This window comes from Chamaea fasciata, unplaced genomic scaffold, assembly GCF_029207755.1.
Source record: "Chamaea fasciata isolate MVZ Bird 193981 ecotype frontalis unplaced genomic scaffold, bChaFas1.0.hap1 SCAF_9, whole genome shotgun sequence".
Taxonomy (NCBI): Eukaryota; Metazoa; Chordata; class Aves; order Passeriformes; family Sylviidae; genus Chamaea; species Chamaea fasciata.
The window spans coordinates 33164215-33236303 of record NW_027094094.1 but is presented as its reverse complement, the minus strand read 5'-3'; the positions used below and the strand labels follow the sequence as shown (position 1 = coordinate 33236303).

At 41.2% G+C, this 72089-nt stretch overlaps 1 long non-coding RNA gene across 1 annotated transcript; it reads right to left on the bottom strand.

Annotated features, from left to right (window-relative positions):
• Positions 1 to 42423: 42423 nt before the first annotated feature.
• On the bottom strand, positions 42424 to 65506 carry LOC136293726 (uncharacterized). The gene is made up of 4 exons (XR_010722242.1): positions 64894 to 65506; positions 62342 to 62533; positions 61070 to 61171; positions 42424 to 42480 (listed from the first exon to the last, which is right to left on the bottom strand). It is a non-coding gene; the product is annotated as an uncharacterized lncRNA (long non-coding RNA).
• Positions 65507 to 72089: the final 6583 nt, after the last annotated feature.

Below are 72089 nucleotides of genomic sequence, written 5' to 3'. Positions count from 1 at the left end.
AATGGACTGCCACAAAAGAGTGTGTGCAAAAACCAAAATATTAGAAAGTCCTAAAACAAACCAAAACCAGATAGCACATTATTTTACATGGTTATTAATGAGACTTGATATCAACACGTGATCTAAGAGAAGACTTTTTTCAAGGCTTCTAATATTTTCACATACAACTATTCATAAATTTCTGCAGAATTCCACTCTATACTATGCACTCTGCTGCAGAAAACATGATTTTTGTACTCTCTTGCGTTTAGTATTGCCAAAACCTGTGTTCTGTTCCACTACCACATATGAAGATCAAAACAAAGGTAACATTTACAGAAATAATAGAGGGATTGGTTTATTGGCTGGTTTTCAGTAAATTACAGATTCTTTCTGTTGTCTTAATCTTCTACCAAAAGATATAGAAATTAATTGTAATGAGGAATTACAATTGTAATAAAATTAATTGTAATTGAGGAAGAAAGTAGAACAGCAAACCAACCCCCCACATGCTGTAATCCACCTGTCTGGCCTTGCAACAGGCTCAGTTGTGTTATGCAGGAAACCATTCTGAATGAGTTTACTGACTTATTCTGGTCTTCAAAGAGAATTATAATTCTAAAAAAAAATACATGTGTAAACAGGCTTCTTTTTAATTTCACAAACACAAACCAATCTGTCCAAGCACAAGAGAAGTATGCAGGACATAGAAGAGTTCAACATTTTTAGGTGAAAATTAGACCTTTTAATATTAGAGATACTTGTGTCTTTCACACTACAGCTGTCTGCAGACATTGCTCCTTTCTGGTTATTCACTAAGTTATTAAAGCTGCCACTTGCAGACAGTGCAAAGAAATGTCTAAAAAAGGAGGTTAGTACAAATACTGTGAAACACTGGTGTCCAGTTACTACTATATAGACAAACTAAGGAGCAAAGGGTGGTTGTCTACCTCCCATACCTAAAGCATAAGTACAACATTTGGAAGCAGTTTTAAAACCTCAATAAGTATTCCCACTTCAAAAGCTTTAGTTAAAACTATTTTTCTCATAGCATGCCTCATTGAAACAGAAGTATTTCCATCGTGAAGTGTGGCAGGAGTGTAGCATGAATTGATATGAGCTTAGATTTGGGCCACCTCTTGGACATGTAATTTCATCGATTTCAACTACATTACTTCTGATTTGTGCTATTATAAGAAAGAAAAAAGAGAAAAAGGAAGAGTTTTCATCTTGATTTTGCACCAAAGAACTCAATAGCATTTACGCCATTGACTGCAGTGAGTGCCAGATTCAACTCAGCACCTGAAGAACATAATCTTTAGAAGGTGTAGTAAACTTATTGCACCTCCCTGGGAGCAAACACCCAGATGGCCAGTTTCTGCTACATGTTTTTGCTGTCCTCTGCTGGGTCTGAAAACATCAATAATGAAAGGTGAGTTTTAAAAAAGAAAACAGTTATTTTGGAAAGGTCTCTCCCACTGAGCACACGTAGAGCGGAAGCGTTGATGTGGTTCCTTTACCAGGCACTAAGGCCTGTGTGGGATTTGATCCTGAAAACACCACATGGTAGTTTTGCTTTTATTGCCTACTAGAAGAGTAATTTCATAAGTGAGAGTGACTTGACTAAGTACCAGTGGTGGACCTTGGAATCCATGTGATAAAAAGTAGATACTTCAGCTAATAGTGCCTGAAACTGTTACTAGGCTTGTTCCCAGGTATGACTGTGGCTTGAAACAAGAGCCTACTGTTCATTTGGCTCTTACTGCGAAACTATTAAATCTTGAACTATTTAGCATGCTGGAATATTCATTTTTTTTTTCCCCAATAAATAGAGGGAAAAGCAGCATTTAAACAATCATAAAACAAATTGAATTACTCAGCCCAGTGTGTTTTCTGGATTCTTAACAATTTGCTATGGCTAATGGTCCTTGCTTTCACCTCACACCATTCATTTTGGAAGTCATCATTAATCTCCAAGAAATGCATTGAGCTTTGATTATTACTGCTTAATTACATGGAAAAAGACAGACTGTCAATATTAATTTGCTTTACAACAGCCCAACTAAGATATCTTCAATTCTCAGCACATTCTACAACTGTCACTTTATGACAGGTAATGATCAATAAAAATATTAATTTAAACAAAGCTTTTTTCTAGGGAGAAGGAAAATCCTTATTTGAGCTCATAAACACTTGTATTTTACTACCCAACTCCTACTGTATTTTGTTTACCATATGTGACGCCCCAAGGTAAAGCCATTGCAAGCTTTACTTTGACATTTCCATGTAAATTGCTTGAAGTTATGCAGAGAAATCTCCTAAGACAGGTTCTGTCTTTCAGGGAAATGGGAGAATGTTCTAAAGACTCAAAGGACAAATTTAAAATCAAGGTCATGAGAGTAAAGGTGAACCTATGTATTTAAATCAGAGAAGTCTAATTTCTCAGATAGGCAGGAAACTCTTTACGTCTTTATGCACTTGTTTGGAAGTCTGCTACCCCCTTAGACCTTAGCTTTCCACAAGCCTTCAGGGTAAAGCCTGGTGAAGTGTCCTCTTTTTTTTAATCAGAAAAAAAATCTTTTCATTACTTTCCACAGCTAGTCACTGAACCACTAAGGGGCAAAAATTTCTGAATGATGAGAATAAAAGTCAGTTTTTGCATGCACTTGTCAGTGAAAGCATAGTAAATATAGTTTGTGTCATACCTGCAATAAGGTCTTCTTTTGCTCCTTCATGACTTTGAACAGGGAAGATGTGAGACTTGAAATACTCAAAATCTCTGTATTTAAAGAACTCTCCTGCCTAAGCACATGAAGTAGAAAAAGAAGGGGGAAACAGAACATACTCAACTGCACTGAGGTGGATTTCTTCTACAGTATCAGTAGCAAGGCTCCCAATGAAGATAAGTATGGGCACTCATCCAATGGAGGGACAGCAGGGAGGCATTAAATCAAAGTCCTCATGGGAGTCAGAATTGATTTTTTATAGCATTTATATTTTCCACCATTTGTGTTTTACCTGTAATCTGAATCATAGAAAAATGTGCTGAAAACTACTTCTGGAGACTCCATCACTGATTCTGTATCAAATAAGTTGACATCACCAGATACTGCCATGCTCCGAAAACCCCTAATGGCTCATACAACTTCCCCAGATAACTTTACACCCTTTTAAATCTACCACTGAAATGAGGGCATTTTGCTGTTTCCTAACTGAAACAAGCTGAGCAGCACCACAAGGGCTGCCTCGCTCCTCAGCCTAGCAGTAACACAGCAAATTCTGTCTCCAACAACCGCTAAAGTATCAATAAGCTGCCCCTCAATACCCTTCATCCCCTTCTCTTTAGCAGAAACCAACTCCATTCATTTATCCTTCGTAGGTCATGTTCTCTAAAATTCTTATTTCCCAGCTGTCGTTGCATTTCCACCATCTCTCAATATGTCAAGATTGATTTGTCAGCCTTAGTGAAGGCTGTGAGACTGTCCTGGTGAGACACCACTAACATGCTGACCAACACATTGCTGCTCTGGGCATCGATCTTCCAAGAGAAGCAACTAGCAACATTCTCCTCTAAGCCAGACAGTGTTTATACGTGAGTGGCTGACACAACTACTCACTTTAACATATAATAATGTTATTCATTTATTATATGTTAATTCTTGCTTAGAAAATAAGATAGGATGAGAAATGCTACTGATAAAAGCTCTGCAGTGTAAGATGACAGACTAAGATTACAGATGACTTTAATGAAAACATTCCTCTTATTTCTTTGAGGTTTCTTTCTTCAAATGGGAAGAAATTGCTCTTTCCTGCAATTGCTTTGTGTTCTCATATGAAGTACACTTTCCTCCCTCTCATTACTGAAGAGCACATTCAGTTGTATTTCTACTTTAACTTCCTTCAGAGGATAAAAGACAACAACAGCAACCAGAGAGCAAATACTACATCAAACCAGAAGCCAGCAGATTTAATTCAGCTCAGGAACATAGGAGATTTGAAGTGAACAATTTTTGTGACACAGGGAGTAATGAAAAGTTGACAACACGAAATGGAATTCTTGCACCGTTACAAGCAAGTGACAAGTTTTTGGGTCACATCCTATGATTTAGATTGACCTTTAGAGGCAGAAACCCAAATCTTTGTCACTGAGGAAGAAAGGGTATACTTCACCTTCAACCAACTTCCCCAGCAGAAAAACCCAACATGATAGTTATGCATTCTTTGGCAAGATCTCGAAACCAAATCCCACCCACTGTTTTTTACTGCGTAAGTTCTAAATTGTTAATATATTACAGTAAGATTCAAGACCTAAGTGTTTTCACAGCATCACATTTTAATATATATTACACATGGCAAGTGAGTAATTTCTTAAGTTATAGTATGTAAAGCAAAGAGCCCCAGGGGAAAGCCAAAAGCACACTGATATCATACTAATGTATTACTATCTTATGAGGAAAAGTGAGAGAGAGAATTTTTTCTCTCTTCTTTAAGCTTACTCATGTATCATACCAAAATAACAAGCACCAAATTGACTTATTCTAAGGACAGAAAATTAGGCTACGTGCCCACATCAGACTGTCAGTGGACTAGTATTTTGTAATTCTCCCCTGTATCTCCAGTGCTGGATGCTCCTTTCTTTTTTTTTTTCTCTATCATTATCCTGCACCTCCCAATTCTCAAAGCCTTACCACTCCTCTAAAGAAGCTATTTATCAGTTCTCAGAGCCACGGAATTTTGCCTGTTTAAATGGCAGAATTTGTCTCTCAAATGATTCTAAAACAACTACTTCTTTCTCCTGATTAAAATCCTTGACCTCTAATAACTATGTTTTGGCCAGTCAAATAGTGACAAGAGCTAGAGATCGTGAATACAATTTAAAAGACAAAGAAGAGAGTTATCAGAGGGAGACGACCTAGTTTTGAACCTCTGTTACAAGAGCCTTGATGATGCATAAAAGCTCTGTCAGGGGCATATGGCCCTTTGCTGTATTAATCACTACTATCCAGTGCTTCACTCCTGTTTGCTCCATCAGCCTGCTACCCTCTGTTAGCCCCCAGCCCCACGTGGCAGAGTGAACACTGCTCACAGTCCAAGGCTCCCCAGAGGTACCAGGTTGAAGAACCAGAGCTGGCAAGCTGGGGAGGGGGAGCTGCATCACAATTTAAATGCCTAACAAAGTATATTCCTGAATTTACAATCAACTACTTTCAAGTCTTCTATGCACATCTTAAAAGCCACAGCAGATTTGCACACTGCTGTCAGCCCATTTGTTCCTGTTCCATTTCACTGCAGCATATTTTTCATGCTGCTACTAAGATATTGCTGTTGGTCAGTCTCAAGCACAAAGGCAGAGCTAGCTCTCTCCATTAGGTCAACAATGACCATACCCAGCTTCCTCAAGGCTCCCTTCACAGATCTCTCTCGCAGGTCTCTATGAACAAATCCCAGTGTAATTCTCATTTACTCTATGCTCCAGCAATGGTAATAAATTCTTCTTCTTCTTAACCAGCAGCTGCCTGCAAAGGACTAAACAAGCTCTTCACATTTTTTAACTGAAAAAAATCAGCTAAGTGGTAAAAATAACAAGCACTGTCCGTGCCTAAAAGGAAGCTGAAAGACATCAAGTGGCAAAGTAACATGTACATTTGCAGAGGCAGGAGGGACACCCGACCCAAAAAATCCCCTTTTTTCACTGACCAGTGTTCCTGAGAAACTGCTTCACTTCCTGAAGACCACTGCAAAAAACTGAAAGAAAAAGAAAATAGAGTCAGATCTTTTATACAATTTTTTCTGTCATTTATTTCCTGAGATTGGTCACTTTCTCCTGATCCTTTCAGCATTGCTTTGTGAAGTACAAGAACTTACATTGATTCAAGTGAGGCAAAACAAAGAACCAAGTAGTCAGGCATGGTAGACCTTCTGCAAACTGCAAACCTAGAAAGCAGTGAAACCAGAGAGGCAAAGATCAAACATTTTTTTCCCCCTAGAGTGGTTCATTTTACTACCCTGGACATCTTCAGGGAAGATCTTTCCATCTGGATCCTTTCCAGATTGCAGGCAATACAGCAGAAAGTAAGAGCCCAAAGTGAAAACGTTTGTGATTGTAGTCTGCAGAAAAAAGTAGCTTTTTTGACACTATGCTCTAAGCTTGCCTGAAGAGCAGCAGGACCTCATAAGCTCCACGTGGCCCCAGAGAGGTTAGCCTGACCTTGCACACAGTGCTCATAATGCCCTCTCTGCACAACCCAAACCACCAGAGCTGCCAAGTCAGCCCACCCTGGCACAGTTATGGGCAACACCACCTTCACCCATCTGGGCCTTCCTTTATTCTCCCTGTGTGGTACATCACAACTCCTTTAGACAGAGCTAAATGTCATCCACTGCAAAGACGCTGTAAGTTTCGGAATTCTTTAGCTCTCCCTTCCAATGAAAAAAACTGTGATGAAAATAAAAGAAGTAAGAAAATATAACATTTACAGCACTGGGTTTAGACAATTTGGGCGAATTCTTTTCATGGTGCTGCTTACAAAATAGATCAAAAGTAAATGCTCAATTTTGATCCTAACGACTTAAATCCCATTATAACTAAATCACTTCCCCCTGAAAGATTTCAATATATATGAAACTGTCAAAAATGTCCATGATACATTTAAAGGGTACTATGGTATTTATAAAAAATAAAGTAAAAATATATAGTAATACAAAAATTACAGAGAAGTAGGAAAGATAAATGAACATCTACTACAAGGCTGGGAAATTCCTAAATGGCAAAGGGCTAGGAAAAAAATCTTCAGGTTATAATGTGAGCATTTCTATTATCTTTGTGGCTTAGTAGAGGACAGGGACTGCTATCAATAAATGTCCATATGTGATTTATCGTTTGGCTCACAACCAGCCTATTTCAATTTTCACTGACTTGTTGAAGAACAAAGCAAAAACAAAAATAAAATGAAAAGAAACCCAAAAATAAAACAACCTGCCAAAAAAAAAGCAGGCATATCAACCACATAGGATGAGTCTACTAAACAATGCTCTATACTTTACCTTCAAAAATCACAGAATTTAAACCTTCTGAATTGTATATGCACAGAAGTACCACTTCTTTCTTTCATGAACTAATAAAGAAACCTCAAGGAAACATAAACCATATGCCAAGTTAAGCACATGCTGGGACATGAGTCATGACTTTGTGTTTCTTTTTAGAATTGCTTTAAAATATTCATGTCATAAAATCATAAAACATCTTGAATTTTAAGGAAGTTGAAAGGAAAAACTACTGATCCTAAAGGGTATGTTCCCCTTTTCCAAGTACAAGCCTGGATCCATGGCAGTCTGTATTCTTTTGCTAGATCCGGTGGTCTTAGGCTGATTTGACCGCAATAGTTACACTGAACAAGAACCAATAGAATGTAACTCACAGTGTGTTCTGATCTCTTTGCTCCCTTTTCTCCACCTTAATTAATTAAACCTTAATTCTTCACCTTACCTAAAATAATGTATTTATTACAGGAATCAAAACAAGCCTTTGAACTTTTGACTCAAAACATTTTCCAAATTTCAGCCTATAACATTTCATGAGCCTTCCCCTTTACAAAAAGCAATACAAGGATCACCTATGCTTTTGGATCTCTTTTACACTGATAATAATCAGCATTGTAAAACATTGTCATTGCAATCTCTGGTACTGCTAGAACATGCACAGACAAACGGTCCGTTCCACAAACCCCAAAGTAATTCCTTGGTTTACTCCTTGAAAGCTTTTATAGCTTCACTTCCTGAGGACATTTCTCAAACTCCATGGCCCACTAATAACAGAGGTATTACTCTTATGTCACCAACTTCTCTTCCAGCTCATCGCTTACTAAACAGGACTGAAAGCAGGAAGATCAGATCATCTCTGTAGTCTGCAGTCGACCTTAAACCAGTGATAATGATGAATTTACCTCTGTATTTTTCTGAGTCTCCCCCATCCAAGATGTTTTTCATGCTGTTTTCAACAGCAACTGTTTAGGATGGTATGTTCTCACATCTGCCCAGTCTCTGATTTTTAGTTGCCCACTAATACCGATAAAACCGTCAATAAATAAATCTTTATGAAAAAAGCCATAGGGATTAAAAAGGAAGTGCTTTATTTTGCATATTTTTGGACTATTCCAAAACAGTGCATTAAGTTGCATTCTTTTACTAATTCCGCCATAAAAATTTTGAATTTTATTAATGTTTTGTGGTAAACATTTGCCTCCTCTGCCATTCTTTAGACTAAGAGCCATTTCCACACCACTCATCCTTGTCAAGTGCAACTTTTCCATAGTCTGACGCAGCAGAGCTACACAAAGCAGCAGTTATCTTTAATGAGACCCTGCACAAATGCACAAAAGCACAAATGCAGGGTTTCATTAGAGCTGAGGAAGACGCAGACCTGGGCATGGAAGTGGTTTCAGTTAGATTCCTTCCAGCTGTGTGACAGGAGAGACACAGAGCCACCAACACAACAGTCAAGGTGGTGTCTAGTGACCCAACTACAACAGGCATGATTTGTAGCCTTGGGCTAATTTTTCCACAACTTATTCTGAGTAATGGGAAGACCAGCTCTTCCTTCTCCTTGTTTGCAACATCCCTCTTTGCACTGCACCACTGCATGGTGGAAAAGAAATCACTACAGAAAGATACACCTCCTTGAGGTAATCACACAGAGCTGCTGGCCAATGCGCACTCCTCAGGCCTCCCTTTTATCTCAGGATATGTATGCAGCAGTGTCGAGTTCATCAGGGCTCTGAGTGAGCTTGCCTGGCCAGCAGAAGCTGTGTCAGGTAATCACCGAGACACAACTGTACCTGCAGTGTTGTCAAAAAGTGCATAGCTGGATTGTGGTAAACTGCATTAAAAAATTCAGTGGATGCAAGCAGGTTTTAGAGTTAATGTACGCATTTACAATTCCCCTGGTGCTCCTCTCTGCCTGGGAAGTCAGTGCAAAAATACACAGGGGAAAACATTGCTTTTCCTTTACAAAAGAAAACCGTCATATTTTTTGTTTTTCATCCAATGAAACATATACATAAAAATAGAAACCCTTGAGACAAAGCAAAGTCTACATTTTAATAGCTAAATTTAAAGATAATTTAAGAAAAATACACAAAAAGAAAAATAGGCTTGATAATGCAAATTTACAAGCCTTCCACCCTTGCACTAATAAACCATTTCTGTCTCTTCTCGGTCTTTAAATTAATGAGTATTCCTCATAGATCCTTGCAGAACTAGGCAAATGCTCAGAGGTATGTATGTGCTTAAGTGCTATGCTGGGTAGGAATTACAGCAGTTTGACCTCTGCAGAATCAAGTATTATGCTTAAATCTTCTGTGTCTGATTTTATGCCAAAGTGCTAGTGTTTACCTGAATGTCTTATTCTTCTCTCCCTCATTTCTGATAAATCCAAAATGCATATAGTTATATTTAAGATTAAATATTTGGTCTTACTTATCACAATTAGAGACTTTATGATAAATGAGAAAGAGCCTTTTATAGTGCTGGGAAGTGCACATATCTTGACCTGATTTCTAGTCTTAAAAGCTAAAAACATTTTGCCACTGATAGAATTAGTGCACAATCCCTCTGTGATTTTAGTTTTCTAGTAGAAGACTTTTTTTATAAAGGAGAAGTAAAAAATTTTCCATTTCTAAACATGAGATAGGATCAAATCATATGCTAATTCCTTTTCCCACCTTCACTTTGTTGCATGCTATACTGATGCTGAAGCTGTAGCATGCCCGTGAAATACCTAATTTCCGCAGAAGTCATCCATGTGAAAAGAAATAGAAATAGATGTTTTCCTCTGCACAGCAAGGACAGATCAGATGGTTGTTTGATAGCTACACAGCTGAAGCACACTTTCATCTTAGAAGAAAGTATTCCTTAGGCAACAGAACTACTGACAGCAGCACTTTAGGTACTTCCAAGTGCACAGAGACAAACAAGCCATATGCAAGCAAGGAAAAAGCCACAACTGATAAACAAATCACAGTCAATAAATCACATGAACAAAAACGGGTAAAGGAAGCTACAAACATTGCCCTTGTATTGTCTGTACATACTCACTTTTCATACATGGTTTTCTTCTGAAGTCTTAAGTCTCTGCTAATTACTGAGGCAGGGAGATTTAGAAAGAATTCATGCTATTTTTCCTTAACATCAAATAAATATGCAGGCAAGAGAAAATTGAGCTTATGACTGTGCTATAAGCCTCCAACACAAATTAATTTGTGTTGCAAAATGCAGGAATAGGGGCTTTAGGGGAGGGTTTGTACATGTGGACTTATAAGAAATCACTGGTTAATTTGTTTCATAGAAGAGGGTCTCAATTTTTTCAGTGTCTGTAAAGATTTACTTACAAGACTAAAAAACCCCAAGAAAGTAAAATGCAAATTCAAGTCAGTTTGAGCCTTCAGGTGCTTAATGGGTAAAGAAAATATTTACACACAAAAATAAATTCACTCTATGCTCTAATTTTTCAGCATCATGAGGAATGAACAGCAACAGAGTCAAACAGTGTCCATTTTGTTAAAAATGCAAACTTGTCACATTTTTGCCTGGGGGCGGGGGAAATAAATTTACCAAAAGTAGGTCAAGCTGGTGCCAAAATCTGCTCTTAAGCATAAGGTTTGAATAAAAAATTGAGCAAAAGACCCAGATGTGTGAAGTTGACCAAAACATCATGCAAATTTCCAAAAACTACATGCACACTTAGAGAGGATGCCAACATTAACCTGCACAGGTATCTGAAAACACTAAAGAACTGAAAAAGAGTAAAGCCTCTTTTACTTACAGTATTCCACAATGTTTTAATTGTCAAGCAAAACAGCTGCTCAAAATGTCTCTGTAGCCTATTCTCCATGAGCAGTCCCTGCAGAGCCAAAGATGCTTCATTCTTAGATGGGATTACAAGTTTGGCTGATAAAGACAAGAGAAGAAATGCTCAGACTTTAGTGAGGTTTTTAAGGCCCTGAAGTATGGATTCGATTTAATGGATTAAAAACTGACTAAATTACCGAAGTGTTGAAAATAAGAAGAAAAGGAATACTGAAAACGTTTGTTAGACACCATCATGACACAACAGGAGTCAGTCCCACTGATGATACAGTACTTACAGTTTGGAGGTAAATATTGCATCCCTGCAATCACAACTAAAAGCAAACACAGTAAGAACCATTAACAACAAAGAGGAAAGGGTGTTCAATCAGAATGGACCCATGTGGCTGATAAACTGAGCCTACATTATAAAACCCCCAGAAGTTGTAATGCACCCCAATGAAAGTTATAAAGCCATGAATAAAGATTGTCATCCACACCTGCAGAGTGGGGGGCCCTGCCTTGCACAGCAGCAACTCTAAAATCAGTGCCAAGTTCCAGTGTGACCCTTGGCTGCACGGCAGAGAAGCAACAAGAGATTGGGAAGTGGTTCTGCTCACCTCTGAAGCACTGTTGAGACCCATAATAAAATACTGCACATAGGACTTCTGATGTTTTAAGGTCACTGAAACATTGAGAAAGACACACAGAACAGGTTTTTGAATCAAATCAAGAGACAAAATAGAAACTAAAGAAGTTGCCTTGATTACAAATTTTTAAAGGAGAAAATACCTGTAATCATGGCTCTTAAATCCTGCAGAGTAAGTCTAATGAGACCCAATGGCAAAAAAAGCCCCAAAGTGAAGCAAATTGAAATTAGATAAAGCTTTTTATGGTAAGGATGATAAACTGCTGAAATAATAAAAGAAACAGCATGTTCCCTGTTTCTAATATCTTCAAATGATTGGATGCCTTTCTGTTAATGATGAAGGATCACTAGGTGAAACCATACCCTGTATTCCAAGGAGGCTGGAAAATTGATCTGTGGACCTTGACATGAGAAGCGATTTCAGCAGTTTACAGCCAGCAACATGAACTTTCTTGTTTATGTCATCTCTACAATTGATCCAGTGGGCACTTAGAAAAACTGCCACCCAAGATTGGGGTTTGAACTAAGTAAAAATCTTATCTGACTCCTTAACTCCACTGTAACAGTTTCTTAATGCTCTCAAACCACCAATCCACAGCTAGATCAGAATAGTTATCTATTCTGATAGATAGAAGTACAATAAACTTCTTCAAACTAAGCATCCCAGATGAAGTCTAAAATTGAAAATTCAAATAGAAAATTCAAAATGCACAGAACAGGTGAAGTCTATGAGGAAAATAATAATCATGTTATTTATTACAATATATCAGACTTATACCACAAAGGGGTCTCCCAATCCTCAATTTTTTTTAATCATAAACAAATGTCCAGTTTTGCATACTTCTACTCCGAATATTCCCTTTTATGCTATTAGCCAAGACCAAAGTTGTCTCAATCCAGTCAACCATCACAGAATTATTATTGTTCTGCCTTGTTTTTTCCCCACAAGTGCACACCAATAAGCCAGACCTAATACCAATATTTTCAACAGACCATTTGCAACAACTACTGTATTAAAAACTACTGTATTTTAAAAAGTTCAAGTGTATGATTGTGGCTATCCTATCATGATTTAAAAGGATTTCTTTTCCCTCCTGGAGGCTTCCACCAGGTTAGGTAAATCCAGAGAGAAAAACTACTTTGACACAAAGAAACAGCATCTAAGGAATTTTTCTGAAAATCTTATCTGACTTCAGATGACACTCCCCAGGTATTAGACAAGACTATTTGTCTCAGAGTAAAGATGAGTTCATTTCCTGCCTGGTTTTCAACTCACATTATTTATTGAGATTCTGCATGCAGTGACTGCATTTCAGACTTCTCCAGGGGAGATGGAAGAAGCAGGTGCCACCCAGAGCAAGTGACAGTGCACTGCCAAGCAAAGAGCATTAAAGAATTCCCCAGGGAGCAGCAGGGCACCATCTTCCCACATCCCACTGGGAGTTTTGCCATCTCTTCCTCTTGGAAAATGGTAGTGAGGCAGCACTTGCACTGCAAGAGCTCTCAGATTTCACAGATGTTTACAAACTAAACTTCATTGCACGCAAGGAAAAGAATGTTACATTGTCCAAAGAGATGGGTTATTCTTTCATGCTGCCCTGAGGAATAAATGTAGCTTAAGCACACAGCCTTTCAGAAGCAGTACTTTGAAATACCTGTGAGGCAGAATAAGCAAGCAACCAGGCACCATTAGGTTTTGCACCTGTTTGGGGAAAGACTTCAAAGGGAGTCCCACATACAAGCAAATCCAGACTAGGCCAGTCACAAGGGGACAAACCCTAGAAGACATCGATTATAAATATGGTGCCAAGCAAAGAAGGGAAGGAAATGTGGTTGCCATGGCACTCGGCTTTTTGGGAGTATTCAAGACACCCACGTTCATCTCCCACACACCACAAACGAGTTTGACTCTCCCATGACAATGCTACACCCAGCACCATTCCTCATCTGACATTTTCTTCCCTCTTTTCATTTCTGTTCATTTTGTTTCTTCTTATGCTGTTATCCATTCCCATCTCCTTCCTGACTTCCAAGAGTCTCCTGAACTTGTCCTGAACTTGAAAGAGCCTTTCCTCTTCCTCTCTCTGCATTCTTTCTTACTGAGGCATCATACTTTATTCTCTCTGTGTTCTCTCTTCTCAGTGTTTTCTTCCTTTTTGTACATTCAAAGGATTTTCACACTGCTGGATCAGAGCTCTTAAGAAAATAAGGATGCAAAGTTCTTTGTTACCAACTTAAATATGTGTGATTAAAATTTGGGTTAAAAAATGGACAAATGATACAGCACCTCCATTCAACTAAGTGCTTCTTTATCTTCACAGATCAAGAATCACAAGATTTATTTTTAAAAAACAGTATTTCCAAACCATAGTTCAGTGTTTTTTTCTAAAGTTGTGTTTACTTTGGTATATTTTTATTCTCAATGGCTTTACTTTCCATTCCCTTGTAAATGATGTCATTATTTTACTATTATGAGGTGATCCTCTGGGAACCCTCTTGATTCTCTTCTAACCAGTGAAATTAGGACTGAGCCTATTAGAAAAACAGAACAAAGCTTTAAAGTACTTATTTTCCCTGACAGCATTCAGTAGCTTGGCTGACTGCTATTTGTGGTGGAACTGGAACAACATAATGTTGATCTTTTGGCAGAGATGGACCTCAAGGTACAAGAAGTAGAGCCACCAACACAGCCCTCCCTATGAAGCTTCATGATTTCCCAAGATAGTCACTCCAGGCAAGTGTTTCCCTATGGCTATTCCTCAAGGGCTGCCTTCTGCCTGCACATAGGATGGGTCAGAGAGCAGCACAGAGCTGCCTCTTGCCGTCCTCATCATCTCTTGTCTGTCACCAGTCTCCCGCTCTCAGATGTTGGCAGCACTGTTTCCCTGTCACTGTGTCCAGGTCACAGCCTGCAGGACACACTGTCCCCTCAGGGGTGAAACCAGCACCTCAGCTCCCTCCAGAAAATGGCCTCTGCGCATGAGGCACCTCAGGCAAGCAGCCACCTCCCGGCCACCCCGTGAGGAGCCTTGGGGAAACAGCTGCTTGGGGCAAATGGCCACCGTGCGTGGGGAGCCCCAGCAAACCTCTGCCTCGGGTCCATGGCCACCCCACACGGGGCTCTGCAGGCGAACGGCTGCCTGGGGCAAACAGGCGCCACACGAGGGGCACCGCTGGCAAACAGCTGCCTCAGCCAAACCGTGGCTGTGCGCACTCCTACCTTTGCCTATAGGGCTGCAGGGGACGCTGAGAGCAGCCAGCGCAAAAGAGACAAATTTTCCTTCCACACCTCTAAAGGAGGACTTGGAGTCCTACACTGGGGCAGCTGGACCCAGGGACTGCCGTCTTTCCCCCAGTGCAGGGCCACGATGACCCCCAGGCCAGCTCTGGGCTCCCTGCCCTGTGTGGTCTCTTCACAGCCGCTTTGTGCACTGCGGTTTATTCGAGGCACAAGAGTAACATGCGCTGGCTCTCTATCACGTTCCTAGCTAAGGCCACAGCACATTTTCTCGCCTTCCTCACAACCATCCTGACGCATCCATCGCCAGCGAGCTTGTGGCAGACCACCCCTGTCTGGGAACTGCACCCAGAAAGTTTGCAGTGTGAAATTGGAAATGGAGAAATAAATCGTGGAGGGACACGCTGCTCCTAGAGGGTAAAGCCCATTGCTGCAGCAATCATGGAGAAGCGCAACCCACACCTGAAAGGAGAAGGGGAGCTGTGCTGCAGATTCTCACACCACCCAGTAGAGCTCACCATGGGCAGCACATCTTCTGGGCTGGAGGACTGGGGGAGTGAAGGGAAATCACATTCCCTTCTCAGGCTGTTTTAGTTAACACCTGCTGTGACCATATGCCTACTCATAAAAACAATCTCTGCATCAAATATTAAAGCTTTGCCAGGGAAATGTCTAAGTTCTGTACTTAAAGGCACTCAATCTTTTTTGTTCATTCCATCAGTCCTTATTAAATAATTAATAACAGAGACCAAAATGATCTTTCACATGTGTACAATTCCTACTACTGTTAAAAAAGCGGCTCTACCTGATGCCTGCCACACAGGCCCAAGTGAAGCACAGTGCCAATTTACAATTTATGTTTAAATTTTGAGCTGAAGGGCAATTCTTTTCCCATGAGTACAACACAGACTTTCCACCTGAGCGTGCTTTTAAGGGGATCTCCACCCCAGGGACCAGCTCCTGGAAACCCTTGGGCATCTCAGCTGCCCCCAGCCCTCTGGCATGAGGCACAGCTGGCTCCTGAGGCTTTACCACCTGCACTTTCACACCTTTGGCGGCTCCTATCTACCCAGGCCTCAAGCCCCTCTCCCAGCTTTCTGCATGCCCCCAGTACTGCGTCAAATCAGCAGTCCAAGGCCACGTGCTTCTCCGAGACCCTGCTACAAGTGAAAAGAAATCAGAATTCCTTTGGTTTCCCAGTTTGCCAGTGCTCAGCTATTAACATTCAGAGAGCTCTACTTAATGTAATAACACTGAATTAGCTTAAAATGGGTCATTCTACCCCAATTAAGCGGAAGAGATTTCCAAAAGGAAAAGGAAATGCTAACTGATATACGCCATTGAAAATCTTCCCCTTAAATCTTCTTTTTGGCTTCGTATGCATTTGATGATGTGGGTGGTGAATTTTTTTAGAAGTACTTGTTACTTACATTCAGTTATGGAAGTTAATATGAAGGAATAAACCTATATTTTTCAGCATAAGTATAAATACTATTTTTTCATTTCTTGATTAAAATGTCACAGAATTGAAGGAAATGTTATTTTCGAGAAAACAATGCTAATACGGTGCTCCAAGCAGATTGATACATAATGCAACAGGAAAGATAGTGAGAAGTAATTCATGTATCCATTACAATTCACTGAAGGGCGCTTTTTTTTCACCAATATAATATCTAATGAGCACAATAACTGGAATATGAACAAAAAGCCATTTTCACATCAAATACACTTTACAGTAATGCTTTTGAAATTTCAGTCTCATTCTTAATCCATTTTCAGAGGCCTGTTGCATTAAGATGCAACAAAATGAAAGTGACCTCAGGGACATTATCTCCTCTCCACCAGAAAATACTGGCAAGCTACATGAACTCCAAAATATGTAGTTTTTTGCTCTTAAAAGGGACTGTCTCAGTGAGAGCACAGAGGGACTTTACAGCTACTGAGGCATAACTATATATTTACTTTCCCAGCAGTTAATTTGCTACACTCTGATTGGTGTTTGCAACCATAGTTTACAAAATCAGAAAACTATTATTCAGTGCAGGTCAATTTTCAAAATCCTGTCTGGCAACTGGCTGATAGTGATTGACTCAATCCAAACAAAGCACTCTCAGTACTAATTTCATTATATTTTCTTTCAATTACTTCACAGCTAAGTACAGATTTCTTATCTCTGAGCAGCTCACTTGAACTTACTTAAAAGTGATCACCTTTGCCTGTTAGAAACACAACATTAGGTTTTCATTCTCTTACAGTGAAGCACAGCAATTCCCAATGTGACATAAGAAAGAAACCTAATAGACATTGAAAAGGGAGACACTGTCAAGAGGAAGTCGTTTTTAAAATTTTTGTCTAACAACTTTCATTGAAAAGCAATGTTATATTCTATCGTACAGGAAAAACACCCAACCTGTTTGCTTTTCTTCAATTAAAACTACGTATTTCAGTCATACAAAAGAACACATGAGTTTGTCAAGCCATTTCACTCACAGAAAAAAAGACTATAGGAAAAACTGACTGTAGAAATAAAAATCAAAAGTATAATCAATAGTTTCAGAAACATACTTCATTTTTTGCATCGATATTTGTTGTAATATAAACACGTGATTATGTTGCATAACTCCTGCAAAACTGAAATAAAGAACATCTTATCAAAAAATTATATATTTTCTCCTATCTTAATAGTAGAAAAATCAAAAGCAGCTGTTCCAGATTGAACCCTTTTCAATGTGCTTGTTATCTGCTGAAAAAAAAATCTTATTCAAAAGCTGTACTTAAAATATGTATTTTTAATCTTTAAAGAAAACCTTAATACTTCTTTTCTCTTCTTTTCTTTTCTTTTTTCTCTTTTCTTTTTTCTTTTCTTTTCCTTTTTCTTTGCTTTTCTTCTGCCCTTTGAAAGGACTGAAGCTGAGCTCAGGAGTTTCATACTCCTATCTACTCTCTAGAAATAATTAAGCAATTCTTGCAATCCAAGAGCTTCCTGGGAAAAAGGAATTCGTTTGTGAGCTCTGATTAGGGAAGCGTGTGCTTTTTTTCATCCCTATACCTTCCATAATTGTTATAAACCTCTTACTTAAATAATTACTCTTGACCACCAAACCTGAATTGTCAATCTCCACTTCTCTGAAAAACTGAAAAACTCTGCAAAGCCCTACACAGGTGCTGTGGTGGAGCAGAAAGGAGAGGAGGGTACCAAAATCATGGCATGTATCAGGAGAATGGTCAACTGTACAGGCTCACCCCATTTTTGCTTTTGGGAGAAGACCACCCCCCCAAGTATTTAATGAAACATTTTCCCTCCTGCCTCAGAGGAAATAAGATTGTGTCCTGCTTCTCACACTCGGGTTCTGGATATTAAAAATAAACAAGGTATTCAGCCCCACTGGCAATCACAGCAGAGGTGCTAATCGATGAATTAACATGCACAAAGACTACATTAACCTGTTTTGCTTATAAAAATCAACATGCTCCCAGTGAGCAATGCCATCTCTACATCTTTGTCTGTGTGCTAGTCTTCCATTTGTTATACTGAAGTTACCGAGCTGAGATGACCCGTGGTAGAAAAGTAGGCCTTAAAATATGCTTCAGGTTGGTGTTTGGTTAATGTTCGGACAAAGGTTATCTAACAAGTCAGGTGATTTTCATGGACAAAGTGTTTTCATAGTGATAAGCAGCGTGATGGAAACAGTGACACAGAAAAAAAATCATTCTCTTGTCACCCTGGATAATGTCGGAGACATCCTCATGTAGTTTTACTGTCATAGGCTAAGTGATAAATTATGTATATGGCGCAACACCATGCTGATTTTGGGAAGGGCACTGTGAAGGTGAAATGAATACCTTTGGCTCATGAATGTCACACTAACTGAAGTCTTGGAGACAGATACTGCTGTCAGACTGCTACAAAACAAAAAGGACAGGAGACAGGTTGTTTGGGTGCTTGCCATGGATAACAATTGAACAGAAACTTCAGCGTTGGAAAAAGCAACCATCAGAGATCCCAAAAAACCTCTTTGTGGGGTAACAGAATTGTTTTTAAAATGCTTTGTTTAAAGGCATTGAATCCTCCAACTGTTAGAAAGAAGAAAGAAACCATCATTAGCTAGACCCTGATATCAAGTACTGATGTTAAAATCAATAAGAGCAAATACACTGTTGGATCTGTTTTTTGTGGATATTCTTTCCCAGATTTTTCCAGCCTAAGGGCTTGACCTCGCTTCTGAAACCAGCACAATGCTCTATCTCATTCTTGCTTGGTGAAGATCAATTGTATTTCACACACACTGAGACATGACAAATGTTCTGCAGTTGTGTAAAATGTAATAAATTAGCAAATGTCATGACACAAAACAGAAAACAAACATAAGCAACTCTATAAAGAGGTTTATTTTGACATATGGATGTGCATTTACATGCACACATCTTTCCCCCAAATATCAATAAACAGTAAGTCCTGACTGTATTTTATAAAAATGTTTGTTCTTTGATTTGATTCTAGTTCGAAGATCATTTCTCACAAACCAATAGCTGTCATTATTTGACTTAGCAGTAAATCAGTCTGGTCCTTCTAGTATTTTTAAGCAACTTTACAGATTCTGTGCTGAAAAGTAAAACATTTCATCACAGAGAAGCTGCTGACAGATGACACAAATGCAGATGCTGATACCTGCTTTTGGCACAGACGAAAACATGAATGTAAATAATCCAAATATCTGCTTGCTTCAGGTACTGCCTGTGATCGACAGCTCTAACAGAAACCCAAAAGTCAGTTCTGAATGTGACTCTTGGTCAGGCTGAGATGTTACTGGGAGTGTGGGACCCATATACAGAGCTTTACATTTTAACAGTACATTGATTACACAACTTGATAATACACGTCCAAAGAATAAAGCTGGAAGAAAAAATTATGTTAGAAAGAAGAGGAACCAAAGACAGAATATCACAGATGACAGCTTTAGAAAGTATGTAAAACTTGCTTGAGAGTTTGGCTTGAATTTAGCTTCTGACATTAACAGAAGCTGCTGGCATCATTTGATACTCTCTTCTGTGCAATCAAAGATGTAATTGTTGTGCGTATGATGCCAGATATCCCTTAAGAGCTTCATCTGACATGTGTCACTCAACGCAGACTTTCATAAAGGCATTTCATATTGAGCTGTTCAAACAGACCCATGAATGCATTATCATTGGCAAAAGGTCATTTTTTCTTCATTTTATTCCCTATGCCATATCTGAAAGAATAGAACAACCACTTTACCAACGTCAGGACTTGTTCTACATCTAGGTCTTACTATCTGAAAAATATTTGATTCCTTTTACCCCTTGCTGCAAACAAAAAGTATTTTACCTCTTATTTGGTAGATGGTCACATTACCTGTGGCACAGAGCCCTTTGAACACAACAGTAGTTTTAAAATCACCTTCTCGAAACACCTATCTGCCCTGGTTTTGTTATGTAAAGTAAAAAACAAGACACATCCAGAGTTGGAAAATCCAACATCTGATGGCTCACTGAACAACAGCATTATAGTTCATGGCAGAAAAAAAGGTGTTGATTCACGATACAAGCTGATATGCCCACAAGACAATGGTCCTAAAAGATTGAGCAGTAGAACTGAAGCTCTAATGAAACACATCAAAAATATAACCATGATATCAAATGAGAGAAACCTTTCTGCTTCTTCCTTTATAAGAGTACTTTTCTTTCCATTAGGAGAAAAAGAACCCCCCAGCAAAAAACCCAAAACATATACACACAAAAAAAAAAAAAAAAAAACCCAAAACAACAACAACAAGAAGCCAACTCCACCAATCTGAAAGCAAAGGGCTTCCAACGGACCTCCAAGATTTAAAGAAGTTTGCACTGTCTGAGCTTTGTGCTCCTCTATTGCACAAAGAGGAGCAGTCCTCTACAAGACTGAAAGAATTTCAGTTTTCTAGTTCTTGGTTAGCTGGGAGCAGAAGTGAAACAGAAGTAGGATTTAGATCCTCAGTCAACAATTTGCATGTCTCCACTGCCTTCCTTGTGTACAAACATGGAAAACAGAGTGAGAAAAGGACAGTGGGTTGCTTATTTGTTTGGAACATGCTGTCTGAGAAAGAAGAACTATCTGTAATCTCCATGAAGGAGGGATGATGATATCAGCTAACTTTTATTTCTCTGAACAGTATTTCTTTTAAACTAGGTTTGGTAATACACATTAATTTTTTCTTAATTTACCCCAAAATTCAGGATCCTGACAGTTGTTTTAATGAGGAGATGGATAACATGATGGTGCTAAGTAATTTTTGGTAGAAAACATGTTTACCCAGCAGGTTGCATGGAGTTCTGTTTCCACAATCACAGGATCCAACGCTATAGGCTGTCATTACTGACAGCCTTGCCCAGCCCACAGACAACACAGAATTTTTCTTCAGTAGCAAAAACACAATGACTTGTCCCTCTAGTTTTTGCTCCCTATCATGCTTCAGATCCATGGTGTACCTTGCTTTTCTCGCGTGTTATTTTAGTCCAACACCTCCCTTCCTCTTAAACTTACTAACAGGAAAACAACAGGTCTTTTCACTGCATGACTAAAGCCTTGCTCATCATTTTGAGTGAAGTCTGGTGGGGTTTTTTGTCACTTGCTCTACTGAGCGTCTCCCATGCCTATATTTTACACCATTTGGTTTGGCCTAGCTTGTAAGTTTAAAATTTGAACAGGTATCATATGAGATCAAACAGTTCAAATTGTCTCCTGGAGCACATTTTCAGTGTTTCAGCAGGAACAGCCATCCCACAGATAAAAGACCTCAAGTGAGCAAGATTTCAGACAGAATATAGAAAAGGCTATCAGAGCACCACAAGAACAACCATTCTGGAAAGGAAGACACTAACACAGAATTATATTCAGATAGGGATTACAGTTTTACCTTTTTACCTTTACCTTTTCCTTACCTTTTATTTAAAAGATGGGAGAAAAAAACCCCAACTAATTTACCTGGGGATAAGAGCAGTCTGAGAAAAGTGGAGTCAGATTGGTACTGAAAGACACCTTACTTTTCAGTCTTGTGTATTAACAGAGGGGTTGGGGACATCTCAATTCTCATTCCTAAAAAATATCTGGTCAGTCTTCAACACCTGCAGAGATGTCCAGAACCCTTCCACTTTACATTATCGCTAAACTCCAATCTGAATTTCTTTCTCCTACATGGAACCAATGTGTTACTGTTTTTTCTCAAGTATGAAAGCAGAACAACTAGCTGCCACCCTCTGTACAAAACTTGTTGCAAACCAAGATATTGTTTTCCTGTCTATTTTCTTTATATTAAAACATAATCACTTCTTTCGATTTTCATTCTGTGCTTTCTAAACTCTTTCTTGAGCTACCTCAAATTTATCCACATTCTTATTAATCAAAGAAATATATGTTTCTGCAAAAAAACTAATTCTGCTGTTGTCCACTCCAGTATCTTTCCCTGACATCTACACTCCTGGGCAGTTACTATGATCCCAAGAGGTCTGGGCATCTTCATTGAAGAATAGAAGCTGGGTAGTAGTAAAAGCAAGTCCTTTATTGCCTCATTACATCAGTCCCGTGAAGGCAAAGTTGTTAGAGTCCATAGCAGTATGCAAAAGCCTTCTAACATAGTCTCCAAGTCCCAAGCAGAAGTGGGACTTATCAGTATATCATAAGATGATAAGATGATAAGATTTATCATCTTATCAGCAGCAGTAAAGGCAACAGCAACAACAGCACCCGTATTCTGTATTCCCTAAGTGTGTGCTTTTCTAATATTCTTAGTCCATTTTATTCCAGTTTTAGCCAATCAGACTTAAACAAGAACTCTCTCCAAAAGTGTTGGACCTATCCTAAGCTAAAAATGATGTGCATTAATTTTCCTAAATTCTTACACAAATTCTACACATACAGTTCTATCTGTTCTATCTAAGAATTTCTAGCAAGGCTACATTATTTTTATTATGACTAGAATTTAACTAACTTTGCCAAAGGCAATATCACTGAATTTTAGGCTGGCTACTAGGTCTCTCACTTACTAACACAGATTCTTATTTTTAAGGCACTTAAAAATCCTCTATTTATTTAAAACTAAACTTGCATTTCTACCTCATGTCTGGGTGGATTTATGTATCCTAGTTTCTCGGAAGGTTTTAACTCAGTCCTCACATCTTTGGACACTCCTGGGCCTGTGTGAATGGGGCCCAAAGGTATTTGTACCCCAACGTTACTACTCACCATTTTATACCCCAGCTTGTGCCTTCTCTTCCTTACGTATGCAACTTTGAAAAGCTGAACGTGATCCTGTTGGTTTAGCCTATTCTGTCAAATTAACAAAGTCCTCTTGCATTCTGGTTTTGTTTTCCATCATCCTTACAGCTTAACAGTGTGACATCCTCTGTGCATTTAACTCTCATTCCATTACCTGAGTCCTTAATGAAAATACTGAACAGAAACCAGCTGGTTCACTTCAAATGTCCACTTCCTCTGGCAGGGAAATACAAGTTTTGAATGGTCTCCACTCCGCTGTGTGCAGTGTTTTCAGGCTGGACACAATTTCCTGGGTAGTATATAAAGATACCATGAGAAAAAAGTCAAAAGCTTAATAGAAGTCAAATTACATATCCCCCCCGTGTACTGTGTCTATTATCCTGCCCAAAAGAGGCATTGGATTAGTTGAAAATTACTTGTTTTTCACAAACCTACTGGGATTTTTTAACCACTTCATCATCTACAGCATTTGTTAAATTGATAATTTAATATTTTGTCCCAGACCCTTTCCTGGGGCCAAAGCTGGGCTAACTGCTCCTGGAATAACTCCAGATTTCTCAGTTTTTCCTTCTTTTCTCCACCTGACATCTTTAGGTGATAACTTTGTGAAACTCTCCCTATTAATAAGCCCTATTCTACAACAAAGATCAACAATAGTCTCAGAAAGCAATCTGCATATAAATAAAAATACTATTTATTTGAGTGACCTCAAGAGTTTCCCAAAGGACTATGGCTCATCCAGTGAAATTGCCAGAAAACAGGAACAACTGGGACTGCTTATTTTAGTAAGAATATGAATTGGAGGGGACATGATAGAAGGATACACGTGAGCGCACAGCATAAAGAAGCTAAGCTAAATGCTCCAGTTAATCCTCCTGTGATGCAAAACAAGCAAGCAATAAAGCTGAAATACACACTTTTAATTATAAAACCCCTGTGTTCTTCTTATTTTAAAAGAGCAGTGTTTGGATTCATGTAAGCATTCCCAACAGTCACTAGTGAGGGAAAATGCCTAGCAGACAGGATTAGACAATGCTGTAGATAAGAGCCAGAAGCAAATGCTGTCCTCTCCACAGAGGATGAGCAAAGCACTGCTTTGCCTTCTTGAGTCTAAACCCAGAGCACAGACACAGGAAATCACTGCAGCAATTAATTCCACTGTCTCAGCACTGCTCTTGATGCCCAAGTGCTGATTGTGCCCACCAGCAGCTCACTCTGCTAGCACATTCCTGCACTTGTGCTTCTGCTGGCTACATTCTTCTTCCCCTCTCCTCCTGTTCTCCAATAGTTTCTCGACTATTTTGCAGGTGTACAGCACGTGATCAAGCTTCCTCATTCTGTATCTGGTCTTGTATTTATCTTTCCATGTGCTCATTTCCACAGCTCACCTGGCCTTTTCACCCCCTTCAAAATTATCCTCTTAAATGAAATGAAACCTTCCTTTAGGTGAAGGACTCATCTGGCCTGGGCCACAGATCAACTACCATACTGCTCACCTCCCTCTTACTCCACGGTAACCCACTTTTGTTTTGTTTGATTAAACCCAACCAACTCAACAGCCTTATGTTTTATCATCTGTGCAAAGTCCACCTCAGCCCAGATTTTGTTTGTATTCTGACTTACAGTATATCCCTTGCTCACTGAGATATTTACAGCACACTGTTCAAAGCTTCCTCTGACAACAGAATTATTAATGTAAAAAGCCTTGGGGCTTTTATAGTATCTGACAGGATAATATTAGGATTTCATAAACATTAGAGGCGTTATGAAATAAATGCCATTTGTTTGAGGTGAGGGGATTTCCCTCCTACAGACACTTTTGGGCATGATTATAGGCAAAGAGAAAATAATGCCAATATTACAAAGGAGTTTTCTGTGCCTAAATGAGATGCCTCATGCCTGACTTTTTGAACCAGCTAATGCAACATCATGGTTATTGGTCCAAAGAACATCTACCTGACATGCAGCTGCAAGTCAGCACTTCTGAAAATTAGGCTACATGGTCTGTAACAATGAATCCAGGTGAGCCTTCGTTGGGAAGGCATCATTTCAGGCTCTGCAATGCCCAGCCATACACAACCCAGATCACGGGTCCACTCAGCGTGCCCTTGCCTCTTTCTATTGACTGCACCTTCATTCCTCAGTGCGGTGGATGTGAGTGGATGTGACGTAGCACAGGCGTGAGTTTTTTCCTAAGGAAGTTATAGCAGATGCTGACAGCTTGGCTGACCAGTTAAAGAATTAGATACACCTCTGGGAAACACCCGTATAAATCTTGAGGGTGTCCAAGCCAGGTGCTTTTCCTTCCGGCCAGCGGCAGGTAACAACCGGCCCCAGCAGCCACTCTGGAGAGCAGCCAGACCCCTCTGCTTGCCCGTGATAACTGGGGGAGCAGCCTGAGGCCTGGCCAAGCTCCATCAGTTCTGGGCAGGGAAGGGGAGGCTGTAGCTTAACATCAGCTAATTTTAAAACTTGCCGAGCTGGGAGGGAGCCCAGTTGATAACAGCCATGGGTCCAGTTGGGCCAAGCCCACCCCGATTATCACTGAGGGCTTGGGCAGATTTAACACTTTCGTGGCAAAATGAAGCTTCCAAAGCTTAACCTTCCCCTGAGAGAGACAAGAAAAGGACAGAGCGAACACAGAGAAGACCCAGCACGAAGTCAGTGGAGCGAGAGAAAAAGCACTGATTGGAAGAAGGGATTGAAGAAGTGGACATTTTTTAGCTGGACTTCTCTAGTGTAAATAATGGAGAAATGGACTATCTCTCATAATATCATAATGCTGTTTGGGGGAATGCTGGTTCTAGTCAAAGGTTGTGGACTGATATAATTGAGATTTAATGGAGAATTTTGAACAGAGTAAGCCCCCCACTCCTGGGGTAAAAGGAGGTCTCTATTTCTTTTGAGATTGAGACAGTTTTAGAGATAGAAGAAGAGAATCCTTGTTTAATACTAGAAGAAGCATTCTTAAATGGTACCCCAAATATGCTAAAAGGCCCATGAGTAGCCAAGAGAAAGGCTGCTAATGGGTGGAACTACACGATCTGCAAAATTCCAAACAATTGCATATTTGTGACATTAGAAGCCACCAGACTGTTTTTTTCTTGTGGTGAATGTCTCCATGGGACTCCAGAGAAATTCCTCTCCCAAAGTGATGAAAGATTATGTTTAAATGGTGAAACCAACTGAAAATCACAGGTTTAGTCTCTCTATGTTGTTTGTGGGAAAGTGAACACTTTGGGGGGGGTGGGGGCGGGTGGGAAAGAAGAGTGTTTTGAAGCTTCATTTTCTTTTTTTTTTTCTCCTTTTAGTGTGTGTTAATAAATCTATCAGTTTACCTTAAGTTGAGCCTGTTTAGCTTTTTCCTCCCAATCCTATCTCCCAGAGGGAAAAGAGAGTAGACACCCAAACCACTACACTGAATTTGGCAAACAGAATTCGGCAAATGTGAAACCACTACATGACTGGCGTTTCTGCCTGGGTGGTGAACAAACCGAGTACACTCAACTTTATCTTTTTCATTATCTGCCCCAAGAAACAGCTTGCAGCTCATGCCCCTCATTCATTCTTCCCACTCTGATGCCTCCCTCCAGTTTGCAGTTGAATAGACGAAGGCCATTTCCTAACCACAGAAAGAGAGGGCTGCACCAAAGTTCACAGAAGTTCTCAGCACCTGACTTTACAAATTTAGTGTCTTTTGCAAGTCTATGGTAATACATGCCTATAATACAGTAGAATGAATAAATAATCACGCTTTTTGCTTTTTATTTATTGCCTTAATATGAACCACAGGAAGAACAGTGCACATCCCATGCCCTCCCTCCCACCTTTTTCTTTGCGTGTGCACACCCCCAGATTAAAGAGATTGCAACCTAAGAAAGAAAGGACAGAGCACAAGACTGGCATGGAGCAGCACAGCCTCTGCAGGTAGGACTGAAATTCAGTTGCTTGCCCTCCACACTTCTCTTCCCATGCTGAGCCATGACAACTCTTTTTTCTGCCTTTCTCTCCAGACCAGAGTAAGCTATAGCATTTCACCCCCAAATTTTCTCCTCTGCTAAATTTGCCACACTGTCCATTTCCTCCAGCTCACTGCTGCAGATTCCCAAATCAGCTGTTGAGTGGAGAGATCAGAACGCCTCTAGGTCACATAGAAAAGAAAGTGCCAATTGTATAGTGCCACTTTCCATGCAGTGATACCTGCATGGAACCTATTTACCTGTATGGAAAATACTCTTTACAATCACTACAACAAAATCTTTTCAACTACTGTAAAATCCTAAACCAGTAGGAAGAAAGAATAAAGGGATTTTTTTTTTTTTAAAGGCCAGGGGAATTAATAGCAGAAGGGTTGGGGGGAAAAAAGACAAACTTGTGCAGCTCACTTTTTACACCAAAGCTGTTAATGCAAAAAAAAAAAAAAAAACAAACAAACTGCACTCTGTCAAGTGCAAAGACTCATTACTAAGACTATGCATTGCTGGGAGCTGCACAGGGGAAATACAAAAGGCAGTTTGGGCTTTGGCTGGAGTTAAATGCACCCATCAGTGATCAGTGATTCAGATCATTTTGTCCAATAAGCATCCCTGTGCTTCTGCCGAAGAGAGACATTGCAGTTTGTGTTCGTTGTGTTGTTTTCAGTACATTGACTTAACATCAATGTATTGCAGACAGTATATTAAGAGATTTGCAGAATGGTATTTATTCTTTTCAATGGCCCAATTCTAGCTAGAAAGGCATTTCTGGGAGAAAATGGCTTTTTCCAAAAAATATCATTGATTGTGTTATTAAGGTTTAAGTGAAGATTTTAGTTTATTCCAAGTGGACTCTGCTAGAGAAATGGGGATTTCTCTGCTTGGCTGCCAGAGGGTTAGCCCTTGAAAGATTAATGTTTGTTTGAGGAATGTGCACGTTCACTCACTGCATCCAACTAAGGATTTGTGGTACATGACAGTGCAGCCAGGGCCCCACACTCCCAGCAGGTGCAGAGGGTCCAGTCTCCATCAAGGTCATGCTCACCGTGCCCTCACTGAGCAATGCAACCTGTCCAGGACTGGCACTGTGCACTACAGCCCTGCAATATTCCTCTATGGGATCAAGTCTTCCTGGTGAAATTCAGCTGATCTCAGAAAATCCCTGTTGTCAGCAAAGCACACACTGACAAACACAGTGAGGATTTTTCACCAAGAAGCTGACCTGCTAATGACTACAGCGGTAAATGGTATTACCTGATTAACACTGTCCTTAAAATGCTAATTCAAAGGGCTGTTTATTTTGGGAAAGTAAAAAACAAAAAAAATACATAGATATATACTACTGCAAAACTACTAGTGCTGGATGATGAGCACCTGTCTTCTATTTAGGCTTTGTGAAAAAAACTGGACAAACTTTTTTAGCAAGCAAGAGAGATCACCTTATCGAGACTGCAATAACTGGCAAGTTACTAAAAATACCCCAAAGCAAGTAATAATCTCTTATCCAGGGATCTGAAGGATCTTATGAACTGTCTGCTTTAGATGAGAAACCAAGGCGCCTGAGCTAGGCAGTCTACCTGAAGTGACACAGTACCTGCAGCCGAGTGCTGAACACCCAGGAGGCAGATTTACTTTGAAGTTTATTGTGCTTCCTCTATGGTTTGCTCTTGAACATAGCAGTTAGTTAGCAAAAAGGTATTTACTGCTCACTGGAAGGATACGTGATTACTCAGCAACTTGCATCAGTGCATGTTTTTATTGTTTTAGTTGTGCAATTCACAGAAGCCATTGCTTTTGGCAGGTCGATAAAAAAGCTCTCATCCTTACAGGTAGAGCCCCTGAATTTGTCAAATCTTTTAGAAGATAGATTCTGTCATTTACAAAACTTTTCATCATGTGTAGCTCTAAACACTAGCAGCTGGATTGAGATTGCCTTTTCAAAGTTCACAAGGGACTTTTACTGCTGTCACATCTAAGCAAGACTTAAAAACTATTTCTCAAAGCAAAATGTATTGGAGGGCTAGCATCTGATGACAAATGTTGACAGAATAACATAATCCTCTGTATTGTGGTGTTTCTTGACCTGCCTGTTTATTAATGTTCATATTTCCTCATAACTCAAAAGCACAGCTTTGTGCTCCTGATGCACCCTTATGGAAACAAATAAAATGTTGCTGCTTCCCCACATCAGAAAAATCAGCTTGTTAAATGTTAGTATGGAAGTTGTCAACTACTATATTGCATTGCTCTCCCTGCTCTCCCTAGTCAAACTTAACTAGCAAATCTCTTCCAGCTTCACAAAAGAACTGACATGTCTTGCAGGAATTAAAAGGTGACATCTTTCTAATTTTTTCTTCATTTTCTATTTAAAAGCTCTGACTTCTGTCGTGGACGCTATGCACGAGTTAGTAACTACTGCCATTTTATTGCAACTTCAAAATGCGAGTGAGGGACCCTGGTCTACCATATGTGCTGGGAGTTCACTATTGCTAACAATTCCAGGTTTTCCCTGAATCTTTTCCAGCTCCAATGTGCTGTAAGAAAAACTGCAAGTGACAGTTTCTGGCTGCCCTTATTCAGACAAAAGTCCCAATGCATTTAGGAAGGGTTTCGGCAAGATCATGTATTTGGCATTCACAAAGCAATTAAACCTGCTCCCTTGCTTGTATTTATCCTATGCACATTTTGATATTTGCATGTGGTTTCCAATGTACAAGCACTGAACTAATGGGAAAAGGCACTGGGGTGCCAGAGGACTGTAGGGACAGTCCTTTGGGGAGCCTGCCCTCTTCTCAACAGGAGGACTGCTGCCTGGATGCAGCCTGAGCAGACATTTCCACTCTCCTAGACTCCAATGACTGCACTCAGAAGACAGAGCTAAATCAGATCTTCACACACCAGCTAATAGGATTGTTGTGCTTCACCAATCCTGAAGTCCCTCTTGTTCTGTGAATATCTTACTGGGAATAATTCATCAAAATAATACCCTAGACCAAATCACAATTAATCCCTTTGTATAACACATGCACAAAGTGAAAGCTTCCATTATCTCTGTGTTCTTACATCAATATTAGCCAGGATTGTGTCACTGCAGCACTTCAGTTCTGACTAGTGCACTGCTGAGTCTCTTAATGGGCTGCAATATTCCTGCTTTCAAGGTTTCCAATTTGCATGGGAACAAAAATTGTATTTCTACCAGTATGTTAGAAATATTCTTTTATCAGTCTCTTCAGTGACACAGTCACAGACTCCAGTCTGTTACAGATGCAAATATCACTATATTTAAAAGACAAACAACCAAACAAACCCCCAAACATTAATCAAAACTCTTTGGAACTCCCACGTGTTCTATGTTGATGGTTATCAGACATAAAGCATCACCAGATCATACAGCATCTCCCAAAGTAATCTAGCAGCTGGAACCTTCTTTGTAGTAGCTAATTCTAAAGTAAGACACATAAAATACTTTGGGACATAAAACTTACATTGCAACCAGAATCTGATTCGAGAAAATAATATTACTTCCCCTCACAAACTATAAGAGCAGACATGTACCAGGAGAAACCAACATAACCTGAATTTTAAAACCTTGTTACATGTAATTTGAGGCAACCTGCTCCACAAATACCTGCAGCTCTAATTTATGCCCCCAATTTAATCCCATTGTTTTGAAAAGATGATCCTGTGGAACCAGAGCCCTCTTCTGGGCCAGTTTTCACACTGAGTTTGCAGGGGGATTCACTATAAAGCTGAGCCCTAGTGCAAGTTTTTGCAAAACCAATTCCTCACACTGTGGAATCAGGTGTGTGGTTAGGGGCAGCAGCATCATACACCAGGGTGTCTGGATTCCCTTATGCAAACCACAATGTAAGGACCCCATCAGGAGGACTCATCTGTGTGGGAAAGAAGCAGATCTCAAGTCAGAAGTAAGATTGGATGCTACGCTGGGCCAGGAGTCGGACTCTGTGATCCTTTGGGGTTTCTTCCAACTCAGCTTATTATGTGATTCAGCTCCTTAATTGTGTAGCAATACAAGCAAGCCTTTTTCAACACACTAATAGAACCCTAATAATAAAGGAGTTGAATTATTTTTAGGAATTTTTGAGCAATTCATTATGAGCTAGCAAATAAGCTTAAAAAAAACAACCTCATTGGCTGCTGTCAGTAAATTTGTCAACACAAAAAAATAAATTAATCAAAAATTGTCCTGTATGAATTATCTGGGTAGCCCATGTAAATATATAACTTCTTTCAATTAGAAGAACTGCTGCCCAGCTCTCTCACACAAAATACCAGTGATCACATGTGCAATAAATATTAATGGTTCATAAATTAAATAGCATTATTCTTCTTGACCATTTTGCAAGGCCCCACGGAAAAGGTACATGCAGTTTGTTGAGCAAGCTCTGACAGAAGAAAAATGTGCCTTTGCTTTCGCTTTTGAAAGTGCTTGTCAGAATTTATAGGGTATATCCACAGAAGGCAATTAAGGCAACATTTTAGAGAAAACTACTAAATGCCCCCCAAATAACAAAAAGCAATAAAAGGGAAGCGTGATCCATGGGAACAATTTGATTTATAGAATTATGTGTATAAAATGTAGATACTTTCAGCCTAAACAATTTGTATAGGAGGAGTTTATGTGACATGGATAACCCAGAATCTTCCCAAGTAAGCTGCATTGTGCATATTATAGCAGTACATCGCTACCAAGGGTTCATTTTTGGGTGATTAAAGCCAGGCAAGCTGTCCCCTCAAATGCCACTTCCTAGAAAACATCAGCACAGACACAAGCCAGGCCAGGGTGACACACTGGCTGCCACCTGGCACACTGGCATTACTACTGAGGGGCATTTCAATGCTAGCCTAGGAGGCACCCAGTGGAGGTCCCCTGCTGGGGTTACAGGGAACTTTGCCCACCCCAGACAAGAAACATAAGAAAAGGTGAAGTAGGAGGGTGAGAAAGACTGGTACCAGTTTCATAGTCCCAATGGACAGGCCTGGAAGGGTCCTAAAAACACAGAATGGCTGTGGATAGAGGGGAATAAAATGTCAGTGAAGACACACAAGAAGAATGATGAAGTGCTTAAATTAACCAGACAAAAGATTAGTATCAGTAGCAGCATTTTAAAAAAACAAGAGGGGAGTGGGAGTGTCCCCCTATGTAATTCCAAACAGGATGAAACCTGTGACAGAACTGTAATTGTGCAGACACAGAAATGCTGCTGCACAGAATGTAGCAGCAAAGTATGGCTGTCCTTGAATTAGGAAGTGAGAATGAGGGACACACTGAAACAACAGTCACATTTGTAGGCTGGGCCATGCAAAAACACCGAGTGGTCTTGTCTTCAGTGCCTGGGAAAAGAAAATGGGAAAGAAAGTGACCTTCAGCAAGGAAATGGCAAAGGACTGGATTTTGTTAACTGAATTACCAGAGTTGTCCAAAATGCTACAATCTTAGCTTGCATCTACTGAGTGTGCAAAATACCCTGAGCCTGGGTTTGTGTGTGAGATTTCCAGAGATGGCACATAACAGGAAAAAATGTAAATGTAGTAAGATCTCCAGCAAAGGTGTGTCACTGCTGAAAGTATTTCAGTTCAGAAATAATGATGAACTGGAAAGGATCTACATTAAGACATCAGAAAGCAGTTCATTAAGCTTTAGGGTGAAAGACGACGGGATGGAGTGAGGGAAACTGAGTGAAGGCTGGTGGAAGGTATAGGAGATGACAGTGAGACCACATTTTCTGTGACAAAACCTGCAAAATTATACTTGTTAAGAAAATGGGTAGGGAAGGGATTGCTAATGGAGGAGCCTGAGGGACTGGGGAGCATATAAAACATGCTAAAGTGGGGTTTTTATTAACTCAAAAAAATAAGCTTAGAGCTCCTAAAGTAAAGCGGATGGACATTTCTGATGGTGCAAGTAGACTGAAACTCAGAAACTCAGTCAAGGGAAATGCTGTTTTCTGCAACTGACTGTTGCTGGGAAGCACCAAACCAGGTCCCCAGGGAAGGACTAAATCACCAGCAAATAAGTTTGATGCAGACAGTTTACAAGCTGTCCATTCCTTGTTTGAGATGGGACTTGAGCTGGTCAAGAAGGCTGTGGTTTTTGCTAAAATAGGGTAATAGAGACAGAGAGATACTGCTCTTTTCTCTCTCTCTAGTGTACACCTAATAGAGGATGATGTGTTTTTTCTCTCACAAATATCAATTCACTACAGACAAGCTGAACTGGGCATCAGCACACTTGGGAATGTGTAAGGGAAGAAATTTTCTCACCTTGGGCAAACTGATGGGGTATTAGGTGCACAAAGCAGACAGATGAAGAACAGATGGAGGTAGAGAGTTGAAGGACACCGTATCCAAATTAACCCACAAGCACACTCCCAAACACTACCAGATACTTAAGGAGAACAATGCATTTTCCCCAGTATTTGAAAGTTTTGGGGTTGGTTTGGGCATTGGAGTTCAAGTCCTCATCCTTTCCTGGGGGTCACTGAGAGGGTAGTGGCTGAGAAGGTATCTGTGGAGATGCTGAGGAGCAGAAAGTAATGTAAAACTAAAGGATATTCACACCTTCAGTTTTTACAAAGCTACTTCTTCTGCTCACCTAACTCCTTCATACCATTTCAGAAATATGGAAGACTGGAACAGATAGTGTCAGATCTGATAAAGGAAAGTATTAAATAACCATAAATGTTAGTTATTTGGACTTACAGGGTCTTGGCAGTAAGTGTCAGTGCTCTCTTGGGGGCCCTGGTTCTGCATTTTTACCATGACCCCAAACTGAGGCTTCAGTACTGCTACTCTGGCTTTTATTCCTTTATAAATAGAAGATTTCCTTTTGAATTCTCTACCTGGATCAAAACAGACATGTATGGAGCATCCAAAGACTCTCTGTCATTTTTTTTCAGTCAGCAGAAAATACAATCTCTAAGTTGAAAGTAAAGAACATGGAAGTGCAGAACACCTGCTTGCTACAACCTCAAGAACAGTCTGGCTCTGAACTGCTGAAATGTGGCAATATTCAGTAATTTATAGAGCAACAAAGACAAAACAGTAGGAGTTTGCTCTTTCATGACCAACAAGCCAATAAATAAAATTAGAGGGGAACATGATTTGAAGTAATCAGACCAAACAACATAGATATTTCTGCTCCCTGCAGTAAATAAAACATGCTGTGTCAGCTGGAAAAAAAAAAAAAAAAACCACTCCAGCAATGCTGCCCATCTTGAAAGAAAGGCAGGGAAGGTCATATGCCACAACTCCAGCATGTTTGATTGGAGTTTTTTCCTCAAATGGAGCCAGTAATGAGACAGGAGCTGTTCCCCACGACAGCCTTGTAGGCAAGTAGGGCAGAGCTTGAGGCTGGACTAGAGAGAAACAAAACTCCAACCACTTATTTGTAAAACTGCAAGGGTTAATTCCTTGTATCTCAGCACCACATTTCCAAGCACTGAAAAGGAAAATAATTAAGTTTTCCTGATGTATCCATGTTACCCCAGTAATTTTACTGTCTTTTTCTCTATATATGTCCTGCAAAGGAAAGGAAATTTTTTCACTACGCTAAGCATTGTTGTTTTTATAAGTAGAAATGCCTCCATCCCACAGCCCAGGGCAAAGGCTGTTGAGTTCATGGTGTTTGACCTATACAAAAAAGCTGGACAAGCCACAAAGGAAAGATTTCAACAGCAGTCCATGAAATTCTAGCACAAAGGAAAAACAGATGATTAATATAGCAAACTCCTTATGGATCCTTCTAGGCAACTTAATGAGCTTGAGCCACATGACCTGCTCCTCCACATCAGCCAGAAAGGTGCTTATTTCTCACAGCCAAGGAATAATAAAATACCAGAGAACAACAAGCTGCCATCTTAAACTGCCCAGCCTTTCCTACAGCCAGGACCTTACCAGTCTGCATATGAAATGTATTGAGCAAACTATCAAAGGGTTCACCAGACTAATCTTTATCTAGCCAGTGATTTGCAGGCAGTGGGAAACAAACAAGAAAACAAATAATGAGATAATAAATTTCCTGAAGCTATGAGAAAAGTAGGTATTGTTTGCATAGTAATTACCCTGGTTCAATTACAGTATGAATAGTATTCAAAGAAAAGTTGGTCTCTTTCCTCTGAGGGCAAAAATGAATAAGAAACCATGATTACTTTCCCTACTTATTTCCATGAGAGTTGAAGTATTTCCTGTAGGGGATGAAATAGACAGTACTTATCATGAAAACAAGACATTTATTTTCAAGAGACATAAGAAATTCTACACACTACACCTCTAAAACCTTCTGTTCATTGCTCCTTATGTTCAATAATTTTTATCCAAAAGCAGTGCTTCTTCTTAGACTACCAACTGCTCTCCAGTCACATTTTATACGTCAGGCATGTTAATATAAACCGGCAGTCATTCTGCTGATGTCCATGTTCCAAACGTGGTCTTGATTCGCTTTCCATACTTAGAGTAGTTTCATAGATTACACTGAGACTCCCCATTTACAGAGTGAGAATAAATCCCTAAGATCATAACACTATGCATTTTGAAACCTGCAGATGACTTTCCCCAAGAAATTGCACAAATAAATCACTTGAAAGCAATAACAGTGTAGGAAAATTATACAGCTCCAGACAATGTGCAATCAGCCAACGCACACTGTATATATTCCTTTGCCTTTATCACACCTGACAAGTCTACGGTTAGAGACTGACAACAGAGACTGCCTGCTCATCAGGAACAGGGCAGAATTTATAGAAATACCTCTTGAAAGAAAGCGCTCCAGATCGAGTGCCAAATCTCCATGTCAGCTCCGGACTGGTAATAATTTGTGCTCTATCTTCCTATAAAGCAACCTTTTCTTACAAGAATATTCAAAGGGCTTTTGGAGCTGAGTGTAAATGCTTCAACTATAGTACTTCTATTAAAATGACACAGTGCAACTATGAGGAGAACAAGCAGAGATGATTCAGAATATGGCAAAGTAAACGGAAGTTGCCTCTAAATCAATCTGGGTCAACTCAACGGCTGCCTAGCAAAATTTGCTTCTGAAATAATCCACTTTCTAATTCAGAGGAGTCCAATTCTGAACACAAGCATGTTGACATGGATTGAGAAAATATTAACTACATCAGTGAAAATACTGTGAGGTTTTTATTGAACCCAGGGTACAAGAAATCACTGGCAGAAGCCCATGATTTTTACTATTGCCGCCAGCTGTGGAACTAAAAATTCAGCAGCTCAGCAGAGATGCCAGGGCCTACACTGCACTTTCACAGTCATTGCAGCAATACCTCCCAGGTGTTATCTGTAACATTATCTATCACCACAGAGGATGCACACTGGAGTGTGCATTACAGTTATGACCTTTGCCAGTAACAGTTATCCCAACAGGTGATGCAAAAGTGCATCCCTGCTGCTTAGGATGTTTTCTCCTTGCATCTTTCAGAACATATAGGAAGGTCTGCCCTCACATGCCCATGCTGCCGTGTCTGGAGACCTTCCAAATCTGGGTCTTTCCACAATTGCAAAAAGGTAAAAGGGCTTTTACCTGGCAACACCACGTGTGGGAGCACAACTGGGATTTGCCCTTTTGCCATGCCAGCAGCACTGGCAAGCAGGAAAGGACACACAGCTCCACCAGCTTTGCACCATACCATAAGGGCTTTTTGTGGCAAGTCTTTTCCTGTGCTGCTCTACACAAGCAGCGAGCTATGCTTCATCAAATTTGAACAGGACATGCCAAGAGAAGAATAAATATTCATGTTTTGGGTCAAATACGGAGAAGTTCCCACACTAGGAACAGTACAGGGGAGTACGGTAGTCTACCAATCAGGGAAATTACATACTAGGCAAACCATAGGATCATTAAAAAAGACTCAAACCCAAAGTATTTGCAGACATACTGCAGAGAAGGTTGGATGGCATTTGCAGGCATCAGCAGGAACAGCCTCTGCAGCTGTAACTGTGGGAGCAGAGGGAAGGAAGCAGCCTGGGGCATAAAGCACAGCCCCCCATGCCCACCACCATGGTCCCTCTGAGCAGCTGCTCCAAAGCTATGGCTACTGACACTGACAGACAGCAAAGCAGGAAATTATTTGCCTCGGGACCTGAGCTCAGAGTGGTGTATGAAAATATCCACAGAGCATCACCTTATACAGCTGGAATTGGAATTGATAACTTATCAACACTACAGAGAAGAAGGGGGAAAATCCCAGTTCTCTGTGATCTGGTGGTTCTGCTTACTAACTAGGTCTATTCTGTGGCAGTCAATATTTTGCAAACTAGATGTTACTCATGCACAAGTACAATATGGATTTAGAGTGGTTGAGGAGAAAGGGAGATAACAGAACAACACCTATGCCTGGGCAGTCCTGGGATTTGAAGAAGTTCCAAAGCCCCTCCATCAGGTGACACAAATTCTTTGTCTGTGGCAGCCCTGAAAAAGGGTGGGTGTCACAGACACCATGAATTGTGCTCTCAGGGGGAAGGGTTGATGACATCACTGGTAGGTAAGGAGACACTAGAAAAATATTAAGTCCTGCCTCATGTGATGGCAGTTTTTATTATAACTTCCCAATATGTCATTCCATTTCCATAAGCACGAATTACATGAGGTTTGTTTTGAGCAGAAATTTTCTGGTATGCTTCAAAAGCACAAAATTCAGAAAGAATTGTTTTTTAAAGGACTTAATAGTGTCTGAAAACTGTTCCATTTACAGTCTAAAGGAAAAATACAAATAACTTATCAACCCTTAAAATGCATGCCATTTGATGCACCAGTACCAAGTCAAAAATTAATAATCCCATGCCTAAAGAAACCAACTCTTTCACTTTATGTTGATGGTCATTTACAGGAGTTGTATGTATTCATCCAGATGAGAAGAGTATGACAGACACCTGCATGGAAAAAGAAACCCTATTTTTGTTATAGTATCCAGTTTTCATATTGTCAAATTGGTTCTGTATTCCTGAGCCATGCTGCATTATGCCAGGGGAGGAAGGTACATCCCTGCTTCAGTAAACTGTGGAGGAGTAGACTTAGTGGGATGAAAAAAGAAAAAAGAGAGAATTGATGAAAACAATCCATTCTCATCTGGATTTGTGGGTGGGCTCCAGATTATTTTGGTAACTCACTTGCACAGTATATTGCTGCAGCGTGCAAAAAAAGAAATTAAATCAGAATACTGCACCTACCACAGCTTAAAGCCCATGTAACCACCCTGCACCCACAAAGGGTGGAAATACTGGTAAGGAACTACCACTTCCCTCATAGTAGTGATGGAAAAATGAGGCACAGGGCTACTGCAGCACCCATGCCTCTATCGGTGGGTCATTGTCATTGAAATTCTTTGCACAGTTGGGTCTAAATTGCTTTAGAAGGTCACAGTGGGCACCATGGATTGCTGCTGTCTGTTCTCAGACCCTACCTCTTCTCCTCTGTGAGCCTATAGACAAGGAAATGGATTTTAAGGAAAATATGAGACCTTCTGACACCTGCATTCATGCAAGGGGCCTCCTCTCCCTCCAGCTGAACCACTCAGAAGGAGTTTATCTAGCAAGTGATATCAAGTTCTGCTGTGATTTTTATTTATTTTTTTTGGTGGGGAGGGTGTCATTTGAAGCTTATAACAATTGGACTCAATTAAATGTAAGTATTTCTAAGCATGGATATGTGGCATTTCTTTCAAAGTAACTTTCTTCTATTATTATTTGAGTAACTTCTTATGTATGTGACTAAGTTTCTGTGTCAGCACAAGACTAAACTTTACCAGGAAAGGACTATACCAGAACTAGGTCTTTCATATCAAATGCATCTTTGACAGACTCAAATAAATGAGGACTGATAGTTTAACATGAAATTAAGCACACTTGTCAGGTGCTGTTTTTCAAATAAGCCATCTAGTACGCTCACTATTGGAAAAGCAGAGATAGGCTGTCAGAGAAATCAAGGGTATCCCAACATCTTGGGTTTGAACACAAAAAAAAATGGAATGGGGTAATGTGATTCTTCCTATATAGAGATTCAAGAAAGAGGCTGTGAAAAATATTAAAGGCTTGTTTGGAGAAATTTCTGCAACCAGAACCAGACTACATGGAAGACAGCTCAAACCACTGAAAATTATTAACATAATAAAAATGAGAGCATATATGGTGCACTCAGTTAACAATAAAATTTTATAATTACACTGCCATGGCTGCTCCCAGCACGTATCAGCTCCAGTCTCACCAAGATGGTTCTTCTTGCTTCCTACTGACTCCAACATAGCTACTCAGATGAATTTATCTATTTATCTGTCCTAAGTTCATATAAATTTGGAACAAAAAGCAAACGAAAAAGTGAACACAGAAACCCACCTGTGATCTGCAGGATCACAGAATCAGAGAGAGCCCAAGGGTGTCCCCCAGCAGAGCATCTCTGTGCCCAGGCTCCCCCAGAGCTACTCTCAGTGAGAGTACTGCATTAGATGGTTTCTGAGAGGGGTGGGTGGTGGAGCAGAGAAAGTCACCTGCAGGCTTCCCTCTGCTCCAGGCACCTCACCACATGCAACGTGTGCACAGAAACGTGCGGTGTGAGAAGGAAAACCCTGCATAACAACAGAGTGGCTGGGTGGGTAGAGCTTAACAACTGGCTATGAAAACGAAGAAAGAAAAAACACAGGGCTGTACTGGAGTTAATTCTTATCGTACAGTCAGATCAGTCAACTGCAAACACAGTTACAGATCTCTAATAAAATATTAATGGTTCTTGTATATTGCTTCCACAAGGTACTGTAGTAAAAAAGAATGCTGCTCACATATTTCCACATTTTCCCTTTTGTTACTGCTGAAACTTATGTCTGAGAAAGCCAGTTTACTGTAGTATTTTTTTTTTCCAGCTGTACTCTTCCTTTAAACCTTAGAGGATAATTAAAATTCTTTGCACAGGACAATGGTAAATAAGTTTTGGGTATGCATTTCAAATGTATCATACTAATGGCCTTTTTGGACTCTGTAATAAATCATCTCTCTTCTCTGCAAGCAGTAGAGTAAATGGACAAAATCTCTGAAATTTACATCTCCATTTACAAGTCTCATACCTACACTCTGATCTCATCTATCCACATCTCTTGTACCTTGGTATTGTAAATACAATATTAGCTTTTTTTAATACATCACACAACAATCCAATAATCTCATTAACTGCAAATACTGTAGGAATGCAGAAGCCTGCTGATACCCATCAAACCACTGCAGCCTTCACCAGGGCCAGTTGTCAGCAATAAGCAGCCAAACATACATTGCTCCATCTGATTTATTCTATCTCTTGATTTTACAGTTTCTGTTTAGCGCTGGGCTGACAGAAGGGAAATGTTTTAGCATTCCATGTCAGGGCCACTTCCTTCAACACACTGAAGCTTTATGTAGCTAACCTTTGGGTAATCTCATCCCTCCCACGGGTTTCTAACATTTATGTCTGTTCTGAGGAGCTGCAGTTTACCCCACTGCAAACAGAAGATCATGACAGTGTCTATTATCTGAGAGTCTTTCTGTTTACTTTTCTGCTTTGCTTTCCATCTCCCCTTCACTATTTCACTCTGTGTCTACTGGACAGCTACAAATTGTGCTTCCTGGTAGTGACAAATCCAGTTCTCCTAATTCAGCTTTGAGTTCAGGTAAATCCCAGCCTCCTGTTCAACCCAGCAAGGGTCAAATGGCCAGGCCTACCCTATTCCTTCTAAACCCTGTCCTAGTTTGCAAGAAGACCTACTAGTCTTGCACAACAGACATTACTTAACTTTTTTTTTACTCTAGGAAGTCCTTTTGGCTAAACAAGGATAAGAAACTAGTTTCTGTTCTCCAGTTTTCACAACTGGCAGAAATTAAAAACAGCATAAAAGATTAAGGGTTATGGAGTGTGGGTGTATTTATTTTCAGAAAATTGCATAGATAGAACTTTCTTCTTCTAACAGACATTCTCCAAATCCCCTTTAATTTTCTGCTGCACTTCCCAGATAAACATTCAGTATTTCTTGGGTTTAGTTCCTGAAATCAATATATATCAGAATATTGTTACCCCTTAAATGCTAAGTTACATGTTTTCTTTCTTCAGTAACTTTGGGCTAGAGCAGGTACTCTTCACATGGGTTGGGTGTTTGGGGGTTTCACAAGGATTAAATCTTTACTATGGGCTTCTGTTAGTCTTTACTATTGACCCTCATGTTTCCGTGGCAGTGGAAAGGCTGCCACTTCAGGGCCAGCCCTCAGAAAACCTGAGCTTATTTGCCGCAGCAGGAGCTGAGCATGCCAGCTGGTTCCTATTTTGGGTATGTAAGGAGGCTCCTTTTTGGGACCAGAAGCGCCGGTGGCATCACAGCAGCCATCACAGCCCGAGGGCAGGTGCAGACCTGATGGGGCTGGCACTAGTGCTGGCTCAGCTCCCTAAAACTAGTGACAAGAAGGCAGCTGGAAGCCGTGAAGTTTAGTCAGAAATTCTGACAGAAGTTGCCAGAAAGATAACTAAAAGCTGTTGAGGCTTTTCTTACACCAGGGACTCAGAAGTTGCACTTATGGAAAGCTTAGGAATGAGGCCAGCAATTCAGGGAGCTGGAGAATTTGATAATAAGCTAGTTGAGTTATTGTGGTTGCAATGGTAACTCTATCTGAGGCTACGACCACTTTTAGGTCATCTCAGTTATTCAGGGTGTCTAGTCTGGAAGGTCTTGTTTAGAAGCAGCTGTTAACTCTTTCGCAGAAGATTTCTACAGCAAGGCAGCAAAGTTTGTGATACAGATTTAACAAATCTCACTCACATAAAAATCCAATTAGAAAAATAAATGTACAACACTGCACCTCTGGGGGTTTCCCCACTCCACTGCCTACAGTGCTGCACATCCCAGGCTGCCCACAAGCTGTTTCAGACGCTGCAAACCCCACACACCGCTTTCTGCGCAACTCAGCATTTCTCTTTGACCCCAAAACAACGACATTACTCTTGAAGATATCCAGCTCTCCAGAAGCACTTCAAAAACAGCCACACCACAAACAAACAAAAAACCCTCCACACTTCCTAAATCACAGTTCCTCCTGTTTGTAACCCAGCCTTACTCATCATCTAGCTGGAGCACATCTTGACAGGTATAATCCATTTAACTACAAAATATAGGTACATACTTCCAATTTTTCATCCTTCCAGAAAAGCCTTCTCATTTAACTCTCTTCACCACTTATCCTTCTGACAACATAGCCACACAGAAGGAGAAAAGACAGGAATTAATTAAAACATAGGCAGAAATAACTTTTTAGGAACAAATGCTTTCATTTGTTCCAGAAATTTCACCCGTTATCATTCAGTTACTGCTTGACATCCTGCTCACCTCCTCCTCCACGCCAGTGTGAGCAGCAGTAAGGGTACAGGTCTCAGACGTACTGCACACAGGGCTGCTTTGGAGCTGTCATTCCTGATTAAAATCTGCATGTGGATCCCACTCCAGTAAGGCTGGACCTCTCTCCAGGACTGCCATCAGTCTGCATAAGACCTCTCCATAAAAGAAAAAGAAATAAAATTAAATGCTGCAGCTCTTTTTGTTCATCTGGCTCACCAATGAATACTTAAATACAAAATATTTGTTGTCATTTCAGGTGAACTCTCTGCCCCAAGCCAATGAGTTTGTATCCTGCAAAGCAAGGCATATATTTGCAATTGTTGCCCTCCAATAGTTTGCATTGATATGAACAAGATTTAAGGGTTACACTCTGCATCTATTACCTATTTAAATTACTCTTCCAGTATGTGAATATTAAACACTCCGAGAGGCAGATGAATGACTGCACAAAACTACAGTAGGAAAAGTAAGATTAAAATGAACATTGCTCTAACAAAATATTTACAGGAAATAAGTAGCACTCTGACTCCAGTGATGTTTCACTCTTCTCTACCAATCCCAAAATTGGATGACATTGTTCCAAACTTGTTATGCCAATAAATAAAAACTTCTTTAATACTATCCCACTTGATTTTTGATTTATAAGACCTAAGTGTTACACATGAAAACATTTTAAAGAAAATCCTACAAATTGGTTTCTCTGATGTGAACAGCAACAGCAAAATAAAAAGGCAACACCAAGCAACTTTCAGTAACTTTTTCTCCTGTAACAAGTGTCCTGCAAACCAGGTATTGTGATGGCCAAGAGCTGGCCTGAAGGCCCCACAATAGTAATTAATCCCCGTTTAATGACTGAAAAGTAACTGATTATATAAGTACCTTGATTATATACCTTAACCAACGTGGAACTTTGGAGAGCAGGCCTAGACCACTGGGGACAAGAGCAGCTATTGGTTGGCTGCCCAGATGACAACTGGTTCAGCCAGTGGGGATTACCCATGCAGACCTTCAGGTCTATATAAGAAAGAGAACACTCAATTAAAGTCAGGTGTTGTGCGTGAACACTGGTGTGTATTGTTGCGTTCCTGCCTCCAAAACCAAAGCGACAACCAGATATTCTTCTGTGTTTATTTTTAAATCTTTCTTCTGTCTTTCAAACTTAAAAAAATGGGATTCAACATCTTGAGCATGACTACAAGTGCCATGTAGAGTTATTGCCCTGGGGAGTAAGGACTTGCCCCTTAAATCTCAGGGTTGTTTTTGTTTAATCTGATGCCCAGGACAGGGTCGTCTTTCCATAGAGTACTTCTAAAGCTGAGTGCTTGGACAAGTTCCCTCATTAGGACACAGCAGCAGTGTTCAGTTCATTCTGCACTTGAGAGCCTAGCATCACAAAAAGCTTCCTGAGAAACTCTGAGGAAAAAACCCTTCTATTTTGATTTTAAAACACACCATTGTCAGGTTCAATTAACATTGTCTCATCATTCCTTTTATACCTGGTAATTTAGTCACTGACATAACTGCAAACCAGTCTGCAATTATCTCTCGCTTTCCTTATTCCTTTCTTTTGCTTCTAGGAGGGAGACATCCAGGTGTAGCTGTGCCACTTCCTCCCTAGCATGACGCCACATTTCTTGTTGCAACTCTAGGGAGTCATTTGGCAGCAGAGGAATGGCCAGCCCATAGAGGACAGGTCCAGCTCTCCCTGCCAAGAGATGCTGGAAGGACATTGTGCTGCCATGGTCGGCCCAACACACACGAGGAAGAAAAACAACCCAAAACCACAGTACCATTTGGGCTTCCCCTGAAGATGGGGAAGAGGTTCAGACGATGCAAAGTTAATTGTGCAAGGGTGTGTGTACAAAGGGTCAGCATACACAAGAGGATGACTGTCCCTTGCTACAAGCCCTGACTACAGATGTCCTTTGTAAGAATGGGGTGGGAGGGAAGTGCCATCAGTCAAGCTCATCCCTCTGCAGATCATTTAAACTGTGCCCCTGATCCCTCCTATGTACTTTAATTGCCCACCAGGATTTCCACAGAACCTCTCTGCACCCTTCCTTGGCCTCCTCCCAGCCAGGCTCCCCAGATCTTGCCGGGCTGGCTGGTGTCACTGCCCTGGTCTAGCTGTGGGGAGCGGCAAGAGATCCCTGACAGCAGAGAGACAAGGGCTAGGATGTTCCCACCAGCAGGAGTCACTAACGTCGACCATCACGAAGTGGGAACGATGAAGAAAGCCCAAAAAGTAAAGACTTTAATAGCAAAACAAAGAAATAAGCTGTATAGAGCTCCTTCAAAGACCTGAAACTGAGGAAAACATGACATTATGTAGGAATCATCTAAGGGTAGGGAACCAATGAGCAATGAGAACTAGCAGCATTACCATATATGGAATATGCCACCAACTAATCATAACCCAGAGTTCAGAACATCACCTTATAAGGGATTGCCTTGTTTGCATATCTATACCCATAGTCCTTTTCTCCTCACCATAACCCAACTAGATGTTTCCTTTCTCAGCATCCCACTTCCCAAGGCCTTAAGTTGACGCCTTTGTTGTTAACAAAGGCTAGCTCACGATCTATCCCAACCAGTCGAACTCCCACAGGCTGGCAGCAGGTGCCACCGGACCACCTGCTGATTTCCAAAGCAATAATCCCCATAAAATGTGATGGCTCCCAGAGGTGTGGAGTGGGGTAGGGGGAAAGCAAACAAAAAACTCCAAAAACCCGTCCTGAACAACTGGAAAAACATCCCTTGAGACACCAGATCTCAGCCTCCCATAGTCAGTTCTCATAACTACTCTAAAAAATAAAATAAAGTGAAAAAAAAAGAAAAAAAAAAGACAAAACCCCCCAACAAACAGTGAACAAATATTCTCACATTCAGCCTTTAATGGGACATTCAGATCCTAAATTACAGTAATTCCCTTTCTCAGTAACTATTTGAAGTTGCCCTTTTCCTCCTGACCCATGGATTCTTGCAGCATGAGCATTACTGTAAAACTCTCACAGCATCCTCTAGTAGTCTGATCATTTCGAGCTCTTTTTTCCCCATAAAGTGCTTCAGGTGAGGCCCACCGATAATCTCCTGATGAGGCAAACACCAGAGACATCCAAGGAAGCAGATCCCCCAAAATTACTTGGAAAGCCAGGGCTCACTCTGGTTTGGTGAAAGCCCCTGGTAAATATTGCTACATGCTTCTCCTCCCCATACCTCTACTCCTGATCTCGTGGCTGCTGTAGTCCCAGGAGATGTTCAGACAGCAGGGCTCACAGCCTGTGGCCCTGGCTGCAGCCCTGTCCTGGGATTTGCAGGAACACCCCAGATAAACACACATGCACACAAAGACATCCTCAGGCCCTGGGGCCAGCATGTCCCCAAACACTGTGGTGCTCCCTCTCAGGTGCTGGGGAAAAAGATGTTTCAAAGTCATTTCAGCCAGTCTTGCATGAACGAAGCAGTCTAAAAAAATGTCAGAAATATTGATGTCAGTACCACCAGCCACAGAAAATGGGTGCATAGGCATATACATAGATATTTTAATCTTCAGCCTTTACAAAAGTAATTAAACAAATACTAAAAATAAACTTAAAACCACAAACAATTAGCTGAGGGGTGAGCTTTCAACTCCTCTGATTTGATAGTACCACCTAAAAATGCCCCACAACTATCATACCCTAATGACCATCATAAAGAAAACTTGTATTTGTTTTACAGCCTCCCAGAACTAAGTTTCAATCAGATAGTTCAGAAATGCAAGTTAAAAATAGACAGGGCCCCACCTTTTGTTCTGGAACAAGTGCAATCATTTCAACTACTGTTAATAATGTGTCATTGTCAGGTAGTTGTCCTCACAAGCTACCTGACACCTAATCTATCACCATCAACTTATATTCAACTACAAATGAGATGCAACAGCATTTAAAGCTGTAGAGAGCTCTTCCAGGTGGATTGAAAAAAAAAAAAAAAAAAAAAAAAAAACCATGAATGAAAAGAAAATACGCATTTGCTTTACTTATCTATTATGTCTGGCTCACAGCTCAAGGTCAACAAAGGTTGCAGGGGGAGATTTTTAAATTTCTTCAGTCTTCTCAGAATTTAAACTTTAAGTTAACAAGAAAAGATAGATTTGAGCTACCAACACTGCAAGACACCACAGTAATATGGCCCCAACAGTCACACCATTTTAATCAACGATGTTCCCATTCACAGAAGCACATCACTGATCTTCAGCCAAGTCATGCAGGAGAAAATTGCATTCATGCTCCCTGGTACTGCTGGTTCTCAGTAATCCATTACCGCATTGCAGCAGGTCCAGGCCCCCTTCTCAAAGGCATTTCTTCCATCAGCTCCTCAGAGGAGTGGCAGAAGGGGCAGAAAGCAGCACACCTCCAAGCCCCCCAGGGTCCTTTAGTCTCTGTGAGATACACTCACTGTCTTTGGGACATCAGTGAGAAAGTACAGCAGTGTTATCACTCTCCCAGCAGAAAAACCTTTTTGGCTCCCCTGAAAAATTAAGCCAGACCTACCTAAAGTTGAAAACAAGGCTGTGGAGACACTATAAATCACAGATATCTGCAGAGGGGAGGCTTCCATCTACCCACCTGCACAGGGATGCACCTGGGACAGAGCAGGAGTCGCAATTTTGCATCTCAGACAGCAACAAAAGAAAGCCCTTCCCTGCCTGCTACTGATGTGCAGCACAATGACAGGGCAACCAAGAGCCAGGAAACACCTCAGAGTCTGGATCATCTCTGATAACCAGAAAGTAACTTTACTAGCACCCTAGGACCAGCAATCTGTGGGCTCTTTCAGCACCTAGGGAGTTTGCTGGAACTTCACAATCCCGAGCCTTTACCTCCAAGTCAAAAACTTCCTTTAAACACAACCAATATACCTGCTGTTGGCATTTGGCAGGTAAACATGCAGTAACTTTAGAAAAGAGGCAACCCACAATCTGCAGGAAATAAGAACCACTTCTGATGTCTTATATATTTTATACTTAATAGATTATCATAAGCCCACAGTATGTGTATGATTTTGGTTGTAACCTTGTTTCTTCTTACAGCTGCATCTGGGAAATCAATCTCTCCTGGAAGCTGTTTTTCTATCAGTGGTCAATTAGAGAGTTATTTTTGGGAGGACAATTTTTCTCTTCCATCATCTTGAATTCTGGCTTAGTGCAGCTTTTCATGCCTAACCTCGTGTTTCCAGTTCTTATACCTGCCTGTATTTGCACTGTACCTAGTTAATACCAAAGTCCAGACATCACATACTTGCAGTCTTGGCAAACATGTAGCTGAATTTCTCACTAACCTTTCAACTGGACCATGCCACTCAGCACTTCTAAAAGAACTTTTACCCTTTAATACCTCTGTGCTATGCACCATCAACTGAACAGCACTCCACAAAGCACTGTTACATCTTTCTGTTTCCAGGAAGTATATACAAATTTTATACCACATTTGAGAAAAAAGCCAGTTCAGTAGCAGAGACAAAACAGAATAATGGGCCAGATGACAGGATTAATTTAGAGTTTATATCATATCACTAACTGCACCCAAATTAAAATCTCAATAAAAACAAAGAGGTTTTTTTTAATAGATTTTGGACTTATAAGCAAGTGTATCATCAAAACAATGTCCCTACCAAGTCCTTAAACCTCAAAAATCAATTTTGGGAAACGTGTTCTTTTTACTCCCCTCTAAAAACTTCCTTCTTTCCTCATTTTCCCCTTTAGCGTGGGATCACAAGCCTAAGAGATGCTCATACTCTAACATCCTCAGATCCATCAGATTTTCCCAGGAGCAGTGGTATTGGTACTAAATGCCACAATGCTAGCAAAGTCATAAGAATCAGCAAACCCAGTAAGATTTGGAGATCCCTTAAACAACCTTTTCCCAGCACCCTGAACTCCCTTCCCTGCAGAGAATGCACCAAGGCTACTGCAGAAGCTTTCACACTTCTCTCATAACCACAGGAGCCTGTTATACAGTAGAGTGATAGAAGAGTGATGCTCCCTAGAGGTGTTTCCAGGTCTCATGAATTCACTGTGGTGCTGCAGTCCTGTACTTGCTTTAAATTCAAGTTCCTTAGGCCACATGCATAAAAAAATCTCAGCCTCATTTAAAACTAGGTATGTCTCTGGAACCTCTGATCCATAAGGAGTTTGGAAGCACTGGCAATACACACCTGCCAGTTCAGAAAGTATGCTGGAAAAACTATGTATTACCACGCAGTTTTTTCTTGTTTCATTGTGGCTCTTTTCCAAGAAGTGCTGTATGTTTAAGGCCAAAGTCCTGTACAGAACAGAGTTTCATTCTGAAGAACCAGACCAGTATAAAGGAAATGCTAAGACCCTGCATTTTGCTCCATGTGCTAGCAGAGAACTGTGTTCCCAGCCAATCCCCATGTCCTTCCTTTAAAGCCAATGAATCCAGGAAATTAAAATCTCGGTTAAGATCTGTTCCTACAGCATGCTTTTGCTTCCAAGATGCCCTAGCTAAGCTCATCCCAGGCACCAGTCCATACTTAGATAAACTCTTGACTGCTACCTGTTGTGCCCAATGGATACGGCCTGACTCCTAAAGGACTTGCACACACCCCTGCAGCAAAGAGACTGTCTCAGATCAAGTCACACTCATTTAACTTGACAGCTACATCTCCAGCCTGAGGTATGGGCTCCTCAGGGCTGGTATTTCAGGGAAGAACAGTTCCTTGGCATGTCTTTATTCTGAGGAAAAGCATTTTCGGTTGGGTTTCTGCTTCCCCATTTTCCAAATGCTAATGGAGTCTGCTTAAAACTGTTGTTTTTATTATCATGTTGTTCACTGCACCAATCCCAGTCCTGCAGCTCAGGGTTTCTGGGATGAGCCCAGCTGCTGGTGGGCAGCCCTAGAGGTGACAAACCCCTCAGGGGCACACAGCCCAGGTTCACGTGGGCCCGTACCACTCTTACAAACAATGCATTCCACTCTGCTGCTTTCTTCTCAAACTGTTGTAAGTTTAAACAGCTGTAAGGTGCTTTCAGCCATCAAATAATAGAGGCTGTGAGCTCCTTGCCAGCAGCCACAGCAAGAGCTTGTGCCTACTACTTGAAGTCAAATTTCTGTCTTCAGCAGGAGTTCCCCAACTTGCTCTGCTCTGCTGCATCCTTTCCAAATAGCTGTAAATTGAGGTTATTGTAAGACACTTAAAGCTTTCAAGTGACTAAGCTGAGTTCTGCTGCTCTCTGACATTCATTCTAAGAGCCATGGAGGAACACATAAGGCAACTTACCACAGGTCTGCCCAAGCTCAGTCCCAAACCAGGAAGCGCCAGAGAAACTTTTACTGTTAACTTCCTCAGAAGACAGAAATGCACATGATTTTTCTAATCATTACAAGTTAAAAAAACAACAGTTGCCTGATTTCTTGCTGTTTGAAAAAGAAGAGATGACTGGAGAGCTTTGTGTGCCCTTATCTGGACTTTAAATAAAGTTAACAACCAAATACAGCAGTAGTGTTTAAGAGCACTCCGTCCTAAGGTATACAGACAGCATGGCGATCTGATCATCTGTTAGAGATTCTCTTATATTCCCATCTATGCCATGAAATGGCCTTAAAGTGGCCTAAAGGATGCACTTGAGTTCAAACCTAATCCGGATAGACAGAGTTTATGGTTGGTGCAGATACCTCATGACTTACTCAAAACCTTCCTGTGAGAGCAGTGCTGAGCACACACACACAACATCATGAGGAGCAGCCACACACAGTCTGGGCAGCTTAGACCAAAGCACCAGACAATCACAGAATCTAACAATTTTTGATGGCTGACCAGGCACTTTGCTTTAGCTGGGAACAGCCTGCAAAATCAAAAGTGTTTCTCAAAACAGCCAGCTTTTAACATATCCTAGATTTCTTGTTGTGAGTGTGCAGTATCAGTAAGTGTTTAAATGTATTCAAATGCATCATTTATAATGTGCAGCTATCAGATCACCAAACTTTTATTCTGTGTAATCCACAGTAAGAGCAAAAAGGATTGAGGTGGTTTTGAAAAGAGCACATTGCTCTATTATGCTACCAAAAACCCCACAAACAGCACAAACCCCTAAATACAAGGCTTATTTCCAATATTCCCTGCAAATGCCTGTTGTCTCCATGACCATAAAAGCAGAGCAGTAAAGAGGAAAAGAGAGAAGCCACTGAAATGAGAGAAAGGGTTTGCCAGGTCATCCTTTACTCATTCATAATACCATTTGTTGATTTTTCAGGTAACCACAGCTCTTACCACTGCTGTATGGAAGTTTTTAACCTCTTTTTCCCTTAAGGGCTCTTCCAAGCAGCCATGGATGTTTCATTGCCTGGGCCCAGAGTCACAACCATCAACAACAGGGCTATGCTACACCTGGTGACCAGCTGAAAGGATTTAGGTTTCAACAGTGAAACCTTGCAGGCTCTTTAAGCATTTGTAGTTCCCTAACTCATTCTCCATGCTACAGCCATCAGCCACCTGGGGAGCAGTGCCTGATACTCCTCCTCTGCTTTCTCAGCTGTTTAAACTAAGTGGATTATGAGGATATAGTGGTGGTTCCTTTCCGGCCCCGACAGAGAGGCATCACATCCACATGGCCCCTGGTCTGACGATCAGGTCTGCCCTCTGGAAGCCCTTTTGCAGCAGGGACCCAGCAGCACAGACAGGCACAGACTGCTGACTGAGAAATGGGGCTGTTTTTTCTCTGTGAATTCATACAGGTCTTTATTTTGCTGCCTAAACCCTGGCAAACTCGATCTCCTGTGTCACAGCTGCCATCTGCAGGTATCCAAGCTCCTCGCTGGGGAACAGCCTCTCCCTGGAATGGAAAAGGGGATGTGTCTAGCAGAAAGGCTATTCCTCCCCTTGCACCTTACTCTCTATTTTTCTACCTCCCATCTGTTAATCCCTCCCCACTCCTGCCCTCTCTGCTTTTTCCATATGCTTGCTCTTCTAACATCTATATTCTTCCTCACCTTCACATATGTCTGCTGATGTGATGGAGTTGCAGTTTAAGCTTTCAGCTACCACCAAGCATCAGAAAGAAACGTAATCCCTAATCCTTCCTTAGATCTTGCCCTCCTACAACAGCAGCAAGAAAACCAGCCACCAGTGCTACCTCCTTATACTTCACTGGGATACCACTACTTCACAAAAAAACCACCAGAAAGATCAAAATCCCCTATATTAATATTCCCTCCTGTCCTCAGAGCCTCCTTCAAGAAGCCTCTCCCTAGGTCTGGCACCCCAGTCAGGGGCAGTTTCAGCATGGATTTCACTGGCAGCCTCAAAAGCCTCTGAAACTGTCCCACACCTGAGGCCAAACAGAATGGGATGCTCAGAAATCCAGCTTTCATATCCTGTCTATCCCTTGAACCACTCCCTGGTTAAACATCAATCCCTCTCTCTGTGTATCAGCATGTTAAAGCCTCACCACCCTGTCCCTCCTTCTCAAGCAGAGCATTGTTTAAATTATCTACCTACCTCTGGAAGTAAGGCACTATCTACCAAGGCACACACACCATGCTACCTTTTATCATCTTGTCAGCAAGCTGAGAGGGAAAACAGCAGAACACGATTCTGTTAGAGGGACGAGCTCATAGTCACAGCCCAAAATGTTTTTCAATTACCTTCCCTCTCTACCACAAACCCCTCCTAATGAAACATGCAGACCCCAAAGGAAAAGCAGGTGCCTTTGCCAAAAGCGAACAGGCAAATCCTGGCTCTACTTCATTTCTAACCATCCCCCTTCACAACCAGACACATTGTCTGCGTTTCCATTACACAACCAGTCTCCCCCTCCCCAGCAAGTGTTTAAGCATGAGACAGTTCTACAAAACTGCACTGAAAACTATTCTCATTTTCTACCAAGCCCCTTGTGACAGCTCTTCTCATTATAAATACCTCAGACGGGGACCTCAGAAATGGGGTGGATGGCAATCAAACTCTGTTATCTCCATTTGTGTATGGGAATGCCTCATCTTCTGGCTTTGAACTGCATCAAGAGCAAAGACTTCTGGACTAAGAATTGGCAAAGAACAAGAGTGAACATTTTGAAGTGCCCGGTTTTGTACCCGAAATACCACATAACTTGTGTTTTCATTTCCTTTGCCTACTGCCTAAACCCCCATTGCTTTAGAGTAACAGAGCTGTTGGTTATTTGTATCAATACATATTGTGCCGGCTGGAATTGCCTAAGCTACCAAAAAAATATTTAACTCCAGAAAACAAAGTTGTGATCTTTGATTACAATGAATATTCAATAGAGGCAATGTAAAACCATGCTCAGCAGTAGCTGTGCTGCTCGTACCTTACTCTTTGCATAATTCAAGACTTTCTTTTGAGAGCGAAACAAGGCACTGTGTGGGCACTGTGTATCAGAACCTGATACAGCTTGTGAGAGCCGGGAAATCATTACCTAATCTAACACAGCAGCAGGCAATATTCCTCTTCCTCCTCCATTATCTTAACAACGCAAGGCGAGAGTCACGCTGAACACAACAACCAAGCAAACAGGATATCAGAAATGCATCCTCTCTACCGTGTTCCGCAGAGGATCTCACAGATGAGCAATTCTGCTCACCCACATGAGGATCCAGCAGGCTATAAAAATGAAACAGGGAAAACAACCACCGCAGAAAAAGTCCCACAAGTCAGCACGGCAGAGGGAGACCCACACAGCTCCAACATCACCCTTTCTAAGAGAAACACATCTGTCATACAAACTATGTGCCTTGCCACTGCACTGGGCAAAAGCACCAAAGCTTGGGGGAAATTCCCTAATGGAAAAAAGTAGAAATTAAATAGAAAATTATATAAATGTGCTTCCTTAAAACTTCTTTGTAATGCAAATCCTGGGGCTAGCAGCATTTTGGTGAGACATAGGGAAGCCAAAACACAGGGGTAGAATGAGCAGAAGTATGAATGGTGCCATGAAGGTTTGAACTGAAACAGGAAAGGTGCCATATACTAAAGAGTTAAGAGAAACTATGTTTTAAAGCATGTCAAGTTTGGCAACCGGCTGCAGTTTCCTTGCATCATCACAACACTTGTGCATCCATATCTGCATCCTCCAAAAAGCTTGGACAGTGCTCACAAACTGCAGGGAAACCCTGCAAGGAAGGGAGCTGACTTCTCCTGGCAAAACACTCGCCAAGAGGAAATTCCATAGCTGGATTCCCACATAAGCTCATCAAGTCCAGCACAGTTAAATGAGCTCCTCATGACAAAAGGCTGACCAAGCACGGGCTTGTCAGAGTGCAGTACCTCACACTCCACAGCCTTCACCATGCGAGTCACTGCAGCCACAGCTGCCAGGAGAGCACTAGACACGAGTGTCCTCATACACCCACATTGGGTGAGCCATGCACAGCCAGAACTAACACTGAGAGAGCTTTAAATAACACAGTAAAAAGCCATATAGTAGCCAGACCCATATACTGGGTTTTCACCCAGAAACTTCATCTCTGCCTTTGTGAGTGGGAGCTGGGGGCAGCTCAGCTCTCTGGACAGATCTCCAGCAATGCCAGGAGCTGCCAACCAGACCCTGATCCCCTGCACCCACATCCAGGGTGTCCCCTCCAATAATGCAGCACCGGGCACAGCAGCTCACTCGTGGCCTGTCCTCAGCATAGCTGTTATGACAGGTCTATGCCGGTTTAATATTGAAACCTAGAAGACTATTTGCATAATTAAACATTGATCTGCTCTCTCTCTCTGCATGTGCCCCTAAATTTGTGTGAAAGACATTAATCCAGTGTCTGCCTCAGGACAGAGGTCCTGCAGACATGATGCAGTGTCAGCTCCCCATGGAAAATTCTGTCCATCTTTAGAAAAGCATGCAGAACTTTTAAAATGTAAAGCCAAGGTGACAGGCCAGGGGTATTTTCCTTTTTATCTGAGAACACAGAAGAGAAACAAAGGGACAAGGGGATTAGCTTCCGGGCTGGCACAGGAAAGGGGATATAATTGCTAGGCTTTGCTAGTGCAATGCCCATAACCTTCAGCCTTGGGTGTTTGGACAAAACAGCACACCCAGAATAAGCAACAAAATATAAATGCCAAGCAGGAGCTATTTTTCAAAACGCATTGCAAGCTACTACCAATGGGCATCACTGAACCCACTAACAGTAAATTCAAACAGTAATTCAAAAAGTATGATGCTCAAGCATTATTTTGCTTTAATGCTCAATTTTTTATTATGAAGTATTTTTGAGAAACAAGAGGATGCTGCTTGACAAGGAAAGAGACCCTGAGACCTCTTACTCAGACATTGGGCTACTGCCAGTCAGCAGCATACTGTCCCTCCTTGACTAAGCCTCAATGGGAACATGAGGGTGAGTCCCCTGGAAAAGCAAAACAGGCAGTGGTCTTGGAATATATCTGGCAGCACCATCAAAATACCACTGGTCACAAAGGAGAGTCTGTAAAATACTGGGGTGAGCATATACAGTTTTACATAGGCAGGTTTGGGACAGAGGTTGACTATCATCCAAAGGAGAGTCAGCCTTGGTTTGTCCTTTGGGACAGAAATTACACCAGTATCAAAGCAGTTCCACTGTTCCTGGTGAAAGGGAAGAAGAAATTACAGCGCACTACAGGTGGTGTGGGGAAAACAGTCCAAAAGTAATATCAAGTTTAAAACCTCTATGATCGTTCTGCTGCCCAGCCAAAATGTTTGCTTTTGTGTCCATGCTATTAAAGCATTCCAAAGGGAGCACACATGATCCATGCTGAAAAGACATTTGATGGAGGAAAATTAATAGGATCTCTCTCTAATACATATGGAAGACAAGATGTCTGCTCTCAGGGGAAACAAAACCAAGCAAATCTCCATAACCAAATCAGCTGACAAGGACAGATGCAGGGGATCACTTGTGGCAATACTGACACCTGGGCAAATTTTTCTGTTCTGGAATAGAGCCATCCCACAGCTGCCAAAGTTTGCCAATATCCATCCTCAGAGGAGAGCTGCCACGCCGTTGCAGCAAACCCCTGGCCTCAGCTCAAATTAAAAGCAGCAGTGGTTTCTCCAGCTACCCAAATTGCCCAGGTTTCACACTCATCCACAGGCACAAGCTGCCCCAAACCGTGACTGAAGGGGCCTCCAGCTGCAGTTCTCTGGGATGGGAAGAGAATTTTTGCTCATGCCAGGAAGGGGACAGGGCAGCCACTAGATAGGGCAGGAATGCATGGTTTCCATGGAATTTAAACAGGTAATGCTTGCAATGCCACTTGGGGGAAATTTCTTCAGTGTATGAGGTGTAACTTGGAAATAAACACTTTCCCCTACATAAATTGTATAAAACCATCCTGCAGAATGCATGAAAATATCCAAGTACTAAAATTAATTGCCTCCATGGGAGACAACCAGTAGATAAATAGCCAATGTGAATATTTTGGGTTTCAATTTCTATCTTGTGCTACCATAAGTTATTTTCATATTTAAATTTTAAAAATCTGTTTTTAAGTTAATCAGAGTTTAACAGTTAAGTCACAATTGAAAAATAGCAGGGGAATCCTAATTTTGCTGCAAGCACTGATCATTCTCTATTTTCAAAACTGTAATTGGAGAATTGCTTTTTTTCCCTTAGTTATCACAGAAGAAAATTGCATTGGGTTTTTTTCTTTCCAAGTCACTTCAGCTGAAATTTTTACTAGGACATATCGTAGTATCTTTTGTCTTCATTAAGTCTTTTACTTTCCCTGTATGAATATATGGTGAGATCATGGCAAGTACTTGAGGGTCTGTTCAGCATAACATTTGTAAATGTTGTTTTGCATTTTGTTTTGGGCCCTTTTTCAAAGGTTCACAAACATCACACCTAATCTGACTTGCAATTACTCCAGTAAACGGGGCTAAATGCCAGCACATTGAAGTATTTAACATTAAATGCTCTGCTTTCTGTTCCTAACGCACCCGATAACAAAAAAAGCAGAACTACGGAACTATTCCAGCAGTGATTTCTAAGACAAGATGAAATGGAGTTTGCAGGTCTTTCAGTAGGCTAAGAGGCTCTTTTTCCTTCCACAAAATGCTCTGATTACTTCTCCTTGTTCTTCTCCAGGAAATGCAGGACAGAATAAAATAGCCATTCCGCATGAATAAGGAAATAACCTAAGGTGCAATAGGTCAGACCATGATGTAAATATACCTCCTGTGTCAGCTTCAAGGGCCCTCTTGAATTTTGGCAGCCATCTGTTAAATTGATCAGATTACCTGGTGACAGTGAAATACAAAGGATGTGAATTTCAGAAGCTTTGATGGGTGAAGAAAGCCAGGAAAGTAACCAGCATCAACTCCAGACAATGTCACAAGGACCAGAGAGCACAGCCTTGCCCAAGGACAGGGTCACCCCCTCCTGGGTGGTTTTACAGCATTAAATCAGTAAATTTACTTTCATGAGTGACAATAAATAAACCAAGGAGGAACAGAAGGTTATGTGTGCAGGAAGCATGGCGAGGCTGCAGAGAGTTTTTCCCCAGTACCACACTGGGGCTGGGAAAGAAGTGAGAGCCACCACCAAAACTAATGGGAAGCCAAAGGGAGCTCATTTGGCTGCTGGCTCCTGCTTATGGAAAAGCAGCCCCGAGCAAGACTCTCAACCACCTCCCTCCTCACCTGCCCAGACACAGCCCCCTTCAGCAAAATGAGCTGCCCAGCATCTCAGCCAGTCCACGTCCAAAACTCACCTGCTGGCTCCTTCACATTCTGCACACGCAGAGTCTGGTTGTCCCACATCCCACTCAAAACCTCCATTAGGTCCTGCTGTACCTGGGGCATCCCTCTGTAAGACCCAACAGGACTGGACCACCAAAGCCCAGTCCAACAGTGGTTGCAAAGTTGCATGTCTCATCCAAGCTTCTGTGCGCAATTTCCTCAGCAGGAGGGAAATGGAACATCATTTCCGTACTTCAAAATAAATCTGGCAAAAAGCAGGCAAACCTATCTTCCTCTGGTTTTTGGTATCTTTGTAATCAAAATATAATTTTTGGCAACATTTGCATTTTTCTTGTGAGAATGGAGCATAAAAGCATTCCAAAGCCCTAACTAAAGGAACCACATGTTTCTGAGTTAAAACAAATAGCTCTCGTCCCACTAAACCCCACAGGTACTGCAAATCACTTGATAAAATAGTTAATACAAATACTCCAGTGACTGAGTCAGGATAAAGAATCTACTCTAAAAAATAACCTCCATATATACCGCCCCACACATCAATATGAAGTGAAATGAAATAACAAAAGAAAATCATAATTTCCCAACCACAACTCTTGTCAGAGTACAGCCTAAGAACATTGTCAGACAGTATTTGACTAATACTCACATTAATTTCATTAAGCCTACTTAAGACTGCTGTGAGACTGTTAATACACCACACCAGAGCCACATGCCAAGATTGAAATAACTAAATCAGATCAAGACTGATACTTTGTAAGAAATGAAAATCTCCTGTCAATCTAGGAAAGAGCACAGTACTCCTCCCTATGAATGTATCATATACATAAAGCCGGCACAGCAGGACCAGAGGAGCATTAACTCCAACTTTAAACACCCACTTTACTGTGCTGTCATTCATGCAGGCATGGTGCACATTCTCTTTGCTCAGTACAGCTGCAGTGACCCTGCGCACCCTGATGGGCTGCCAGGGGTGGCCAAACGACAGCAAAAGCCACCAGAGCTTAGTGCCAGGCTTCAACCTCTACCAACAGACCCACATTTGTTACAGAGCCACCTTAAAATCGGTTAGATTTTAGTGGTCTACTTCTTCGACCACTTTCCCACAGCTCCTCAGGGAGCCTCTGGAAAGCTCCATCCCAACCTGCCTGTGCTGCATGGGTGCTGCTCACCACTGCTGAGCCCAGAGGCAGTGGAGGGGCTCACAGTGCTGCTGCCTCAGCCAGCCTGCCATCACCTCTGGCATCCACTGCAGGGGATTTCATATGCCAGTGGCACCTCTCACTTTTCTCTCTTTTCTAGCCATGCTGCAGAGTCTTCATAAACAAAGGCACACCTTGCATTTCACTTGCTACAGGCAAGAAGTTTTGCCAAAAGGCTGTGTGTGGCCAGCACATCTCTCTGCATGGCATAGACTGGGAATCTACACCAAGTGCTTGGTCTTGAGGGAAATACTCACTAACTGATGGCATGAAACTGGAATTGTGCAATTTCCTGCACCATTCCCAAACACGACGACTATTGGCCCCCATCAAGCATCATTAAAACATATTTCCTTAGTCTCTCTTCAGCTCTCTTCAGTCTCTCTTCTCCAACTCACATTTTGTGGTAAGTTTGCACATGACAAATGTGATATTTACAGATTATCTAAGCTTTTACATATCCCTAAGAACTGAACAAATTAATACTTTGATTAACTTAGCCATTTACTCATATGCAATTTTTTCTAAAATTAATGCATTATTTAAATTTATTCAATAAAATAGCTTCTGGGGTGTTTCTCCTCTGTGTTTATTATAAGCTCTGAGGATCAACCATTCATCATTTGAATTGTGTGGCTTTGATTATAATTGTCAAAATAAATTACAGGGGACTCTACTTCTCCCTGGCTTTGATAAGTATGGGCACCTTCCTGCACACAAGTCAAGTTTGGCACTCAGGGCAGGCAACACAACCTTGGCATTTGCTCTCAGCAGACATTCAGCCAAATAAATTCAGACAAATGTTTGTGAAAAGGGAATAGGAAGGGCTCCTGTCTGCAGCTCGAGTTAATTATGTTTAAACTGTGATTGAAAATGTGCACAGAACACCTTTTTCCCTTCTGAGCCCCCTCCCTGGGATCCTCCCCAACAGCAGCATACTGACAGTGAAGCACTATATGCACATTACAAAGGAAGAGTTATTAAAATGCATCTTGTTCTTCGCTTAATTTATAAGGTGCTCTCTTTTCTACATGCCCTAAATAATCCCTTTTTAATATCTAATACAGTTGTACATCATAGCGTGGGCTGGTATTTCCCTTTGGGAGGCTGGGACGTGCTCTCCAACAGCACTGGCTCCCATGCAGACATTCCCTGACACTCCTGCTTCGACCAGGAGTGATATATGCAGACATATGGCTTGTAATCAGCACCGAGGATGGAGCTCAAGGGGAAAAAACAACAGCAGAGTGCTTTGTGTCAAGGAAGGCTCTCAAAACATGGCTGAGCCTTCACAGTCCAAACTATTTTTTGTCTTTCTAGTGTACATCTGAAAAACTACCAACAAAAGCAATTAGCTCTAGAGAAGTATTTAATTCCCAGCAATACATCTAAGTACTTTGCTATTGCTATTTAATTGGAAAACACGCTACCAAGAACATTTACTACAAATTTTGAACTGGCCCTGTCTCATCAGCATGAGTCTCTCTGGGAATTTCACTTATTAGGGTACAACTAACAGCAATTAGTACTTTTTAAACACTGATTTGCCTGTACTAAGCCTCACCTCAGGACTTAGAAATAGCAACATTAGATGTTCTGGAAAGTTTTTCCAGATTAATCATAGGACAGAATAACCTAACTCAAAATATAATCATGCACATAACACGTATCCTGCCAGCTGATCCCAGCATACACTGGCACACATCTGCCTATAAAATGAGCTGTCTGAACCACACAAGCCCACCTTTATTTCAGTGCTCTGTCTCTCAAGTTCCCCCAAGTTCCCCATGGTGTGCAATAAACCTAAATATACTTTTTACAGTCTTAATTCTAACTGAACCAGACAAATAAATGCACATCCTAAAGGAGAAAGCATTTGATGACAGGTAACTAAACCCCTAAGTCAAAAATACATAGAGCACAGGGGATAACAGTCTGATCATTATTTCTTTGCTAATCGTTGAAATGAAGTCTCCTCGGTGACTAGAAACCAAACTGAGACTGCTAAAATGCCCTGTATTTAAGTTCACTCAGACAAGTTCAAGGTCTTTCTGTGTAATACACAGGATTTCAAAGTGCTACAGTTAACTCAGAGCAATTGACCCACCGCTTGAATTCAAATAGACACAATTTTGATAGTGATAAAAGTAAGTAATATACCACATAAGCTACTTGCTCAGCTGGAACACAGAAAATCAAAGCATAGTTCAATGAACATTTATAGAACACTGCAAATGCTGCGAAGTAAACACTAGAAGCCCCTCCACTCCAGGGAAAAGCAATGCAGGGCATTCCAAAGGGAGCAGGAAGTGTCACTACACTTACTGAAAACACTGCACCTGCCAGGAAGTGCCAAATCCTTGAAAACACAGAGTGTTGCCTTTAAGAGAAGGCCCTCGCAGGGATTCCAATTTTTACCATGTGCCAAGTTACTGTGGAGAACAGCAGTTTAAAACACTTTTTCTGTAAAACTTAGCCTCTACTGCCACCTGCAGTTTCCAAAAAATGCGCTCCCTGATTTAGTGTTCCCATTTCCAAGCAGAAGCTGCTGCACACCCCCAGGTCTCAAACATCTCAAACCAGGCAACAGTAAGGATCGTCCTTTCCACAATTAATACTTAGCTGCTTTGTTTAAGAGCAGGTCACATCCTGTTCTCATTCACACACCCAAGACCTATTAAAACAGCACCAAACTCAGTGGAGATGGAGTCTAGAGAGACCCGCCAGGTTAAAGCTCTGGATTTGTAGCAGTTGACATCCCTTGTGTGAGTAAATTGTGCATATTCAAATACGCAAACCCTGATGGCTAACACCATCTGTGTGCTTTTCATCTTCTTTCTCTGGCCTTACCAATCTGGCATGAATTCTGGCAGAGCTGTCATCTCTTCTGCTACACCCTGCTGCTTGCGGTTCTCCTCTTCCAGAGGCAGCAAAACACTGGCCCAAAACCACCTGTTGCGAATACATAAATTTTAAAAACTGAGAAGAAAGACTTTTTATGATGTGCCCATTAATAAATATGTCAGCGATCCAATGATTGCTTCAGGGGAGGCAATTTAAAATCTGAGTGCCGGTGTGTGGGCTGCTGTGTGGTACGATTTCCACTGTTGTTCCTGACACACCTGGAGAGCAGTGCCCCAGGGCAGCTCCTTGTGACCAGCATGCCGGAGAGCACAAGAGATCCCAGCAGTGGTCGACGCCAGAATTACTACTTCCAAACCCTTCCCCCCCAGGTATGCTTTAGAGGTCAGTGAAGTATTTCTCTGTGGCAGGTTGACCATGGCTAGCTGCCAAATGCCTGCCCACCCACTCTCTAACTCACGCTCCTCAGCAAAGCAGGGGGAAAAACGTGGTGAAACAAGGGATGGGTGAAGATACAAACGCTGATATAGACAGGGAGATCCCATGCCAATTGCAATCTCAGGCACAGCAGATACAACTTGGGGAAAACTCATGTTACTTCTTACCGATTAAGAGAGATTTGGGTGGTAAGAAACAATTATAAATTCCCCTTTCTTATCCTCTTTTTCCCAACTCTCCTTCACTCCCAACTCCTGTGCCTCTCCTGGCAACGCTCGCTCCCCTCACATCCGTGCCCCTGGAGTGCCTCAGGCATGGCTGAGGGGCTGGGGGAGGTTCAAGGCACTGGGCTGCTGCTACTGGCCACGGCCAGCCTCTCCTCAGCCCTGAGGCTGCCCCTGGCACCTCACGCCTCCTAAAGGCAAAACAGGGACTAAAGCACATGTGTGCAGTCTCCACACGCTCTCTTGGGCCTGTGATCAAGTCCCATTATTTTCACAGTAATTATGAAAAAGCACCACTCGTGTGGATCACTGACACAATCTCCTTTGGGACACTGAGGGCAAAACCATCTGGCTTGGTGCAGAAGAGGATGAGGCCAAACTGCCACCAGCTGACTCCTGCTCACCTTCACTACCTGCTACAGTCAGGTGCTTTTATTTATTTTTTCCCCATTTCTTTTCTCTGATCAAACAAACCTGGTTATAATCACAACTGAACAAAAAGCCGTTCAAGGTGTTTTTTATTAATCACATACTGGAAGCAGAGAGCAAGCCTTCACAAATATGTTCAGACATAAACACTCATTTTATGGTCACTTACTTTGTGCTCTTAAGTAATTTTCCTTTGTCTTTTACTCAGCCCTTTCCTCAGTCATGAAGTGGCTTCACTGGAGTTTCTTCAAGATTTTTATGCATTTTCCTGTACTTTCTTTTTCCTTTCCTCCATTGTTCTGGTAGGCTTTGTGGAAACATGATCTTTAGCTTGCTCCACCACTGAGCTGGTCCCAGAAACCTGAAGGCAAAGATCACACCCAGAAGAAAGCAGAGAGCACCAGCACACACACCTCAGCATCAAAGCTTGATAAAACCAGACAGCAGCTTCCTGGGAGAGAGAGGGTACTGCACACTCTAAACAAGCAAGATCAAAAACACCAGACCAGCTGTCACATACATCATCCAGCAGACAAAGCCACAAACCTGGAACAGGGAAGAAGGCAGGGTGAGACAGAGCAGGGGTTTCCTTCTCAAAGCAGTAAACCAGAGCTCAAAGCTGAAGCCTATTTTGAACCCTTCCTATTTTCTCCCCATTCCATCCCAAAATCCTTTCATCTATTTTTCACTGCATTTAATGCAACTAGGGTATAGGGCAAAGCAGACTAAATCCACACTTTGGGAGATTTATTAATTATAACACCAAATAACTGAAGCCTGTTTGTGAAGGTGGCAGCTGCATCCCATCTGTAGCAGAGGGGAGACACTGTTGCCAGCACAGCTGGGCTGCCATCCCAACAAGATAGGACCATCAGCTTAGGGGGAATACAGAGGCCAGACATGAAGATCCCTTCCATCAGGAGCAATTTATTCCAGACTAGAAAAACAGGCACCTCGGATGGATTTTAACAATTCATAGAGAAAAATTGTGGCTGTCTGGGGAGTGTGTCTGTCTGTGGGGTTTTTAGCAGAGAAAAACCCTCCAAACGAAAACCATCTAATCCTGCTACACACACTGATGCAGGTGTACTAACATAAATGGAAAATCTTAACGTTGTTAACATCTACGACTAATAAACTACCTGAATGCTAACAGCCATCCTTACATCTCCCCGAGGTAACATAAAGAGTCATGGCTCACACTCAGGCTGGGGAGAAGCCTTCATCCACATTACTGACAGAGAAGCAGAAATCACCTTTTCTCAAAGCCACCCAAATCTCCCCTCAGCTGCCCCACAGCCAGAGGTCACCCTTCTCCCTGCCTAGTCCTGCTTTGATGTGTCCAGACATGGGCTACAGCACTGGAAGAGGTCTGGAGACCCAAAGGTCTTTTACACCCCTGTTCATTTGTCGAGAGCAAAGTTTCAGTGATAGAGGACTTGGGTAACGGGGATTAGGAGTTGTTTCTCTTACAGTTCCATTAGAATTCCATGCATTTTAATGCTTTTGAACAAAGCCTTCAAGTTATAGTTCCCTATTAATAAGCACAACAAGAAAACCCACCATTCTGCCTTTCAGCTGTGCTTTCCCCAGACTCACTCAAATTATCTTAAGCTTTTCTGTAACAAATGCAAGATGAAGAGACTATCAACCACTCAGCAGTAGCCTAAAGACACATAAATACATTAGCCAATGGGCTGTTCATAACCTGCAACGGTCAACTAAATACAGAGAAAACACCATCCCAGTCATAGGACACCATCCCATCTTAATCCCAACAAAGGCAAACAAGCTCATCATAGTTTGCTTCTAGCCCCACTGTTTTCTTAAAAGCTAGAAAAGCCAGGTGAATTTTTCCCCAGTCCCTCTGAGCCAAAAAGCTAGCACTGTATAGGGCACAAATTGATTGATTAACTTCCAAGAGCCCATAAGTAAAAACCAGATACTCAGTCAATATTATTTCGCTCTTTTAAACTTGTTAGAAACAAGTATAAAAATTGCCTGAAAGGCACATGGTAAAACTTCATTCTCATTCTCTCTTGTTTCATTGTAGCTTATTGCTTACAAAAGATACAAAGGAAAAAAGATTCAACTTTTTAATGCCATTTCCAGATCCTCAGAACAGAAATTATTCCTCTACTGAGGATTAGGAACAAAGAACAGGAGCCAGCATGGCCAGGGGCAAGAGTAAAGCCTGTTCCACCCAAGTCAAGGTTAGCCACATGATGGGATGCAAGGCCTTTTGTCCTCAAACACAGGATCTTGTCAGGCTGGCACTCGCCTGGCACAGCTCCTCATTACTGTATCTGACAGCCCAGATTGATTGTCCTTAACAGGACAGGAAAACCCAACGCAAAATTCCACCTCAGTGCAGGACAAGAAAATTAATAGCAGTTCACACAATGCACTCTTGTTTATGAAAACCCATGATAGTTATAAATCTATAACAGTTTTAATACTGCTATTTAGTAGTGCTTTCTGGCACTAGATGTCTGCATAAACTTCCATTAGAGGAGGAACTGTTCTCCCTTTCAGATGTATACCTCAGCACAAGAAAAATAACAAGAAAATAACGCCTTTGTCAGTACAAAATAAATGAGAAATTTAAAAAGCACCATTAAAAATTATTTAAACATTTTAACTAATGTTCATTTAATTTCATTAATAATGATTAAACTAATTCTCACTGATAACTAAGGAGGAAAGGGCATGATTTCTTACCTGAGTTGCCTGGCGTTACGATGCATTTCCAGTTGTTGCCTGATACTACTGCCGTATTTCCAACTGGATGGCCGTGAAACTGAATGCCAAGAGAAGAAGGACTAAAGATGCTTCGTTTTTTTCATCTGTGTAGCCTTGACGTGTGAGAAACACATCTGGGTGGCAGGCTGCCATCTTGTGGGCCCCAGCCACCATCTTGTGGGTCCTCAGGCCACTGGCCACCATCCTGTGTATGACCCGTCCTCTCCGTTCTGGGCCGCCGGCCCCAGCTGCCACTATCCTGTGTGCCCCCAGCCCCCGCGGCATGCCAAGGGCCCAGCCTGGGGCAGCTGCCTCCCACCCTTTGTAATACACCTTTCGGAAAAGAGGAGGGACCTGTTGTAACTCATTCACTTCCCTTACTCTGTTCAGCGATTCCGCTTTGCTTCAGAGCGCTGGCTTCAAGGAGAGGAGGTCTCTCCCCATGCCCTGCTTCTGGCTGGCTGAAAGACACCAGCTACCACTGCCCAGCCAGCTCTCCCTCTCAGGGAAATGCAGCAAACCCACCACTAAAGCCCAGGCTTGCAGATCATGCCTAGAGCCTCCTGATGCTCCATGACACACCCCTTCCTCTCACCAGCCTCCTGTGTGCCATCCAACCACCTGCAGCTCCTAACAAATACTGATCACACAGCATCAAAACCCAGGGGAATTTAACTAGCAAAGAGGCACCAGCTTTTGTCCATCCACACAAGACTTGGACCATTAGCTTAAAAACACAGCAAGCTGTAACTATTTCTATATTTATGTGTAAGAATAAGGCAGTTTTGTACTAAGAGCACAAAATCTTACAAAACATTTTAAATACCACATCTATCTTGCATGCAACTGTGTGTAATTATATATAATTAGTTGCATGTTTGTAAACTTAATAGCTTAATCATGCTTAATTAACCATACTGTAATAGGAACATTTGAGAGTTAAATGTTGTCTTGCAAAACTGATGAACACCTGGAACACATAATCTCACCACCAATAAATAAACTAAAATCTGTCATTAGTAATTATTTTCCTTTCTTCCTAGTAGACCACTAGAATTAGTGATAATAAATAGCCAAATCAGATCTTTAGCAATTTGTTAAGACCACGACTGCAGGAGCCCTCCTGCTGTCACTTCTACTTTTCTCTGATACATTCTTCAGCAGAGATTACTAACTTTTGCATAAGTCACTGTTTTTCCTTTGTTTTTTATTTCCAAACAAAATTGTCGATGTCGCCCTGATTTTTTAGCCTTCTGATGACTGTTTACATATTTCTAGTGGAGTCTCTCACGAATGTAACATAAACAAGTAAATTGTTTTCATTCCGGTCTCTGATAGACTGGTAAACTGACCACTAGGGTCAGAAAGATGTTCCTCTCATCTACCAATCCTTAACCAAACTCCAAATCCTATTTAAATCACAAATAATAATAAACTTCCTCTCTCTCTACTCACCTCTGAACCTGAGTGAGTATAGTTCTTTCGTGTCCCTAGCGGCAACATGTCACCTATGTTTGGGTGCTTGTGGGTTGCTGTGGGTTTTTTTGTTTGGTTGGGGTTTGGTTTATTTGTTTTGTGGTTGGTTGGTTGGTTGGTTGGTTTTGGGGGGTAGGAGGGAAGGGCAGAGGGGAGTGCCTTGGTAGTTTTTGAGAACTACCAGGTCTAATGTACCAAGTAATCTCCAGGTGATGAGCAGGGAGAAAGGATCATTCCCTCACTGACCCCACACAGAGGCCTTGGCTGCTGGTTTATCAGCACAAGTGAAAAGTGTGCACCTGCTGAGGGACTAACTTCACACAGGCACTTCGAGCCATCTGCTTACCTATATCAAGGCACACAGACAGATAAAACCGTGAGATGCCCTGGAAAGGTGACCACTCAGAAAAATAACTGGTACATTTTCAGAAAATTATAAACCAGCCAATACAAAATACATAGCATTAACTGCAGGGTGTATCTGTATGTCAGTCACCCCTATTCACTGTCATTATTCCCCATCATTGACATCTGCCGTGGAACCAAGAGGTAGCCAATCCAAAAGGACGAAAAGGAAATGAACACAACACAATGACAGACTGCTGAACTGTCATACCATAGCCTTGAAATCATGTAATCAGGCAACCTTAAAAAAGGACTAGGCATTTATACAAACAACACTGTTGTAAGGCTTTTTAAAAATGGTTTGAAACAGATGACACAACTCTGGAGCTGCAGCAGAAGACTGGGAGAAGTAGCTGAGTGTAACTGCACTACTGCTGGGCTCCTTGCAGCAACACTCAGAGCTAGCTCTCACTGGATATTGACACCAGCACTTACAAACCTGACTAATCACAAGACACATAGCAGTGAAAAGAAAGAGCATTTTCTTTCAACATATATATATATATATACATATATATATATATATATATATACACATATACATATATATACATATATATACATATATATACATATATATATACACATATATATGGACCAGCTTCATTTTGTGTACGCAGATTCTAGTTTCCTTAGGTGAGCTAGAAATAGAAACTGCAGTTCCTTTCTTTTCCCTCGTACATTGGTATGCAGGAATGAGGATTCAATCACTATGGATGGGATAGTACTGAAAAAAGGTGCAGAGGTAGAAAATTAGCTGAGTGAGGCTGTGACAAAGACATGAGCCATTGCAAATGCAGAATCCTTTTGAGTTTAAAAAAGCCTGCATACTCAGCAGTTTTTTCCCAGAGCCTTTCACCATAATGTTGGCAGTGCTGCCTCCTGGCTGTAGAGGAGTTTTCAGCCTGAGTTCCTGAAGTTGTCAAAAAAGTTACTTGGAGTCAGCCCGTCTATTCAGCCTTTCTGTTATTAGCACGACAAGGTTGGTATTCCATGCCTAAGCATTGTTTTACACACTCCTTTCCAAGATGAAAAACACTTAAGCTATGCACTTTCAAGAGTCCTTGGACACTGTAGGAACCCACCCTGTCAAACTGGACGAGGCAGAGTCATACTGTACTTCCTAAAACTATTAAAATTGCTGCAACATCTTTGTCTTCTTGTTTATTCATCCCAATACCGCCTGGTTTCCTAAACCAGGAGACTACTCAGGGTGTACCAAGTATAGAAAGGACTTTAATTGTTCAATATTAAGAGTTAAAAGGAGCCTGGCATAATTCAGAATCATAGCACAAGTATGCAGGAGTTGGAAACAGCTTGATTCCCAAATATCCTCTGCTACTCTTCAACCGCTTTCTTTTTCTCCCACAAACATTTGCAGCTACTGTGATCTACAGTGTAAAACGAGAGTGCTGCTACAAGATCATCCCAGATTTACATATAGTTGGCCTGTGGCAGTACATTTACCCACTACTTTCACAGATTTTACTCTAATGAAAGGATTGCATCTCCCAAAATCATCTCTAGGAAATTCTACATCTCCCGTAGCAAGTGATACAACAAAAGATAACCTTTCCAGTGAACTGCTGGTAACTCGCTGCATGAAAAAATTAAATCTCTTGCATGCAAAATACATGATAGTTACTCGCCCCAGGCAAACTAAAAACTGAATGGCAGAACTAGCTGGTTACAGATGGCAGTGTGAAAAGTATGCCTCTTCCTTTCTATACTGCTTAGCTGCAAGAGCATTACTCAACCGAGCAAAGGATTATTTGTACTTTACTCAGATTTAAAAGGATAAAGGCTAAATATGAATCCACAGCCTTCACTTCAAGCAATAACCAAGTGCTCCAACAAAGGAAGAAACAGCTCTGATGAAACATCAAATGGGATAATGAAAAAGATCACCGAGATGAACTTGACATGGATATTGGGCAATGTTTGCTTTCCAGAAAAAGGAACTCAAACTCTGCCCTTATACCTGGGCTGTTTCTTACTAAGGTGTGGGGGTGTGTATCACTAGCTGATAACAAAAGAAAGCAGAGGATATTTGCCAGCTGGGACATGGCAGATTTCAGCTGAACTCCTGTTGCTTCTCCTTCCTGAGTCAGTCACCAGGAGAGCTGTAGAATGACAGACTGAGACAAAACAAAATATGCCATGAACTGCAGGAGCAATGGAAACTGGAGCTTAAGCGAACCTAACCAAGAGTTAAAGGATAAATATTGCCTAATGACAGGCAAATGACATTAAAAAGTAGGTGGCATAAATAAATGAATGTTGAAGCCTCACCTCTGCTCAGCACATAAGTTAGATAAAAACCAACCCAGCATAGCTAAGGGAAAAGGACAGAAATATTAGAGATGAAACAAAAAGTGAAAAAGCTGGAATCAGTTCTGACTTCCTTTCTGGACAATCTGTGAGCACCACAGATGTATTTAAGTACAGCATGCTTTTTTTTTTTTTTTTTTTTTAATAATAACTTTAGATTTGCAGCTGAAACATAAAATCCAGAAAACAGCAGAATTTTCTCAAATGCTGAAATAAAGACTTCAAATCAGTTTAAAAACAGATTAGGAAAGAAAGGCAATTTCACAAGCAAGTGCTAAAACATTGAAGGCATTGTTCTAACACAGAAACAGATGAACAGGGCAGATGCAACATTACAATCAAATTTCTACACACAAAGCATGGGGAAAGAGCAAGAAGTGATACTCAAGGATGGAGACTATTACCTAATGCATATAATTAAGCCATGTGAATCAATTCAGCTCCTTTTGTTCTTTTTACAGAGAAGGAAAGCAAGAGAGGATGGTCCCACACTGAGTGAAGAATTTATTAGGGCATTCCCCCTCCCCGCCACCCCAGTGTTTTGCCTTCATTGAACCCAGTGGAAGAAGAAGTGACTCTACATGAAGAATTTCCAATTCTACAAAGTCAAAGATTTAATGGAAGATACATACTCTAAAAAGTTGTTATTTGACCAAAAATGCTGCCTCTTCTGATTTTCTGTAACAGTTATGAATGACACACAGATGTGTTTTAACTTTAGGACCTTTCAAAATTCAATGCACTGGTGACATTACTTCAACTGAAAATATTTCTAATAAAGCTGCAAATAATTTCCTTATTTCTAAACTGGAAAAATACTTTTTTCCCACCCAATAGTATCATTTTATACAGCAATACCAAAGAGCAGCAAGGATAGCTGAAGTAAAATGCTAAATAAAATGTTAAATTGAGTGGAAATCTTAAGAAGTAAAAAATGGAAATCAATGTTTCTGTCTGTATTTTATTTTTTGTATCTTGGAGATGAAGTACCAAACCAGATTCCATACCAGCCTAGGCTCATAAAAATAGCTCCAGGTACCATGAGTCATGCCAGGAGTGCTAGGAAGATGGTTAACTTCTTTCAGGACACAAAGCTTTCTGGTCATCAATCCACCAAATTCACAGTCATCCCAGGCAAAGAATTCATTAATTCCAGGTCAAATAAAGCAGAAATAAGCATGTTCAAAATACAGATTATATTTGTTTCCCATTTTTCACATATTGTTCAGTTAAAGGAAGAGAGAAAATGCACTGATGCAGTGCAGGAGGGAGAAATACACTCCCACCACATAATGATAGCTCTACAATCCTTCTATTCTAGTGTCTTATCTCTGCTTTGGGAATAAAACTTTATATCATGCTATTTCTTATTAAACTTTATTTCCTGTAATAAAAAAATTGAAGTCTACAGTAACAAAACTTGGTCTTAACCATATCCCTGATGACCCAATTATACCTTTGAAGAGGTTTAATAGTTACCATGGTTATAAATGTTAATGCAATAGAACACACTAATATTAGTCAGGAAAAATATATCCCAAACTCAGTTTTAATTCTCATGAAACAATAAATGATGAGAAGATAAAAATTTGCAGCACATTCTATTGGGTGTGTGTCATCCAGCTCTGCTGCTGGAGGTTAAGGAAATGTACACGTGTAAGAAAACAGCAAAGCCTGACACTGCAGAAAATTTTTGGGAAGCATGAGAGAAAGTAGATTACACACTGTCTGAGAACAGGAAAGGCATCCTGTTTCTTCAAAACCTGCAAACCTTGAGGAAACTAACAAACTGCCAGGCCAACGGATTTATTACAGGCCTGCAGCCGGATTGCATGCGAAGGACTGAACAGAGATTCTCACACTAAGTGTGTAAGTACTGTCCTAACTCTGCAGTAAACAGATTTATTTTGCTCTCAGCTTGTGAGTCTGGCATCCATACGCTACATACGTGCCATCTACCTGTATGTCAACGTTACCTAAACATTGTTCTGATCACCAATTGATCATCACTTCTTGGGGTCCTGATCAGGTGGAGCACACGTGGGCACAGCAGAGATTCTGGTGGGGCAGACAGGCAGAGCAAGGTGTGTAGAAAAACGCACACATACTTCCACTTCTTCAGTTGCAGAACTATTCTTTAACCATGGAACTTCTCAAAATACAGATGCCTTGCAGTAACCTTTTTCTATCAGTACATTAAAGGGGCAAAATCAAAATAATACATGTATGTTGGGATGCATCTCTCCCTGGGTTCCCCAGGGAGAGAGAGAAATGCAGGGGTTGAATTAAAGCCTTTAGAGAAATTAAAATATCTTGAGCCATGTAAATATGAGGTAGAAGTTTAGATTTTAGTTTTAAGTGAACACACTCCAAGTGCCCTAAGAATCTGTCAGCCAGCACAGGGTCCAGAACCCTAAGGCCTAGTAATTTAGCTTTAGACATAACAAAAACATAGCAGAACACCACTTACAGTTTTAGATGGAACAAGTGCAACCTTTATGTGAATGAGACAGAACTCTTTATGTTAATAGACCAGCTATACGTGTAAGTTTTTGTGGTGGTGCGGGTTTTCGGTTCCTTGTTTGTTCACATATGCATTTCGGTTTGTTATACTGTAATGGTTCGTTCCTTGTACCCCCTCCTATTCATTCCTTTTGGTTCACTCCAAGATGCTTGTCCAGCCCCTGTTAATGTCAATCATATGTTACACCAGCTGGTCCTGTCCATCACTCGGGGGCCTCTCCCTGCATCCAGAAGGTTCCAGGAGAGGCGTCGAGTGATTGGGCAGGATTCAGACTTCTCCCTCCCTCTCTACTATGATTTGTTGTTATACCTGTATGTCATGTCTTGAGTCACTCCCTGACTGCTCCTCATTGGTCTCATGCTGTACCCATCCCTCTGCCACACCCCTCTTTATTAGCCGGGTCCCTCGGGTGCTCTGGGTCTCTCCTGAGGCTGAGCCC